This window comes from Rhopalosiphum padi, chromosome 4 (assembly GCF_020882245.1).
Source record: "Rhopalosiphum padi isolate XX-2018 chromosome 4, ASM2088224v1, whole genome shotgun sequence".
Classification (NCBI taxonomy): Eukaryota; Metazoa; Arthropoda; class Insecta; order Hemiptera; family Aphididae; genus Rhopalosiphum; species Rhopalosiphum padi.
Genome location: NC_083600.1, coordinates 51,776,856 through 51,848,944, shown reverse-complemented (window position 1 = coordinate 51,848,944; position 72,089 = coordinate 51,776,856). Strand labels below are relative to the sequence as shown.

Below are 72,089 nucleotides of genomic sequence, written 5' to 3'. Positions count from 1 at the left end.
AATTATTAAATGTACTCCAATTTTAAATAATTTTGAACAGAGGTTCAGTATATAAGTAATTCAATATTGAGCATAATTAATGAATAAATTTTATATTTTAATACGTGTTTAAAAGCGTTCATATTATTTATATTAGTATTTTAATTAAAGACCGTCGTCGTATTGTTCGTAATTGACTCTGTCACAGTGTCACTCTGAAGGGCGTTTTATTGTTGGACGGCTAACTATAGTAATGTATGACTATTTAGCATAATAATATATTACCTATTAAAATGACAATAATTACTATATTTTAATATATTTAATATATTTGAATATACATTTTACATAATAATTAGTGGTATTTCAATTTTCTATGCACTGTTTTATACTTAAGTAAATTCACGTATAATAATAATACAAAATATATGAAATAAATAATAAAATTCATAATAATAATTACAAAGCTTTGAAAAATAATTAATAAATATGCATATTCTAATATTTTATTGTTAATAGTTTAAAATTTACACATTTTAAAATATTTAACTATCGATACTTTAATTAAAACTTTATTAACTATTAGGTATAAATGGTATACAAATAATTTATTTTTTAAATTCCTTTATAAATTTAAAATAATATTATTTAGTTTTAATAGTTATACACCTATAAAGTTGTTCGATGTGTATGACTGACTGCGATGGATGTATCTATATAAATATATAGTTATTACCGATAAATTTGAGTTATTTATAAAAAATGTTCAAGGTTCGAGGTTAATACTGTAGTATTTTTGTTTAGGGTTGTTATATGTTTTCTAATGCTAATCATATTCACCCGTTTATTTATAAATCATACAACGTCATGTCGTCATATTGTTATTACGTTCACTTATCATATTATACTCATAATACACATTTAAAAATAATTTTGCGTTTCCATTTAAAAATCGGTAGGTATTGATCTCGCAGTCGTGGTGGCGTGAGTGGGAGGTATATATTTCACCGCTAATTTATTGTTGTTTTCATACCGACGCGGTATGGCGCAACAACGAATTCATTATACAAAATCGTCTACTGAAAACAATGCGGAATGCGTAGTGCACGGAATGTTCGTATGTGAGAGACCAGGGTCTGATGCGAACAACGTTGGCAGCAGTAGTTGCATGGCCTGTACAACTACTGCCGCAGCAACGAGCGCGCGTTGCCGCCGCCGCCGCCGACGACGACGATGACAGCGCCTGCTGTATTCCTGATCGCTGGCGGATCCTCCGAGGCGGTCCTGGGTCCGCGCGCCGACCACGCCACGCCCGGTCCATCCGCCCTGGTCCTCCGACACGCCTGTGTAGGCGTTACGGGAGGACGAGTCCCTCGGCACCGTCGGAAGGTCGTGGCCGCACCAGGGCCAGGATGTGAGGCAACTTGAGCGGAACGACGGCGGACAGACGGACAGATCGGCCTGATCGAGCCGTCACCGAACGAGGAAATCCAAACGGCCCGCCGAAGGTCACCGAGAACATTTGCAGTGCGCGGCAGCGGATACGCGAAACCGTCCCGTCGGCGCGCACTAACCTCTTTCGTTAGGTCGCTATCGATTTCGCGCCTGCCGCGCGCACACACGAAGGCAACCAGACAGACAGGCAGCTAGGCAGGCATGACAGGTAGGTTAGTGTACGAGTAGGATCCCGCTGCGTCGAGGCCTTTGAATATTACTGTGTATCTGTGCCATTGCAGTAATGTATAATATTTACGACGTAGATCGTACACGAATACTATTATTATTATTATTATTATTATTATACGACATTACGAAAATACGGACGTATCGAAGACAATACCGAAAAAAATATTCAAAACCAACGACACACAAACACACACACACCCATTTATATGAAATATACATTTAACGTAATACATGTATATTACATAATTTATTTGTCATTTATGTGTGTATATTGTGTGCGTGTATGTTATTACGAAATGTTTCGAGTAAAGTAAATCGGTGTCGTTAAAAGTGACATTTTGATTAAAAGCCAAAATATAATATACAACATATATATTCACGCTTTTCGCATTATTTTCGGCCAGTTTGATTTATTCCTAGTTGTTTTATATTTAAAATGTTAATCTCTGAGACGTTGGCGTCAATAGTTGATGTACCCGGGATCGGCCCGGGTACCCGAGGGTCCAGGCAGGAATTATTTTCTGGGGCCCAATAATTTTATACTGTATTTTTGAGTAACACAGTATAAGGGCCTAGGAACTATAATACGGCAAGGGCCCAAGCAGAAATCCCGGCCCTTCTGGCTCCGACCCTGGATGTACCTGCTCTTATGTGGCTCAATGTTTTGCTATGCATCAAATTATTTGCAGTTGCTGACTGTTGTTGTATTAATTGCTGGGTTTAATGATTATTATATAATAGATACTAGATAAGGTCCACAAAAATAAAGTAAAAAGCTTCGATAACTCCGGTTAAGTCGATTTGTTGTATATCTATAGAATGAGTCGAGTGTACCATGGAAGATGGATATGTTTAATTTCGAAATTTTAATTTAATGTTAAAAAAATAATAATTTAAGTATAATTAAACAGTATAGAAATATGGAATATTTCTAATTTCTACGTTTCAAATTTTTGAATTACGTATATAACAAATTGAAAAAAGTCCTTATTTTACGTGTGAATATCTAATTCCGTCAAAATTTAGAACAGTACTAAACTAAAACGGATAATATTTTACTATACGTATTTGTTCATTATTCAATTTAAAAAATGATTGAGAAAAAAAAAAAATTTCTAAAAAAATCAGCCACCAATACATCATCTGAGTCAGAATTTTAATTATTGGACAATTGAGTGGTAAATTATTTTATTTGCATTTACTGAATACTTAAAGGTTTCAGATTATGTATAATATATATTTCAAACATATTATTTTAAATTTTTAAAATGATAATCATTAACTAAACTTCTATAGTTATCTACTCATTCCATCGGTGTATCATATATTATTTAAGTGAATAATACTAGATTATATAAATTTATTAAAAGAATGTGGCATAAAATAAATAACTGATGGACTAATATAGTAAATATTTCAGTACTTTATGCGTCATGACTCTTGAGACAACGTTATAATTACCAGCGGGATTTAATTATAATATGTATGTAATTTTGTTTGCATAGAAAGTGATGTTTAATTTTATTTATTCGTTTTTTGCTATCCATGTTCCTACACTACTATACCTATAATATTCATTTAATATGTATCTGTAAAATGTGCTTGTATATTGAAGTAAAATATAGCGCTTGGCATCAATTAATTCATAATTGCAATCATCGGGGTTTATCGTTATACATATATAGTTAAATGTATAAATATATATATATATAGTGTGTATACTATGACTATCGAACCTAACATAACTTTAACCGTTTGAAATCAATATTATATTATATTTAAGTCAATAATTTTACTTATATTTGTCTACTAAAATGTAAAACAACGAACAATAATAATACAATATATTACATTATGGTAATCGACAATCGTTTATATAGGTATATATTGTATACAAATTAAATACGTTTTATAATATGCATGTACTATGTAATCAATACGGACAATACGTATTTAATTCTACTTAAAAGTTATAAAGTATAAGAGTATAACACACTGCGATAACGATCTAAATATAATATAAGAGGAATCACATAATACTTAATCATGATTTTCATTACATAATAATTTTAATAAACATTAATTTATATATCCAATTATTGACGTAATATTTTATAATTTTTCTTTTATTATGATCTATTTGTTTGGACTATCTCGATGAAAGATTTTAAATACGTACATTGTAAATAATATAAATACTTGAAAACTTCTCTTGCGGCATTTTGTACGTGTGCCTGTTTCTCATTGGATGCGTAACTAACGTCTCCGTACCTCATGTATGAATCTATTCATGGCGCGTTTCAATTTACATTGTTTAAGTTATTTAATAATACGGATGAATTTCATTCATGTTATAGACGCGTGCCCATGAAATTTTAACAATGTAAATTGAAAAGCGACGTATAAAATACGCCTCTATGTGAACTGGTTCTTAAGTCATACTATTAATTATTATACAGGACAATTTAAAGTATTTTAAACGCTTAAGGACCTTCAAGTACTAAACTTGATCGGATTTCAGTGATTGGACTAAAATCGGGTTTCACGGAATGTGCTTAGAATAATTTATGTAGAAATAAAATGACGCTTTGATGCCTCGGCGTTTATAATAATTGAGGAAAAAATAGAATTTTAAGATTAAGATAAATTCCATTTTTGATATATATTATAGGGCTATAATAAAAGTAATATTGGAGTTGTCTGATTTTTATTTTTTGTGTAAAAAACAGAATAGCTTAACAGATAGCTACTTCCACTAATAATAATATATTTGATGAAAAATGTATGAAAATGAAAGTGTTTAGAAACCAAACCCCTTAGAAAAAATAAAATAGGTTTTATTTACACACTTATTAACTAACATGTATAACAGACAAATCTGTTGTTCACAAAGATTTAAAGTTCATTATCTTAGATTTATTTTGAACTTTGGACAAATATTTGTTTGAGATTAAATTATTATTATTAACACTAATAATTATTGAATATATAAATTATAATTTTTTATTATTATTATGATACGTTACAGTTACACAAATCTGTTTGTAAAAACTTGCTTTCATATTTTCTGAAATAATATATTCTCTTCGTTCTCGATGGTGGAAAAAACATATTTTTCACCAAAATAATCTATAGTAGTATCTACCACTGTAAAAGTTAGCAAAGCTTTTTTTAAACATTTAAATTTTTTTTTCATTTTAAGTCGAAATATACAATTTATATCAGTAGACATAATAAGTATATAATATGTCAGGAGAAAAAAATAACATGAATAATACAACTTGAATAAAGAAGCCACCCAATGATGACACTTTATAACTGGGTTTACAAAAAGTTATAGAAAGGATATACATATATATTTTTTTTTAAATTATTTTTTATTATTGTAAAAGATCTCTGCGTTTTAAACGTCTAAGAGGGCTACCTGGGATTGTGAAAAAGGAAAGGTTTTTGATTAAAGGGTTTGAGTGGGAGGAAAGACGGCTGCGTACGAGTTGATTCCCGGGTACCTGTTTACCTGTACCGACACCGTTGAGTTGATTCCCGGGTCATTAGAGGGTACGTACGAGTTGATTCCCTATTGTTGTATTAATTATCAATAGATTGCACGAGTAAAGAGTTTACGACCGTAAATAATTCAACCGTCACACACAACTCGCTCTTATGTCCACCGAGACCACGCGCGAATTTACAAAAAAAAAAAAAAATCATTACACGTCGCACGCGAATGCTTGTTGGTCGAACGCTTTATCAAATATTATCGTCATTATTATAACCTACGTATATATATAACGTATATGTTATTTATCATAATAATTGATTTTAACTCGTAACTCGTACGTACCTCTTGAGGACCCGGGAATCAACTCGTACGTACCTCTTAAGGACCCGGGAATCAACTAATACATGAAAAAGGTCTCGGGAATCAACTCACCTACACCGAGAAAGACGGTCGTGGAATCTTTTATAGAAGCGTTTGGCTTCTTCGTGGATTGTTTGTAATTTCATGTCTCAATGGTGAGTATATGATTTGAAATGTATGAAGGTGCATTAATTAGTTATCTTAGGGCAATGTTTTGGAAGGACTGGATTTTATTTAAGTTAGATTTTTTAGCCGATCCCCCCCAAAACTGAAACATTTTTAATTAATTAAAATTTATAAAAAAATAAAAAATTGATAGATTATTTTTTTTCAAGTCATATTGGTGAATATGTAAACAGGCAATAGGTATACTCGTTGAACCTGTACCTAATTAGTATATTAGTTAAATTTATAAATTATAACTTTTAGCACCAGCACCACTAAAGACTTAAGCGTTTAAATTTTTCTAATAAATTACATATTTTTTAATCTAAAAGGTTCAACCCCTTGGGGTTCCCCACATACTAGGGATTTCTGAAAATAAATAACAATTATTAAATTAATAGAAAATGTACTGTCAACATATATTTTTTTTTAATTATATTTTGAAAAAAAAAATATGATATAACTTTATTGTTATCGTGTTTTAAGTTTTTACTTTTTTAAATGATATCATGTATTTTTAATTTCATATTTTGAGAATGATGTATGAAAATAGATTTTGAATAGAGTATAAATAATTAGTTATTAGAATATATATTAATATTAATATACTTATTATATTAGTTTTACTTTTATTCCCAGAAATAAACTTTAAATTTAATTAACTGACAACTTGTCTCATTGTGATCTCCATGACCCATCGATGCGGCTTTCTTTGATGTTTCTTTCACGGGGCTTCGTGGGATCATTGACACAATTATCCAACGATTAAACGTTATTATCACTAATATTTTTTGGCTGTTCAGTTGATTCTTGCGGGGAAGCCCCTCAATAGTAAATACCTTTACAATATTACAATATAAAAGCTAAATCTAAAAAAAAAAAAAAAACTAACGATTACAAGCTTATATAACTTTTCCCTCCTTTTTTGTACAAAGTATTTCCTTGAATAAAATTACTTATCATATTATAATCATTTCACTTTCTGTATTTTACTTATTTATATGGAAATTTCTTAAGTTTATATTTAATTTATCTTAATGAACTTTAGGGGAGCTAAGTAAGAAATGTATTTTTAACGTGTCACGAAATATCGGTTGATAACCACTACTTTAATTCCTTCTTCTGAATGCGTATTCTTACATTTTCATCCTTTGGAATTGTATATTATATTACTAAGAACTGTTTACGCAAAAGTTTAAAGGTCCTAGTTAACATTCTTACTAGTGTCCATCAGGCACGCCCGGCACGCCTTATTGCGTGTACACACCAATGCAAATATAACATAGTATTATAAAGATAGTAAATAAAAGCATGTACCGTGATATGTGACACGTATATTGAATGCACATCGCGTGGTCTTTCACAGGTGCATGTGGCACGTTGTAACGTCTATGTGTAGGTTGTGCCGTAGAAACTAGGAATCACGAAATGTTTAATAAAATATGTTTATATTATTTTATAAAAGAAACAATAAATTACCCGTAGTTATTGCTTAAGCTATATACTTAGATAGATTATGTATGTAAAATTTGAAATGAAGAGGCTGAATCTATTAGCGTCAATTAAGTGGGCTTGTTATCATTTAAACTAGCATTGTAAAAAAATTCTGGCGACTAAACCCTACATTAGCATATATATCTAGAAAAGGTGTATTTTTTGTACCTGGTCACCCGGATAAAAATAAATATATTGTTTGATGTTAAATTGATTAAACAAAAGTTATATATAGAATTACATTAATTAGTGATATAGCAATAATATTACTTGTCTTATTTTTAAATTTTTAATTACATGTGTTATGATGGTGCTTATATAGATATATTATATTCTGTGTTCTGTCATTTCGCACCTTGGTGCAGGTGGTACAAATGTACAATTATAGATATAAATTAAATAATTAAATGATTTAAATGTATTCTATGCTTCAAACTTTCGTGGAGGTGCCTCGACACAGTTTTAGCAATTTTAGTTACATCACACACCAGCATAATAATAATTTGTTATGAATAATTACTTATTAGTTATTATAATAATAAACTAATATTTCTGAATGGTATCATTATTGTAAAACCAATACATTTATCGCTTCTTAAAAAATCTAAAATAAATAAAGAGCTGTATAAAAAGGGTGATTTAAATACTCGGTCGGTTCATTAAAGTAAATTCAATTATTCGTTTCAACTGTCGTATTATAAAATACAATTTTTTACCAATATATAATTAAAAAAAATTCTCGAGAATCCACCACATTAATTATGTTAGTACAAATGCATTAAAATTCATTTATACAAATTTAATTTATCATCGAACTATAATTTTAATATAAAATGATAAACCTATATATATATTATGTCATTTTTGCCTCCTACTCTTGTAACTACAAAGAAAGAAATGAAGGGTTTTTAATTTAAAAAAATAACAAAGACTTCCAACCGATACTCAATATAATATAGGTTTATACTATACACGGTATATATGTATATAAGTGTTGAATATAGTATATTTTATAGACGTAGCTTCACGGTCATCCGCTCATTAGTGAGAGTGATACGGTATCGTAATTCATAGCCATGGGGTACTTTGTACTGTTTTATAAATAGGTATAGTTGATAAATCATGATAAATAATAAATCACACTTCTTAATAAGTTGTATTGCTAGGAGAAAATATTACTGTAATATATTCTTGGTTTATTGATTTCATTTTCCTTTCCTACATTACTACAGACTAGGTCTAATATATATCATGTTTATGGTTGCATAAAATGTTATCAAAATGAATGATTAATAAATAATAATTTAGCACGAATTTTATTTGTGACGCTTAGCACGAGTACTTACGATAGTAATATTCTATTTATTGTTTAATATTTACCTACTAAAAATGTTTTGAATATCTAAAAATTGAGAGTAATTTTAATTTGGTAAAAATGAATAAGTTTCTGAGAAGTATCGATAAAGAAAAATATTAAAATAATAAATAAATTTAGATAGGTTAATAATTCATTATTTCTAAAATACTACTTCAAATTTTCAGCGAATTGGAGTGTTATCAATTATATTATGTGTATAACAAAATAATTTTACATCGTTTTTCTTAAAAATGAAATTTCGTCTAAATTTGAAATTAAAACGTCTATAAAAAAAAATTGTGTAGATATTTTTTAGATTTTTTAGTTTCAGTATAAAACTATTTATAAAAACCTTGTATTAAATTTTCAAGCATTATTTATAAAAACATTTTATACATTTTTAACTAAAAAATAATTTGTACAATTTTTAATTTTTACGAATTTTGTTAAATGAATCTCAAATGCTAATAAAAATAAATTATGCCTATGTATTTCAAATATATATTGATATAGTTATAAAAACAACATAAATGGGATCTTCTATTAAATGTTTGAGCCTTATGACTCAGCAAAAAATTTTTTATCGACAATTATTGAAATAAAACGAAAAAACAATTAAAAATATGTACCAATAACTCAAAAAGAGTCATTATAATATATTAAAATATGTATGATTTATTTTATTCATATTTATTTATTCATTTTCAAGTATCTACGGTTATTTGTATTTGAGTTACACTGAAAAAACCAAAGCAACTTTGTCAAAAATTGAATTTGTGTTCATTTCCTGTTTTTCCTTATTTATGTTTTTTGTTTTTATTTTGAAAAATACAGGCAATTTTTGATTCTGATCTCTACAGTACAAACTAGATCCAATTTTTTAGTTTTCAACAAAACCATCCGCAAAGTTGAACTAAAAGCATTTTTTCGACTAGATACTTATCGTGTATACATATACACACATACACAAAAAATACACATCGTTGTAAAATCAATACTCATTCATTGCTTCGCTCAGAATTTAAATTATTGGTAAGCCTAATATATTTGTACTTACATTTCAACCTTTACCTATAGATAGTTATACAATATAAATGTTAATCAGTTTATGATGACATTTAATATTATTTAAGGTACATATATATAATGTTGGGAGTTAAGACTTTAAGGACTTAGGAATTAGGATACTTTAACTCTTAAATGGATGTCTGGGTATAATATCAATAAGTTATACTATCTCTATCTCTCGTATGTATATTGACAAGAACATGGCTAAAATAAATGCATGACAATTAGTTATTAACTTACAAGTTATAATATAATGATTTTAGAGCTGATATATTTAAAGTATCATCATTTTTATTTCTTAATATATTAATAAAAAAGTTGATTATACCCATGTATAATCTGAGAACTTACTAATTAAAAAAAAAATGTATCTCAAAGTAATTAATATTGTGCAATAAATTTAATATATTAATAATAAATAGATACTCCCATAATATTCTTCTATAAATAGTTGTTTAGCAAATGTTTGCTATTATAATGAAATAAATAACCAAAATAAAATCAATTAATAATTGTATAATAACTTATAAGATGCTATATATACGAGTATATATAATATATACTTTTAGAAAGGTTGCGTGTAACCTGTGTATACTTTTTATACTACATACACTATGCAGTATCATATAATCATTATGTTAATTTTTACAATTTTACCCCAACACATTGTTTTAGCAAAATCATCTTATGTTCATTGTGTAAAAAAGAACGAAATAAAACATTTTTAAAAATTGGTTTCAAAACAAATACGCTTTATAGCCATTAATAATTTAAAATTAATAATAAACTAAATATAATATTTAACAGAGATGTTATTAGGTACCTACATGTAAAATATATATATATAATTTGTTGTACATGATAATTATTTAAGTTCATGACATTATTTCTGTACAAATACTGAAATACATATGTTTTACCTATTAGTCAAAAGTAATTAAATGTAAAGTGGTATTTTAAAATAGGTCAACTCTTATTAATAATTGTATTTACATTATAATATATTATATAATAATTACTGCAATGTTTCCATCAATAATTTATTTTTTATTTTTGGCAATTTCAATTAAAAGAAGCTTAATATACTAAAAATTGATTATAATAGCTATAAATTCTTAAAATATTTAAACGTAAAATTAATTGAAGTTCTACAAAGATAGATCAATGATAATAAATTAGCACAATACAGGTAATAAACCTTAAACTTTTAACATTATAATATTAATTATCATAACTTTACTTTATTTGTATCATAAAAAGAAAAAAATACTGAATATATTTTTGTTTTCATTATTATTAGGAGAGTGACACACTTGTATTGTATTGTTAGTAATGTAATTTATTTTAAGCTATATACAAGCCTTAAATAATAGTATTATTTTTTGGATTCTCTTAGAAGTCAGAGTGCAATTCACTCTACACGAGTTTTGCATTAATTCGTTTACATTGCAGTGCAACAACTCTTGAACTGTAAAAGAAAATTTTTTACTCTTGAGAATAATGTTTTGTTGACAAATTATGACAACACCTATTTATATGTATATAATTAATAATTAGTAATTACCAATTTTTATCAAAAGCAAACTATATATTTATATTATCGTAGAGATATATTGTATGATATTTATTATAGATAATCGGATATAAAACCCAAATATTTTTATATTTGTCATTTAAAATGTTACAGTTTTTGATATAGGTATAGCTAGAAAATAATGGATTTGAGAATAGAAGATTATACTGATGATATGTTGCAAGATAGGATTATAGCATCATAATATAATATACAGATCGAACCTGTTCAGTTTTATTAAAATGGCTAATATTAAATAAAATCATGTACGAGTAGTGTTTTAAAGTTGTGTTCAATAAATTATGAAAATAAATATCAAAAACTTATTACTTTTTTATATCAAATGGTGTTACATTCAGTTTTAAAGAAGAATACTGAATACCTGCACGATATTTGATTAATGATTAATATAATATTCTTCCTAATACCATATATTTATAATAATATACATATTTTATGTTTTCAGTGTTACAGCGGAAAAATCGAATTCGATTATTATTGAATATAAATGCTGTATAGTGTATATTATTATTTGCATTGGTGTATAATTTTCGAACGAATAGATTTTGTTATTAATACGTTTATATTTTAAAGCATTAAAGCTTATATGGACCGAAATTAATTTGGTTTATTCAATAAATAAAAAATGATTAAAAATTTAACATTAAAAATATTGGTTAGAATAATGGTTATTTTTTAATAAACTATTACATTCTGAGCTTATTTTGTTTTCTACAAAAAAAAAAAAATAAAAATATATATATTCATAATTTGTTATAATGGACACGGCTGTAGTTGTATTGTATTTTGTTTTGCGCATTTTTAACGAGAACTTATAGACGATATTATCATCTATGTTTTATTTTACAGTTATATAGATGTTAGATATGTAATATTCTGTAAAAATAAAAATGAAATGCACACTATAAAACCATTTTAATATGATAAATCTAAACAGTAATTTTGTTATCTAAAAACCGCAATTACAGTAACGGAATTCAAATTGATGATAGCTCTCAAGAACAACATTTTTTTATGGTAATTTATATAATTTATGTACCTGTATGTGTACTGTGTATCATCTTTGTGTTTTCAGTTATGTACCTACTTATAAGTTATAAGTTATAGCGTAATAGTTAGCAATTTAAAATGTAGAAGAATTTTAAATCGCAAATGTGCTTTGTACAATAAATAGTAAATACTAGAACTAGAGTAAAGCATATACTAAAAACTAAACCAAACTTTAATTATTTAATTTATATCATAAGATATGTTTTTATACCTACAAATTACAATATGTTAATATGTAGGTATTATTTTTTACAATTTAATTAATATAATTATATATTATAATATATAATATAATTTAGTTAAGTATAAATAAGTTATGCTTAAATTGAATATACTTAACTATTTGACAGTAATAATAGATCAAACCATACATAATAGTCAATAATATAATATGATGTATTTATTCAAATAATACATATGGTATATATGTGGTAAGATTGAAAATTGAAAATATATATTTCGTCAATTCTAGAGAAAAATTGCATCATTGATTTTCATACACAAATTAAGCATATTTAATATTTTTTTTTAAATTATTTTTGTTTACCCTTAAATAATATCGAATATAATACTTAATATTATTTTATGTAGTTATTTATTGTTATCGTTGCAGTTGAATATTAATTTGACGTCAACGGTGCAATGCGCATTTAATCTATTATCGTGCTATTATACCGAAAAGTTTTTTTATCGTCGATAAGTTATCGACTTAACTTGTCGTAAATCTATTTATTGTTTATTTGTTGGCAAATATTTTAAATACGATTGACTTTGTTTCTGATGTTTTTTCTTAATTTAAAAAAATGATTTTTTTGGAATTTTAAATATTTTTTTTTTGTATATTTAAAAATTTTTTATGCATATTTTACAATTTTTTGTGTATATTTTGCCTGTCCGATAGTTAACATCCGAGACCTAATTTTAGATAAGTTTATAATTACCTATATTATAATAAATCATACACTTTTAGTATAAAAAGGTATATCGTAAGTATATATTATAATATTTTAAATTAATCGTTGAAGTATTTATAAAGATTAAAGAATAATTATTAATATTATTGTGACAAATAATAATACGTATTGTTTTACAAAATATTTGAATTACACGCTTACAGTGTTTTATAGTTGAAATAGTTCCAATTTATTTATACTGCGGTAAATTATAAAGGAAATTACTATTGTAAAATTTTGAAATGTTTTTATATAACATGTAATAAAAATAATTCTTTGTGAATAATAATTTTGGGAAACTGTTAATCAATTTTTTTTATATATTTGGATTTTTAAGGCTATATTATTTATGATAATCTACTGTAAATATTTCGTTTAACCACGGTTTATATTTGAGTTAAATAAAGTTTCTATTTTCTAATAAATACCTAATAACGATCATTACGTCTTAATATTTGATTAGGTTAGGTTAGGTTAGGTATATATAAATATATATTATAATATATTATATTATAATATTTATAAATATATATATATATATAAATCATGAATAAATCTAATAAAAATAGTTTTAATCATAAAAATAAAAATATAATATTCGTTGGGTCCCAACGAAATTTCTCGAACACAATTTGTGTCCCAATCATAAAAGTGGGGTACACGAATGTCACGAATTGTCTCCCAACTGTTTTATGAAGTTTTACACAAGTTGCGAGCTGATAAATTCAAAACGATATTTTACACAAGAATAAAATACGCATAAAATGTTTAAAGATGGTATAATTTAAATTTTTGCTTAATATGTAACATTATTAAAATTATTTGTGTAGTTATTTTTAATTTTAATTTATATTAGTTAGACAAACTTATGTGTAACCCGAAAAAAACTGAGGGACACAATTCGTGCAACTTGAAAAAGACCTAGGGACAAAATTTAGTATTTGGGACACAACTCGTTTGCAGCCCTAAATAGTGTATTATGAAAAAATTGTATGTTTAAATTGAATATCTAACTATAATGTGTGTATCTACTACATGGCATTAAGTCCACCTTCAATAATATAAATTTTGAATATATAAACTATAAATAAACAAATATAATAATTATACATAATAAATAAATGTGGAGTGACTATAGAATAGCGTATTCAAGGGTGGTCACTGGTCAAACGGATGTGATATAACCCTACACCCCGTGGCCCATGACATTTTTTCAATATTTATAATATTATTTAATATAGTGATTCACTAAGCATGCTCACTTCTATTTTTAATCAATATTGAATTTATTTAAATTCAGATTTTTGGAATTTTTAAGTGTAAATACCTATAAACCCATATTTTCAAATAGGTACTTAGATTTGTTAACGATTTAAAGAGTATCATGTGGTGATGATTTTTTTTTTAAATTTTGATATACTCAATCAGTATTCGAACTACTGGTTCGTAGTATTTGAGTTATTTAACGTTGACCACTAAAGATAAAAGGTCTATTGTCCATGATAATGGGTTTGAGAAAATGAGGGCTATGATTGTTTAAATATTTTAATAATTTATATTATTCTATCAACATTTCATAATTTTTAAAAATTGTTCCACTATAATATAAATTGATACTTTATTTAATATTATATTTTACATATATTTTAAATTGAAATAAACCCATTTTTTTAATACTTATAATTTTTAGTATACATTATAAACTTTTTTTTTATTATAAAAAGAATATTTACAATCTGTGTTGGAGTAGCACAATAAGTAAATATCATAATTGATTTACTTATATTGTGCCTGTTAATTAAATTTTCGATATTATATTAATATATAGAATACCTACGACTTCAATTTAACTAATTTTTCGTGTTTAATGTATAATAACATTTCTCAAGACTGCAATCTGCTTGTATTATTGATTCATCGTGTTATTGTAATTAATATAAAATATAGATTATATGATTGATTTAATAAATAAATATTTAACAATGTGGTTTGAAGTTAGATCAACAACTTTATTTTTATACGTGATACAGTTAAAACTATTTGTACTTATTTTTTACCTAAATAATACTTATTGTAGCCTGTAGATACTAAAAATATTAGGTATTTATTTTGTGTCTTAAGACTTGAGAGTTAATAAGTTGGACACTTTACAATTATTTCAATACTCGTGACTTATTGATTTAAATTACCAAATAATGTAAATGTCTTATTTATACATTTCGCCCTTGGTTCAAAGAATATACTATAGTATTTCATTGATTAAAGATACAAGCTAGAAGTAACAACTCGATTAACTATAAAATACCATAATGTTACTATATAACTATAAATAATGGAAAGTTCTTGTTCCTTTAAATATTCAAATGAATAAAATTTATTTCATTATAGGTATTATGTTTTGTTATTAATTTTAAACTTCTATCGACGATAGTAGTAGGTATACACGACAGGTACTATAGTTGTATCTTGTATAGGTACCAGTAATGTATGCGAAACGTAAATATTATGTAATAAAAAATATTTTGTAACTAGATTGAATGATTTCTTCGTTCAATGTTATTATTTATTTTTTCATCTAATTGATTTATTATTATACAACTATTGTATGTACTATGTATATTGTATATTGTATAGATTCAAGATTTAACTAATCAAGTAATATTAAAAAAAGTTAATAAATAAAAAATTTATTTTTATATTGTAAATATATTATTTTACGTATGCGTTTTCTGAAATTGTCAATATACTCGTATTACATCAATAGTTACATCAATAGGCCGAATTCATTTAACTACGTTTCAATCATTGTTTTTGAAATTGTATTTAAAAAAAAAACTCATTTGTAGGAAAATATGAATTAAAAATTACTACAATCATGATAAATTATTAACAAATAACACTCAGTGTTCATAATAAAATATATTAGCTTTTTTTTTTATTATTAAGATTTTATTGAATGCATAATATGCCGTATATTAAATATAATATATACAGTTTTCTTGTTAAAATTACAAATTATTTTAGTCATGTTGTTCAGTATTTTATTTTTATTTTTATGTTTTTATTGATATTATTATAGACAAAATTTAAAAACATCAATTATATACGATTTAATATTAAACAGTTACATACATTTATAATTGAATATAATAGTTAAATATTAATTATTTTTAATAATTTATTACAATTTTCATGGTTTATTAGTTGAATAATTAATGTAAATTTTTACCGACTATGTAATCACAAAACTTAATACATTATAAATACTTAATATTTAATTATTTTTAGTATAAGTATATTTTAAATAGACCATTAAATATTTAATTATGCACATTAAGTAAAATGTATGAATATTATGTTCACATTACACGCGTATTGCATATTTAGTATCTAACCTATATATTATTATGATTAGAAATTAAAAAAAGACGATTTTAATTTCAAAATATTTTTAAGACTTAATTAATATGTAATTGTAATTGTTTCTTTAAACGTGTTTACTGTTTAAGTTTATTATATATTTGTTTAAGTAACTCGTAAATTAATTTTCCATTTTATAAATTCTAAAAATATTTAATTATTCTTATTTGCAAATAATAATTTTGTCTGGTTATGGAAAAAGGACACAGATGATATGAGATAATAAATTTAAAACCAATAATCAATTATTTTAAAATTGATATAAGCACTTTCAAAAAATAAATTTGTGCGCAGAATCATAACCATACTATGGAGGTAAAGTTAGGTTTCGGCATTTTAGTTTGGCACCACTTTTATGTTATATTAAATGGAGTGTCTTCACATACGTATATATATATATATATATATATATATATATATAAATATATTAATATATATATATAAGAATTGTAAAGTTCTTAAAAACTTATTGGGAGGATATATAATTCCAAAACCATCTCCTTTGATAACCTTCTGTTTGAGCAGGTTATTAGTTTACTATTATAGTAAGTAAATTAAGTTATATAAAATAATATATATTAAGTAATTTTCAAATATTATGTGCTTTTAAAAATATTTGTTATATTAATATTTTAGATTTTTTAAATATTTATAGTTAATATATATATATATATATTCAACCGTAATTAATAACATAATTTTAATCTTTTATTACCATTTTTTTAACCAACCATCCCTATCGATAGAATATTAAAAATGATAAATGGCTATAGGTGTATGAATCTTTTGGAGTGGAATTCAACATATACATTTGTTTAAAGAACACTTTCATTTTTATTAAATTTAAAAAATAATAAAGCTACATTTTATTTGATATTTTTCCTAATATGAATGTAGTATATTATTATTTTACTTATATAATGACTCGTTAAATATTTAAATCACATAATTCAAATTATATAAAATTAATTTGTTACATTTCAAATACTTTTAGAACATTTTTTTAAGTTTGATTTTTTTATTTTACTACTTTTAATAATGGTATTTGACATATTGTTTAAAATAAAAAATAATGTATTTCACTTTTATTATTATAGTATGTCATTAGATTCCATCCTGTTAGGATTTGAACTAGATATGTTGGCGCCCTTTTGTTTGCCAAGTTGTTGATGTTTTTGTTTTATATCCGACCACGCTAGAATAAAATAATATATATTTTACGTTTCATTGTTAGTTACTGTTTATCACATTCACATTCGTAAATTTTTCAACCCTAAGTTTGTTATATTTTTTTAAGTTATATCGACCAATCCCTTCTATCATCCTACTTAGTGTTTGCTAATTATTTCATAATATTTGGCTTATAGGTTCTATAATAAATTAAGTTTTTAGTATTGTTATACTGATGTTTTTGATTTTTTTTTTAAGTATCCCAAATGAAGCTGAATACTTCAAATATTTTTGAGTATCTATATTTCATTCATATCATTTAAAAGATGTACATATTCATATAATATTATAATGTATAGAATTTAATTAAAATATATAAAGGTAAACTCAGTATGAATGTGTAATTGACTTTGATTATAATTAAATGGTATATAAGTATCTGCAATAATAACTATTTAGTATTTTTACATTTTTCATTAGTTATAGGTGAATTATTAATAAGAATAGTTTTGTTTTCTTTATTAATAATATTTATATGATTAGTATTGAACTAGATATAAGCCCTTCTCGCTCGTAAAATATCGATATATGCGTGTATAGGTACATAGAACAATTATAAAAGTAAATTTGGATACAAATTGGAGATGGGCTCTTTCAAAATTCTCAATTCAATTAGGTATTGTATTTTTATAAATTAAACATTTATTATATGAGTACATATTATGTTATTGACATGTTATTATTAGTGATTGATCGTTGATTACCCTATCAATTCGTTCTATCTACAACTAATTGGATATTTCAGCTAGGTTTTGTATTTAATAATTTTCACTGCAGTTTCCAGGTTTCCTTGATCTTGAACATAAGGAAAAACTACCATTATTAGTGGAAAAGTTATAAAGCATATTATAATATGGCAATGTATTTTAATGGTTTTTTAAATATTCTAAAAAATGATAATTCTAACTATTTTGCCGATTAGCCGATTGATAATATATTTTTTTAAATGTTTTTTTTTTATTATAAATTTTGACTCACGAGGTTATGTTGTTAATTTTTAAGGTTTTAATTTGGTTTAACAGTATATATTTGATTTCTTTTTAATATTTAATTTAGAATAAATAACTTTAATAATAATTATTATTATACTTAAAACTGCATACTGTTTCGAATTTTAACGTAATTATTATAGGTTTTAATGATTACTCGATGATAATCATTTTGAAAATAGAAAGTGTCTGTTCCATGTTTCGAACTAAAATATTGAGCTTATAATATATTATTATCTTATAAATGTTTTAGTATGTAAATATTAATTATTTTATTGAACGACATTTATTATTTCGAAATCTATTAGTTTTTTTATAATATTTTCGTACATAGTTTCCAATCAAAATAAAACAATGTTTTTTTTTTTTAATTTTTCAATTTTTTTTTAATGACAACATACATTTTTAATTTCATTTTCCAAAGAAAAATATTTTTGGAGTATTTCAATAAATAAAAATCGAAATTCGGATAATTGGCTTATAAGATGAGTATTTAAGGTTTTCAGTTTTGGTTAACGGAATGGTGAGCTACGAAGTTACCCCACAAAAGATTGGTCTACTACTTCGCACTAATACTTTAAAGTTTAAATACTTATCTCATAAACCATTCTTCCAAACTTCGATTTTTATGTATTAAAATACTACAAAAAAAATTCTGTTTCTGAATATGAAATTAAATAGGTATGTTGTCGTTCAAAAAAGTAAAATACTCAAAAATATCTTTAAATACTTATATCAAAGAGAGCCATAAAAGAGTTTTTGTACAAATATAGGAAATCTTTAGACAAAATTAAAAATAAAAACCTTTTTCTTTAACACGATGTCATATTTTATATGACATATTGCTATACCTTTATAGACTCTTAGTACCTATACCTATACTTATACCTATATGTATTATACAATATTATTATGTGAAGCCCGTAGCGCCGACGGCGTTTCTATATACGTACATTTAAAGCTTTCTCAGGGGGGAAGGAGGGGGGCACCAGTTCGATTGGCCTAGAAAAATGCACCCTCCCCCCAACCAACAAACAACCGCACCCATTCCGACACTCAAACGCCGATGCGCCCGTGGTGCAGCGGTCCCTGCGCGTTTCTGCGATCGAAGCGAGGCCCTTGTCCCGGCAAGCCATTTAATACACCGCCTACGACATTGGTTTGTTGCCGACTGGGGAAATACAGCGCCGCAATCGTTGGTCTCACTGCGTGACCGTCCGGCGGATCCTGCGTGATCCGGCTTTCCTTTGCGCCGAGACCGCAACACTACTGCAGTCCCTGAGACACGGTGGACACGCGACGAGTCTAGTAGACATTTCCGGCACGGCGACCGAGGTATTCCTCTACTTATATCTATACTTGCGGAAAGGTACGTTAATCTGATTCGTGTTATTGCTATTATTATTATAATTTATAATCTTAAATCGTGAGTCGTGATTATATTATATTATATAGAAATTCTATCGATTAAATGATTATTTTGGATTTCACTTCACTTTGAGCTGTGTATTCTTTTGAGTTCTCGCTTATCGATCTCATCGCGAATGTTCTTTATTTTTATGTTACTCACATTTCTGATGAGTGACTGATTATTACTGATTAGTTATTATGTATACGCTCTGTTGTCATTTCAATCTTCGGACTCTGTTTCGTTTAACTCTTACCCCGAATATATTATTTTTAGATAGCAACTTTCTCAAACTTTAAAAGTATAATTTAGGTTTAGTTGCCACGTTATCGCTAATATAACACAATCTACACAATCTTTCAAATGTTATTAATTGATTTTAGAAGTTAATAATTTCAATTTTTGATAATATATTATAAAATATTCAATGGAGTAGGCAACAAATAGGCATATTAGCTAATTATATATTTACTTAGGCGACAACAAAACGCCCCAAGATTAAATTAATAACAAATAATACCTATTCAAAAGTACATTTTTAATTTTTTGACTTTACCTATAGTAATTAATTTGCTTTTTCAATTATAACAAACTGCCAATATAAAAGGTATTTATATTTTAGTCGTATTTAAATATCTAATGTTGACATACTTAGAAATATTTAGTATAGTTGTTTAAAGAAACAAATTATACACTAAGCACCTTTTTAATAAACTATTAAAATATTGAAATTAAAAAAATATTAAGTGTGAAAAAAACTTTCTAACCATTATACAAAATGTGAAGTATACCTAGCTATTATATAAGTTTATTCATAATCATAATAAGTTAGAACAATATATATTATTTAAGTAAACTATAAATAACTTTTTTTTAATTTTTAAATAATAATATAATTTTATCAATTTAATTTGAAATTTAAAAAAGTAAGATATGAGTTAATGATAGAGAAAATTAGCAACTTTTCATTTTAATTCCAATAATATTTAATAAATATAATGCTTTTATAATATTTACTTGATTTAAGTCTTAAAATATTTATTGTGCTTTTCTCACTGTTGATATTTTCCCAGTTGTTTTATACCTACATTATTACAACTATACATTTATCTTTTGTCATATTTCTTTGTTCTCTATTATATACATTCAGTGCGTAGAATTAAACATAAAAAGATACTGTTCTGTTGTTATAATGATATGTTCATATCAATGTCAAAAATGCAATAGTAAAATATGTGCCTTGTATATTCAATTGAAAGTTGAAAAGCATATTATGTTTTATGTACTGAGGTGAATTATGTTTAAATACGTAGCTTAAAATAAAATTTTATCAATAAATTCTGTTGAACGAAAATTTATAAGACATTTCTTATTATAATCCAAGTCCCAAAGTAAAGCTGGTTTACTTTTATCGAGAAATTCATTCATTTAAAAATAAACTTGTTATTTGTGTATTGTAAATAATTGTAATCTAAAATCTTCCTCAATAAGTAATACATTTTTAACAACGATAATGAAATATTATTAACATTGGAGATACTTGTGGTATTATTTTATTTTAATTTAATATATTTTATACATGTTTAGTTTTTATGATTAGCATAATTACTTAACTTGGTTAGTTAGGCTTAGGCAAATATACAGAATAATTTGAATCGTAATTAATGTTTGAGATAGGTTACACAACTTTAACCATGGATACATATTTAATGTTAAAATTAATTACCATTTTTATTGTATGATTAATTTATGATAAAATATAAGCTCTAAGTTAACCTCATAAAGTAATATATAACCGAGAACAAATGATATATACATAACTTTATAACTATATAGATGGTGTCCCGTGAGGATTTATTATAATATAAAGTGATGTAATAATGAAAATTATATTATTTTGCTATTTAAAATTAATAACCACTAATCTTCACTAGATATTTTGTACCTATAATTTACTGCAGACTTTACCGTACAAGATGTTTTTATGTATTACAGGAATAATTATTTATTTATTTTATATTCTATCACTAAAGCATAATATGTAATTAATAGTTAAGTTTACTGGGATCAATATTAAATAAATTATTATATCTAATCACCTAATAATTATTTATTATCAAGAAATTTAAAATAAATATAAACTTAATGAAATTTATAAATTTTCCATAGGTATTGATAACAATAGCTAGAGTAACATATTTTATTATCTACTTATATTTCACTCTGTAATTGAGATATCAAGGTGAGTAATATTATGTATACGTTTCGTATATTTACATCCTTAATTTTTTTGATACAAAAATTGTTGCATTAAATTTTATTCTTTTTTCTTATCAATATCTATATTTGCATAGAGATACGTATTGGGTCCATTTTATCTAGATATAATTAGGGCCCATTTATTAATAGTAATGGGTCACATGTATCATGCATATTATTTATTTCTATAGCACCAGTAAAGTTATCTACTTATTTCTTACTTTACGTCGTAATGACTACAACATAAATATAAAATTACTACTTTCTGAAAGTAAAACCACTGTTTACTTGTAAGTCATTTTCTATTAAAGAAGATAATATACACAATCTACATTTTTATTGAAATTAAAAAAAAATATTTAAATAAATATAAATAGTAAATTTTAATTTTAAAACAGCGATAATTATAACGGCAAACGCAAATTATTGTGTATTCTATATCTATTGGCTATTACTACCTATAATATCTATCAGTCAGCGAGTGAGTGTATCTGTATAGTGTATGTAGTTATATTATATGTACCTACTATATCTGTTTTTTGATGAACACTCTACACATGTTTATATAGGTTTATAAAGGTCTACTTATAGTTATTTACCAAAACTCAAAAGATTCACTTTAAAAATTATTACTAATAGAGATCGTAGTTTTTCCATTTACGTATTTTTTTTTATATTTTCTAAGGATACTATAGCTCAAGGGTTTCCAAACTTTTTTATTCAAGGGCCACAAAAAATATCAAATGCTCTTAGCGAGCCAAAAGTGTATTAACACATATAATTTTTAATTGTCTATATAATAATCTATATTTTATTTACCGTCCTATGGGTTCTGCGGGCCGGTTAAAACTTGTTCGCGGTCCGTAGTTTGGAGACCCCTGCTATAGCTGATAGTTATTATACTTATTAATTGGAATTGTTAAAAATAATATACACTATTGAATTTAAGTGAAAGAGGTATCTGATAGAGGGCCCAGGTCTTATAATTTTAAGAGAAATTACTGGACTTTTCCCAGTATTCCGGCGGATCAATATGCGCTTGTTTGAAGAAGTTATTGTATAGTATGATTAGTATGTAAAACATATTTTATTATTTTAACTAGCATTAAATTAATCGTACAGTGTATAAAAGTATAACACGGAATAAAAGAAAACTCAATACAAAAAAAAGGAAATTTTGATATTCTACTTTTTTATTACTTCCACAGATTATTTTCTATTTTATTAAAATCAATAACAATGAGCAGTAGGTCACTACCTAGTAAAATTACTAGTAACTTGATAAATTGGCTTATATACCTACATATACAGTAATTGTGATAAATATGTATTATATCATAAATAATTTAGTCACTGGTATAGATATTATTTAGCGGTTTATTCATTAAACTAGTATATCACATAAAATCTAATTTATATCTCCAATATTGTAATTTATAATTAACCTTGTTGTTTCTTACGTCAAGTATGGTAGCATATAACATGAATAATAATTAATCAGATATCCAATTTAATGAAAATTATTTATGCGTTCAAATAGAAATATATAGGATAGTAAGCTATATACATATAAATACATTATTAATATAACTGGTTTTTTTTGTATCAATAATGATAAAACTAAAACAGTTTAATTTAACATACTAGATTGAATTATTAAACAGACTTGATTAATTGTAAGTATAGATTAAAATTCCAGCCACGGATAGATACGGTTAAGAACATTATTTGTGTTCTTACTTTGGCTTTTTTAAACAAAGCTGAATATTAGTATTTTGAAATTATAAAATTTTACATACTCATATAACTTACATACAAATTTAAGTATCGTAAGAAAGAAATAACACATATAACTTTCTTAAATTTCAGAATGATAATAGGTTAATTCACTCTTAGTTATTTGCAAATATACATATATTCAACTTTCAACCACGGATAGGTAAGACTTCTTAAAACTTTTGGTATAGTTAAAAATTATAATAATACTATATTAATACTATATTAAAAAAATCAACATTTAAAAGTTAACATTCCATAAGCTATAGTAATTTCATACGAATTTGTTTTAATGACTATTTTACAATAAACATACAGAAATGATTTTAAATTAGAAATACAACAATTTTATTATATGTATGGCAAATGTTGTATTATAATTTATAGTTATAAATAAGTAATAAGGCCCGAATTTTTACCATTTTATCACTTATTTATCTTAATTAAACTAATATAATATAAAAACAAAATACCAAATTTAAACATAGATTAAAGATATAAAAAAATTATTTAAAGCAAATATTATGAAACGATATTTCTTGATATAATATTTTTATTTTCATAATTTACACTAAAAGCTCGTACAATATATACATGTAAGTATATGCACCAACAATTAATAAAATTATCTGCAAATATAAAAATATTCTTTAAAAATGTAAAAACATCGAAAAATTCGAAATAAAAGTTTAACCTTTAAAGTATTTACTACATGAAATAAATTATGTACTTGAAATGCATCGTCTTGGATCATCCAAAAAATAATGCATTTTGCATTGAAACGCTGAATCAGGTTATTCAATTACTTAATGTACCTATGTAAAGACTAAAGAGCTTGAATTAGTTGAACTGCTGAAAACAAAATATACTTAGTAGTACTAAGTATATTTGGTATAAATATGTGGTTGATATATGTTGGACCAACTATTATTGTATAAATTTGTATGTTAAAATTTAAAAAATATAGTGAAATTTAAAAAAACTTAATTACTGGTAGGTATAGTTTAAAATTCAATTATAATTTATAAGTTTAATAGTTATACTAAATACTTATATTATGGCATATTGTAATTTAAATATGTTAAATAATTGATATTTAATGTTAAGACCCTTTATTTTTAATGACAAACCGAACCTGAGCAGATTTATTTTTTTAGTTTACCAAGCTCAAAATGAAACGAACCATATTTAGCTATATTGGTTATTGTTATTAATATTTTTGTAATATCTAACTTACAATTTTAGAAAACCATAACTATAAATTTAATAGTTTGAAGAAGAAATCTATATTTTTGTTTTAAGTGTTTTTTATGTTTTTATTATTTTATCATAGTATACATGTCTATATAAATTAATTATGGTAGTAGTATCATATTATATTTTTGAATGTTTAGTTAGATATTTTATACGTCTAGCTATGTATAATAGACACTAATTAAAGAAATTAAATTTAAATTTCTTAAAACAAATAAAAATAAGAACTAGGTATTTAAATAATAATAATTATTGTTTTTAATAAACATTGATATAAAAATTAGTCGTGAGCTTTTTGGGTTAAAATATTTACGTTGGACCTATTCAATTGTTTAGCATTATAATTGTCAATTCATATTGGACACAAAAAATATGTCATTAATCATAATTTTATTGATGTAACTTTTTTATCTGTTGCAGGCATAATTTAGCATATCTAATGAAACATTGAACGCGTAGTAATTAAAAAATGGGTAACCCATCAGATCACGTCGAAACTCCACTTACCGGTGGATATCTGCTGATTGTATTAGCCGAACCCAGGAGTGCTGAACACAAATTAGCTATATTGAAAAAACTCACAAAAGGTAAAACAAAAAATAAATTATAAAAAAATATATACATAAATAAATATACTCTAGACAGGTTAATAATATGGGTTTATTTCGAGAGATAAAATCATGTTGGGGTGGTGTATGTCTGGGTATCATAATATCTATTTTAAAAAGTTCCGTCACCAATACTCTTGAATGACATGAGTTAAAATTAAAATGAACAGGATTACGTACGCTGAAGTTAGAAAATCGATGAAATAAAACTAACATTAAAAATGATGCCGAAAACGTATGTATATAAAATAATTAAATAAATAATCCTACCTATACAGTATACATTATTTACTATTCAAAACAAATAATAATAATAATATACCTACGATATATAATAATTAACTCGTGGAAATTATCGCTCAAATCTTTACAAATTCTTTTTGTTTATTCAAATATTTGTGTCATAAAATTGTTTAATTCAATATTATAGTTCGCAGTACTTTGACAGGGGATTTTTATTATTATTCAGTCTGAAGTAAAAATATGACTACTCAGGTCTTGTAGGTATTTTAATAGAACTGTAACATGTGTTTCAATGTTGCCGCAATCTGTTTAAATATAAACTGAATCCGCTCAAGACCCTTCATTTGGTAGTAATTTTAAACGAGAATATGTATAGTAGAGGACAAAATGTGCATGTCAAATGAAGACGTTGTGTGTTAAAATAAAATCTTATAATTATAATATGACGATACACTTTATAAGTTGTCATACAATTAATATGCTGTGCCTATATACGTTTATTGTAGGTACATATAAATAATAAATATGATGAAATATTAGATTTTAAAAATTATATTGATTTATGTTTTTTTTTTTTTTTAAATGAGATAAATTTTTATTTACATCCATGTACGAGTAGTAGGTAGGTTAATATTAATATCATGCGCTTTTTCAATAATTTTGTTAAAACATTAAAATAGTGTTTAGAAAAATAATATTAAAGGTAACGAAGTGGCCATTAACAAGTATTTTTTAGTTTGAAATATTATAATTTATGTGATAATTAAGGTATTTTAAAGACAATTTTTTAATATTTACTTATTTTATTATATTTAAAGTAAAAGTTTCATTATGTATCAGAACATTTATAGCACGGTAGATAATGAAATAAAAAATCGTATCTATACCATGTTATTAAAACTTTTAGAATTTTCAGTGTTTTTAATCTTTTTTATTATTATTCAAAGATATATTTACAATAAAATAAAAGTAAAAACAGTAAATAATGCAAAGCAACTTTTATAATGTTATATCACAATTCACTATTCATAAGTAATATTACATATTATGTATAACTGTTTAAGGCGAGCAAAGCTAGATGATTGAATAGCAATATTCTAAAATCCTGTCCAAAATTTGTTGTGTTTTATTTTATTTTTAAAATTGCATATTTATAATATAACTTATATTTTAACTAAATGCAAACACTAAATTATGAATTTATGCACATTATAATATAATTGTATATAGTGTATTTATAGCTAAAACAAACTTAGTAAAAGAGTTTCTATTTATATTATACTATACAGTGCATATTAAAGTGTTTATATAAATATATCAATAAACTACATATATATATATTATAACATAGAAGCAACAAAAAATAATAAAAATAATCAATACTTACTATTTGATATAGGTAAAAATTAGACGTTTAATACATAACAAAACGTATTTGTACTCAACTAACACCTTGGAAACGTTGACGTCATGAAGAAATGTTCAAATGACAAATTATTGTTTTATATTCTGTTAACTTTCAAGAAAGAATTACAATATATTATTTTTTTATATTTAATATTTTAGATTGTATTGATTTTTTTACATCTGCGTAGTTTATCAGACTTATCTAACATGCACCTTTATCTTTAAGCGTATGGTAAATCCTTTTATTTTTAAAACATATGAGTAATAAACCTACCTCTATTTACCTATTTTTTTTCTTGATAAAATTAATTACTGTTGACTGTCTGTTATTTGCAGTCGACAGTAAATTTATAATTCTGGAAAGGCTGTTTTTATGGGCACTATTAAAATTGCGTGCACAATTCGAGTAAAATATCCTCCAAATGTAATCCATTGTTATAGAAATAGTTAAAAAAAAAAAGTAATAATAAAATGATAAAAAAAAATCCATTTCATTTTTTCATTCTAAATATTATTATTGTTTATTAATAAATATGTTACTCAATAAAACAGATTAAAATTAATTTTTTGATAAAAGTTAAAAGTTATTTAATTAAAACTCGGGAAATTTAAAAATGGTGTTTAAACCTTTGAGGTGTTATGTGCCATATAATGCAAATAAGTATTGATATCGAAGGAAGGAGGATTTACGACAATTTGATGGTACCTAACTAACAATATTATTAAAGTTAAAATTAATCTATAATATGTGAAAAATTAACGTAATTAAAATAATAAAATAGTTAAATTAATTCGTAAATGTCTAACTGGAGCTAGAAATATAAACAATTGTTAAATATTTATTATTATAAAAAAATTAAACAATACTGATCTTTAGCAGTAATTTGTATTATTTTTTTTTTTTATAGTAATTTTATATTATTCATTAAAACGTTTGAACTTTAATTGTTGTGAAACAGTTTGAGGTTTGAAATGTGTGTACAAGCTGTTACTTGTAATATATTATTATATATATTACTATCGATACAAATTGTTAAAATATGAATTCATAAATTCTTTATATGACTACATACAATTTTCAAAACGTTTTATAAATTTTTTATAAAGCCGAACTCAAATTGCGTTTTTAAAATGCAATAATTTATTACTGCTTTCAAAATTCCTAGTGTAAAATATAAAATATAAATAAATAGTAGTACGCCCAATTTTTATACTTCGTTTTTATTACTTACTTATGTTTTGAATTAAATTTTCTATTTTAAGAATTTATTGTTTGAAAATTTTAAATTATCTTGGTTTATGAATTAAAATTTTTTCAATGTAGATATTCTCTTAAAAATCAGTGTGTTTTTTAAAGTATAATTATCTATATAATATTTAAAATATTTTATTAAGATTCAAATTCGTGTTATAAGATAATATGTTTGGTGTTAATATATTTAATTAATTTTCCCATCTTTAATTATTGTATATTTGTATATATTTTAGTTTTAATATTAAATTAGTTGCGGATGACTTGAAAATATTATACTACATATATATATATATGTATACAGAGTGTGCACCAGCTTGGCAAGAACACACTAATTAATTTCTTTATTTAAATTATGACCTTAGAAGTTTTTAAGTATATACTTTTTTAGGCTATATTTTCAAGTTCTTGACATTTTAGGCCATTTAAGGATTTTACTGAACGCAAACAACTTTTTTTTAAATAAAATAAAATTTTAACATTGTGAATATATCTAAAGGGATCTAGGACGATTTGTCGTGGCCATCTCAATGTGGCTGTTTCACCATAGACATGGACATTAAATATTTTCTGATAATATAATAGTAAAGGTTAAGAAATAATACATTTTTAGTATTTTCATCATATTCATAATTTTCAAATAATATGATTATAAAGATAATTAATAACCATGGTAATATAATATAAACTATGCCTTTTAAATAAGTAAAGACTACAACTGTCATATTATTGTTGTACTAAATTTTACGCTTTACAAAAAGTTCTATTACAGCAACATTAAAATCATATTGTATTATTAAAATTAACATTATCATAAAACAAACATAAAACCATTATACACAAATATTTCATGACCACGAGTCGATATTACTTGAGGTTTCGTTATGTTACCTCTTGACTAACTAATATACTGTGAGTTGTGTCGCAAGATAGAACTGATTAAAACGTTATTGCTACAATATTGTAACTGTGATCGTCGTCAATGGATCATAGACGATATAGGTATAGGTTTAAAACCTAAAATCCAATAATATCAATAATAATATAACATAACATTATACAGTGTGAAGTTTAAGTTGTTTGAATGTAGGTGTACACAATTTTTCGACCACGGAAAAACGTCGTCCCTATGGTGAAACGGCTCATGGTGAAATGCTCTCCTGGCGAAATGGTCACATCTGTTTGTCCCATTATTTGGTATCTTAATTATTAAGCTTTATGTATCTTTTATGGATAATATATTAGTAATATAGGTTTAAGGATGTGGTGATTTTAAAGTTAAACTAATCAATATTAATATATTAGCATTTTATTATAGTTTGTAAAATGTAAATATTTTCTAACAAATAAGAACGCGGCTAATATAAGATAAATACATTTTAGACCGATATAATATATATTAGGTACCTATAAAACTTTTTCTGTTAGATTCATCGAGTATTGTTTTTTTTATCTATTGATAGTCAATCCAAAGTAATTGAATACAAATTTGGTTTTTGTCAAGCATTCTAACGGATAAGAAAAAATACAATTTCTTTGATTCGCCAATCAATCACTAATGACATGAAACATTAAAATGCAATTATTTTACCGCTAGTTTGATAACAGTGGAGATCTAGCTCTTTTTTTTTAAATTGTTTTTACATAAGAATATTTTGTAAATAACTATACTATGCATCAATATTTAATAAATAATTTATTTACCATAGTGACATAATGTTCTTTATCCAATTAATTTTCGTTCATAACGTGCAGAATTTATTTATAACGAATTGTATTACCTAATTTAAAATCAATAAAATATATCCAGTTAAGATACTTATAAATTCCGAGGTGACAATATAGATGGTAGTTTATTATCTAACCTTAAATGTTTGATAGTCAATGGAGTGAAATTAATTCTATTTTGAATATTTAAACTTAAAGATTAATGTACTATAATATGTTTTGGCATAATTTCATAATTTTTAGAAAAAGTTTTAAACAAAAACTTGCCGAATTTTGTTTTATTTTAATTATACATTATTCATTACAGTACGAAGATAAATAAAAATTATATTACCAGTAAAAAACTTCATGACAATAGTAAAAGTTAAAAAAAAAAACCATCAAATAATTTTAATTGTTTCGAATTTCTTGTTTTTTTTTTTGAGTATGAAATATATGTATAAATTCTAGATATAACAACAAAAAATCGAGATATCGAAAAATTCAAGACATTGAGTTTTTATCTAATTTTATATAAAAATAAAATATTTAATAGATACATTTTTTTTTTTAAAAATTGACATTAAAGTTTTTTTTTATTATTTCTGCCTTTCAAAATTTCTTCTATATTGGATGATGCAGAAATATGCTATCTTTCATGCATGTAGTAGTTTCAACAAAATGCCTTAATGTCTTAAAGCGTGTTTAGCTTGTGAATTATTTTAACCACATTAACTTTCTCCTAATTGTGTGGTTTGTCATCACTCATGCTTGGATTTTCGATGGTTTTTTAAAAAAAATTGTTATCTCTCCATGTTCTTACTGTAATAAAAATAATATTGGTGTACTTTAAACAATGAAAATCAATTAATTTTATATCGAGTTATTCGGAAAAAAACGTTATTTAGTGTAATGGTAGCTTCAAGGAGATTTCAATGTAGTTTGAGATAAAGAAAATTTCTTAAAAGCTATGTTTGACATAACAAGAATATTTTATTCTAAAATAAATTTGTAAACTATAATATGTCATGAAATGACGAATTTTAAATAATTAACTGAACAAGTTTTAAATTTAGTTAAAATTTTCTATAAACTAAAGTCTATTGATATGTAAGCTCTCCTTGTTTCTTCTTTCGTACGCATGCGTAATGTACCAATTAATTTGCATTCAGCAGAACCAACCTTGTGTTATTAGCTTAAATATTATAGTAATTTGACCTATTATTGAATTTAAAATTAAGAACATTATTTGCGTTCTTACTTTGACTTTTTTACAGTCCAGTATTAGAATTTTTAAAATATAACACTTACAATTGTATATACTCTTAGCTTGCGTACAAATTTAAATACCGTAAATGCTTACACATAGAAAATGTTCTTAACTTTAAATTTTATATCAATTTCCTCATTAATATTAACTTAAATTAACAACACAAAGTTGATTCTATTGAACGTAAATTTGTCATGTTACGCAAAAACACAAATATTGTGGTGACATTTTCTTGACGAAATTGTATGTCAGTTATAAATGCGAAAGCATAAATATATATTAAACATACCTAAACAATTATTTTTTTAACCATTTTTAGAATATTGATGATTTTTATACGACTTCTGTGTACTATATATTGAAATATTAGATTGTTTTAATAAATACCAATTTAAATAAAATGTTTATTTTATATTTATATAACGTGTCTAACCCAATACAATAAGATAAAACCAGCATAAATTTCGACTTGAATACAAATATAACTAACCACATAGGTAGTCCTAAAAAGTATCAAAATAACATTTGTACAAACTCAATAATATAGGTAATAATATTTAGCATAATATATAATCATTTATTAATAAATTATCATCCATATTCTACCATTAAATATCTCTCAAAAATAGTTTCTATTAATTTAATTATAAGAAATACAAATTGAATGCAATTATATTTTAAATTTTAAATAAAAACACATTTATTGTACTAAATATATGTATTGATCTTTATAATAATTAAGTGTAGTCTAACTAGTAGGTAACCTATACAATAAACATAAATAAAATAGTTTTAATTTATACGACGTACTTAGATGATTTTATGTAATAATCAATCATTGGACCGTTTTGTTAGCTGATTTTTATTTCATAATTCGGTCAATTATTTGACTAGGGGGTATTTATACAATCATTTCAACGGTGTAATATTTTTTATTTATTTCAAGTCAATAATTTAAGCACCTACTTTAAGTTTTGTAAAATATTTATTTTTATTTTTAAATGTCAGCTGCGATTTCACGTTCGTTAAAAAAAAATAAAAATTTCTCATTCCTTTGTATTAAGCAGCAAATGTGTATAAGATTAACCGAGTCTAACAAATAATAAAAAGAAACTACTGCAATGACCATCTAATTTATGTTAAGGAATCATCTTGTCTTAACAATATTATCACATATTATTATGTATCACGCTTTGTAAAATAAACATAGGTTGTTTAAATTGGTACGTTTCTGTAATAGGCCGATATCCTAAATACCTATTATTACCATATTATGGTCATATTATTACATAATGACTGCTTATAGAACCTTGCGTGTAGTAGTACTTTATATAGGTACCCCGATTTGTATATAACAGTTTCGTGATAAAAGCCAATTATTTTATAAACACTATTTCCGTAAATGTTATATATTATAATAAGGACCATTAAATTGCAACAGGGTGAAAATCTTCTAATTCTAAGCATTAATAAATTCAACAATTTTGCGAGAAAAATTTTTCTGGTAGTTTTTTCTGAGTGGAGATAGAGTAGGTCAGGTATTGATTGGGTTGCAGGACTCAGCGATGACGTTGCCGAAGAGCCGGGCGTGGCTTATCTGACTACAACCCTCTCCACCCACCAAACACACACACACACACACACACACACACACACTATAGGTTTAACGGTATCAGCTGGTGTCCATTAGCATTACGCAATATCCGTACAAATGTCAGGTCAAGTGATCGACGAGTACTTAAAAAAAGATAGAGCAAAGATGGAAAATAAAAATCAAGCCCTTTTAGGTTTTTCATTTTACTACACAGTTATGTCCTTTGTGAATATTATGTACACATTATGGCATTCTGTGATACATTCCACAACTTGCACTTCGTAGACACTATAATGACAAACATAAGTACAGTCGGTCATAGAAGCTGAGCTCGTTAAACTTGTCGGCTATCCATTTACTTAAACCATACATATAGGTATTAGGTGCACAAAAAAATTTAATGATGAACATTTTTATTATATTTTTAAATATTATAAGTATGTAATATTTTAACGTGAATTTTACGAACTACGCTATAAGTATATTATAAACTAATTAGCCAGTACCCATTACCTACTAACTGTATAGCTATAGCCGTATAGATATTGGTGTTAGTCTTAAATTCCCTTAACACTGTTTTGTTTTTATAGTGAAATGTTTAATTATTTTTATATAGTTAATAGTTTACTATATGTCTATATGGGTACATAGTCATCATTATTTTCAGTAGAAAGTATTGGTAAAACAATATATTTTAACATAAATTATAGTAAATTATTATTTATATGTAAATATAACTAAATATTATAGTTGTTTTGTTATGTTAGTAATTTAAATTATGAAAACATTTATTATAAAAATAAATTAATAGCAATATCTCTTAATCAATATTAATTATTAAATAAGGTAATGTGCAAAAAATTATGTATTATTTATGATACATTTTTATTTTAACTACATATAATAAGTTATCCAACATTAAATTAAATCTGTAAATATTGAAATAATATAATGATGTAAGTAATATCTTCAAATACTAGAAATTTGAAATTACTTTTAAATACTTTTAATTTGAATCTTTGAATATATTAATATATTATAAAATACATAGTGCAATGGAAATATGCTATGAAAATTTGGTTTGGCTTAAAATATCTAATACATTAATTTCGTTGAAATATTGATTGTTTTCTCATTCGACTTAACTATAAGCTAATTAAAACAACAGTCAATCGATATAATCCGATGTATTGTGCTTATAAGTTGATACCGCTTATTCTTTTAATTATAAAACGCATCGATTTCTATGTAAAGAAGCAATAGAAACTATTTTTAGACAAAAGTGATTGATCGACAACTAACAATGGTTTCTTGTTTCAAATATAAATTTGGTCGATATTAAACAAACACGACAGACTTACGTGTAAATAAAACTTAAACAAATCTAAATATTATAAGGTAAATATTTTTAAAAAAGTTTTAAATTTTTTTTATGTTTATTGTTATTTAATTTTAATTTAATTAACCTTGTCATTGATAAATAATTTAAAAAATGTAGTCAAATATGACATACAATCATACAGCAATAAATGTAGATAAGCATTAATAGATGTACAAAAACATCACTCCAATCAGATTTTTAAATGCATGTGTATCAAGGTCTTTAATCAACAACTAAATTGTTTTTTAATATTTCATTACTTACTCCTTTTTTGTATATCTTTACAAAGGGTTAGAAATTATATGCTCTAAAATCAATGTGCCTTTATAAATATGTTTAATGCTTACATGCTACAAAAATGTCAAAGTATACTATGAAAGAAATGTGTGAAAAAAATACGCAGACATATAAAATACAATTGCGATAAAAGTAATGATAAAAATAAAATAAATTGACGTAAGAACTTTTAAAAATTAACTCAATCATATGACTTAAAAAAATATCAAAATGATAAAATCTGAAGTTATCTTATAAATCTCCAAAAAATAACAAAATATGCAAAATTAAAATAGAAATTTATGATGAAACTGATTTCTTCTCACTTATCTATATTTTGGACTTACTAGAAAAATATGATAAATACTACAAAATTCTAAGTATATAGTAATAATAGTTAGTTTTAAATAGTATATCTATGTAACCATTCTAACCATCAAATTAAGTACTTCAAATTAGTGGTTTTTAGTATTTTCAAGTATTATGATTTAACAGTTAAAAAAATAAAATTATATATATAATTAATTCTAATTTTTTTTTCATCCTTTTATTATTAAAAATAGATATTATATCCCCGTTGAAATGAAAATTATAATAATTATTGTAGGCAGTAATATCAAATAAAATACTCTACATATACACTAAAACAAGTTTCACTTATAATCTATTATTTATCAAAAATTACATGGTAAATATTGTTGTAATATTTAATAAAATAATCACGTATTGGTTAATATTTTAGGGCTTTCGAGTTGGAGTTATGAAGAGAGTGGCGTTGAAATAGTTACTGAACTCAATGCTATTGTTAATCAAAATATCGAAGGCGAAGAAGGCAAAAATGGTATATTTATGACTTTATTTTATTTTTATAAAACAATTTTAAATAATAGTTTTGTAAAATATATTTTAGGTGAGCAACTTTTTCAATACGTAAGTGATAATTTAGTGGCAGAAATTCTTATTAACCCTCAACACAGTACATTAGTACAATGCGTAAGAAACTTATTGGCAAGTTTTACAAAGTATAGATGCATCATTCATGCGGGATATTCGTTTACAGAAAATGGATCATGGATCCTTCAGGTTAGTTAATTTTATTTTATTAAGTATATATTATATTTTTTAAGCAATTATTATTATTATTATATTTTTTTTACTTATATTATTTTAATACCATTATGTGCAAAGGTACTATACATTATTGTGAACAAAGTGTATATATTTATTTGGTATTAAACTGATAAAATATTGAATAATATTTATGATTAAAAACTATAGTTTCAATCATTATGTTTTATTAAAATATGTTTTTGTAATTATAGGATGGTTCGTTTTCTGTCACTGACTTCTTAGATGCATATAAAACGGCTGAAGCTCAGCGCACAATTAGGCTTCATGAAAACAATATTCGCATTGATCTTCATTGTTCTGCAGACGCTGATTGGAATCAAGTTAGTCGAGTTAAGGGCACGCGTTTTTTATTAAATCCACCAGAAAAAATAGTTGACAATGAATCAATAGAATCAACCGTAAGATGGCTTTGTGATAAAATTGAAGTGGTTGAACTTGATACACTACTGGAAGGGTCACAAGTTGTTGGAAATATCAGATTTAGTAGACCTACGCTTTATGTGTTTCCTGCTGGTCAAGGTGATTCCGCTCTATTTGGCATCAATGGCTTCAACATGTTAATCGATGGAGGAGCGGGAAGAAATTCTTGTTTTTGGGGTTTCGCAAGACATTTAGATCGGTTAGATGCAGTACTATTAACAAGACTCAACAGTAGTAATTTAGAGGGAGTTGCATCATTCCTAAAACGAAAAACGATGTCCTCATTGTATCCACAAATAGGACATTTTTTCTGTAACTTCAAGGTAAGAAATCTAAAATGGTAAATCATTTTAAATTCGCATAAATACAATCAATTTTTGTGAAAAGTGAAATATAAAAAATAATGAATAATGTATTTAAATTAAATATTTAAGTTTAATAAATTAATAGAATGCGCAGAAGTAGGAATTGTAAATGTTCAGTTTCAATTAATTGCAATTAACACAACGCTTTATCTAAAAATGAGCCGAAAAATATTTTATACAATTGTTTGTATAAAATCTCAATGTTTTATGTAAATAAAAATTATAAATCCAATATTTATTAATTTAAATTTAGATGTAAAACTTTACTTAATAAAGATACTTTACTCTAATAAATTATTAGATTTTAGAAGTCTTAGAAAATTGTATTATTTGTTAGTAAATCGTAATTTTATTATTTAGAGCACCTATATTTTTAATAAAATAATTTTGAATAGAAAAAATAAAAAAATATATAAATTTTCTTTCCCATCATTAAGAAATAATATGATAATAAATATTCACTTTTGTATTTTATACTTACAATATATCTTTATTTTCAGACAAGAAAACAAATATCATCTCCAAACATAGATAATAAACAAGATGTTCTATCAATTAGTTTAATAGATACAGCACAAAGCATAATAACTGATCTTAAACAATTGCAACTTCGTCCGCATTTATGTTATCGAAATATAAATTTAGAGCCAATCAATTTATATCATAAAGTTGGTCATGGAAAATTAGATATGTATGTATTAAATCCTTCTAAAGATAGTAAAGAGGTAAAAGACTTTTTGACAAAATGGAATGAAGGTGATCAAAAATTATTCAATTCTACTAAAGATTTACAATTTCCATTGCCTAACATTATATCTGTTTGTACATTGTTAGTATGGCAACCAGCAAATCCAAACACTACAATCACTAGAATTTTGTTTCCAGGAAGTAGTCCTCAAAATAAAATATTTGAATCTTTAGAAAGAGTCAGACATCTCGAATTTTTAAAACATCCGTCGTGTTCTATTAAATCAATGAGCTCAGCTACATCAGTAACAGTCAAATCTCAAACAACTAAGAAGACGGTTCTTGAAAAAATGATACCCGGTGAAACTAAAACCGTTAAGACAATGGAAAATTTAGAAGTATCAACATCAGCCTCAAATGCTGTCATACAAACAGCTATAATACCAACAGTACCCAAAGAAGGAACTCCAAAACCAAAGCTTCCTGTTGAGGCAGAAAAACCAAAACCAAATATGAAGACAGTTATAAAAGAAACAACAAACATAAAATCAAAAGTTGAACATAAATATAGTTCAATTAGCGCAAAAGTAAATTCAAATAAAGTTGTTCAAAAAAGTACAACTACTAGAAAAACATTAAAATTATCATCTAAATCTCCTCCTACTGATAAATCATCCCCCACTACTCCAATTGAAAATCAAGATAAAGCTCCTAAGACAATTAAACAAGTTATTAAACCAAAATCAACAACTACTACAACAAAATCTCCTTTAAGCACTCCTACTAAAAGTAAAAAAGAGGAAGCAAATCGTAAAGTTCTCGTTTCATCAAAAACGAATTCTGGTCTAAAACGAACTCCAATAACTAAAAAAGAAACAAAACCAGCCAATCCAATAAGTACCGATATTGGAGGAGTTTCTTTGAAAAAAGATTCAAATATAGTTTATAAATCAAGTTTGATCAGTTGTAATAAAGATAAAAGCGGTGAAGAAGAAGATATTTTGATAGTGGAGAAAGTAGCAATTACACCAGAAAAACTTTTGACTCCAGATGGAAAAAAAATCATTGCAAATGAATTGGATGGGATTTTAACAACAGCTAAGGATATAGTAATTAAAGAAAAATGTATAGAAAAATTATCAGATTCTGGAGCCACTACAGCCCCAACCATGCCAGAAGATGAAAAAATAACTGAATCAAAAAAAGAAAATGAAATTAATGAATCAGACAAAAAAATCGAAGAGTTTAGAAAAGCTAAAGATGCATTAAAAACACCAGATGAAGTGGCCGATTTACCATTCCACGAAGAAGCAGATGAACAAAAAACAGAAGTTTCTGAAAAAGAAAATGAAACCGAAATTGAAACACAAGAAATTGTACAAGTAGAAAACGCCGAATATGTACTGGTATCATTAGATTCTTCTCCAGAAGCATTAAAACGACAAGTGTTAGATACTGTTAATTTGTTAGATGCAGAAATTGATGAAGATTCTGATAAAGAAGATGAAAATGTAGAAATAAAGCAGAGTAATAAACATACCGATGTTGATGAAAAAACTAAATTAATAGAACATTTATTAGAGTCATCCAAAGATTTATGTGAAATCACAGACAAAATTGATGAATTAAAAAAACAAAACGAACATGAGGCCACCAATCACCAAATTCATGATCATTTACAAAATTATTATCATGATAATAATGAAAAAACCACAACAACTCCAAAAGTTCCAAGTAGATCTGGATCTATCACAAATGAACAAGAAAGTATTCCAGAAATATCTAGTGATAAACAAGATTCGAAGGTATCTAGTAAAGCAGGTTCAGTTTGCGATGAGCCTGTTAAATCTCCAGTTCATGAAACCATTACGTCCATTTCTAAAGTTACAAGTAGATCTAGTTCAATTATAAATGAACAAGAAAGTATTCCAGACAAACTCAATGAGAAACAAGATTCTAAAGCATCTAGTAAAGCAGGCTCTGTTTGTGATGAACCAGTCAAATCTCCGGATCATGAAACTACTACGTCCTCTACGAAAGCTCCAAGTAGATCTGAATCCATAACAAATGAACAAGACAGTATTCCAGACAAACTCAATGAGAAACAAGATTCTAAAGCATCTACTAAAGCAGGATCAGTTTGTGATGAACCAGTGAAATCTCCGGTTCATGAAACCACTACGCCATCTACGAAAACTCCAAGTAGATCTGAATCTATTACAAATGAACAAGAAAGTATTCCAGACAAACTCATTGAGAAACAAGATTCTAAACCATCCAGTAACGCAGGTTCAGTTTGTGATGAACCAGTCAAATCTCTGGTTCATGAAACCACTACGTCATCTACAAAAGCTCCAAGTAGATCTGAATCTATAACATCTATAACAAATGAAAAAGAAAGTAGTCCAGACAAACTCTTTGAGACACAAGATTCTAAAGCATCTAGTAAAGCAGGCTCCGTTTGTGATGAGCCAGTCAAATCTTCGGTTCATGAAACTACTACGTCATCTACGAAAGCTCTAAGTAGATCTGAATCTATAACAAATGAACAAGAAAGTAGTCCAGACAAACTCTTTGAGAAACAAGAGTCTAAAGCATCTAGTAAAGCAGGCTCAGTTTGTGATGAGCCAATCAAATCTCCGGTTCATGAAACTACTACGTCCTCTACGAAAACTCCAAGTAGATCTGAATCTATAACAAATGAACAAGAAAGTATTCCAGAAAAACTCAATGATAAACAAGATTCGAAGGTATCTAGTAAAGCAGGTTCAGTTTGTGACGAGCCTGTTAAATCTCCAGTTAATGAAACCATTACGTCCACTTTTAAAGTTACAAGTAAATCTAGTTCAATAATAAATGAACAAGAAATTAGTCCAGACAAACTCAATGAGAAACAAGATTCTAAAGCATCTAGTAAAGCAGGATCAGTTTGTGATGAACCAGTGAAATCTCCGGTTCATGAAACAACTACGCCATCTACGAAAACTCCAAGTAGATCTGAATCTATTACAAATGAACAAGAAAGTATTCCAGACAAACTCATTGAGAAACAAGATTCTAAACCATCCAGTAAAGCAGGTTCAGTTTGTGATGAACCAGTCAAATCTCCGGATCATGAAACTACTACGTCCTCTACGAAAGCTCCAAGTAGATCTGAATCCATAACATCTATAACAAATGAAAAAGAAAGTAGTTCAGACAAACTCTTTGAGAAACAAGATTCTAAAGCATCTAGTAAAGCAGGCTCAGTTTGTGATGAACCAGTCAAATCTCCGGATCATGAAACTACTACGTCATCTACGAAAGCTCCAAGTAGATCTGAATCTATAACAAATGAACAAGAAAGTAGTTCAGACAAACTCTTTGAGAAACAAGATTCTAAAGCATCTAGTAAAGCAGGCTCTGTTTGTGATGAACCAGTCAAATCTCCGGATCATGAAACTACTACGTCCTCTACGAAAGCTCCAAGTAGATCTGAATCCATAACAAAAGAACAAGACAGTATTCCAGACAAACTCAATGAGAAACAAGATTCTAAAGCATCTACTAAAGCAGGATCAGTTTGTGATGAACCAGTGAAATCTCCGGTTCATGAAACCACTACGCCATCTACGAAAACTCCAAGTAGATCTGAATCTATTATAAATGAACAAGAAAGTATTCCAGACAAACTCATTGAGAAACAAGATTCTAAACCATCCAGTAAAGCAGGTTCAGTTTGTGATGAACCAGTCAAATCTCCGGATCATGAAACTACTACGTCCTCTACGAAAGCTCCAAGTAGATCTGAATCCATAACATCTATAACAAATGAAAAAGAAAGTAGTTCAGACAAACTCTTTGAGAAACAAGATTCTAAAGCATCTAGTAAAGCAGGCTCAGTTTGTGATGAACCAGTCAAATCTCCGGATCATGAAACTACTACGTCATCTACGAAAGCTCCAAGTAGATCTGAATCTATAACAAATGAACAAGAAAGTAGTTCAGACAAACTCTTTGAGAAACAAGATTCTAAAGCATCTAGTAAAGAAGGCTCTGTTTGTGGTGAACCAGTCAAATCTCCGGATCTTGAAACTACTACGTCCTCTACGAAAGCTCCAAGTAGATCTGAATCCATAACAAAAGAACAAGACAGTATTCCAGACAAACTCAATGAGAAACAAGATTCTAAAGCATCTACTAAAGCAGGATCAGTTTGTGATGAACCAGTGAAATCTCCGGTTCATGAAACCACTACGCCATCTACGAAAACTCCAAGTAGATCTGAATCTATAACATCTATAACAAATGAAAAAGAAAGTAGTCCAGACAAACTCTTTGAGAAACAAGAGTCTAAAGCATCTAGTAAAGCAGGCTCAGTTTGTGATGAGCCAATTAAATCTCCGGTTCATGAAACTACTACGTCCTCTACGAAAACTCCAAGTAGATCTGAATCTATAACAAATGAACAAGAAAGTATTCCAGAAAAACTCAATGATAAACAAGATTCGAAGGTATCTAGTAAAGCAGGTTCAGTTTGTGACGAGCCTGTTAAATCTCCAGTTCATGAAACCATTACGTCCACTTCTAAAGTTACAAGTAGATCTAGTTCAATAATAAATGAACAAGAAATTAGTCCAGACAAACTCAATGAGAAACAAGATTCTAAAGCATCTAGTAAAGCAGGATCAGTTTGTGATGAACCAGTGAAATCTCCGGTTCATGAAACCACTACGCCATCTACGAAAACTCCAAGTAGATCTGAATCTATTACAAATGAACAAGAAAGTATTCCAGACAAACTCATTGAGAAACAAGATTCTAAACCATCCAGTAAAGCAGGTTCAGTTTGTGATGAACCAGTCAAATCTCCGGATCATGAAACTACTACGTCATCTACGAAAGCTCCAAGTAGATCTGAATCTATAACAAATGTACAAGAAAGTAGTTCAGACAAACTCTTTGAGAAACAAGATTCTAAAGCATCTAGTAAAGCAGGCTCAGTTTGTGATGAGCCAGTCAAATCTTCGGTTCATGAAACTACTACGTCATCTACGAAAGCTCTAAGTAGATCTGAATCTATAACAAATGAACAAGAAAGTAGTCCAGACAATCTCAATGAAAAACATGATTCTAAAGCATCCAGTAAAGCAGGTTCAGTTTGTGATGAATCAATCAAATCTCCGGTTCATGAAACTACTACGTCCTCTACGAAAGCTCCAAGTAGATCTGAATCTATAACAAATGAACAAGAAAGTATTCCAGACAAACTTAATGACAAACAAGATTCTAAAGCATCTAGTAAAGCAGGCTCAGTTTGTGATGAACCAGTCAAATCTCCGGATCATGAAACTACTACGTCTTCTACGAAAGCTCCAAGTAGATCTGAATCTATAACAAATGAACAAGAAAGTAGTCCAGACAAACTCATTGAGAAACATGATTCTAAAGCATCCAGTAAAGCAGGTTCAGTTTGTGATGAACCAATCAAATCTCCTGTTCATGAATCTACTACGCTATCTACGAAAGCTCCAAGTAGATCTGAATCTATAACAAATGAACAAGAAAGTAGTCCAGACAATCTCAATGAAAAACATGATTCTAAAGCATCCAGTAAAGCAGGTTCAGTTTGTGATGAATCAATCAAATCTCCGGTTCATGAAACTACTACGCTATCTACGAAAGCTCCAAGTAGATCTGAATCTATAACAAATGAACAAGAAAGTAGTCCAGACAATCTCAATGAAAAACATGATTCTAAAGCATCTAGTAAAGCAGGCTCAGTTTGTGATGAACCAATCAAATCTCCTGTTCATGAAACTACTACGCTATCTACGAAAGCTCCAAGTAGATCTGAATCTATAACAAATGAACAAGAAAGTAGTCCAGACAATCTCAATGAAAAACATGATTCTAAAGCATCTAGTAAAGCAGGCTCAGTTTGTGATGAACCAATCAAATCTCCTGTTCATGAAACTACTACGCTATCTACGAAAGCTCCAAGTCGATCTGAATCTATTACAAATGAACAAGAAAGCAGTCCAGACAATCTCATTGAAAAACATGATTCTAAAGCATCCAGTAAAGCAGGTTCAGTTTGTGATGAATCAATCAAATCTCTGGTTCATGAAACTACTACGCTATCTACGAAAGCTCCAATTAGATCTGAATCTATAACAAATGAACAAGAAAGTAGTCCAGACAATCTCATTGAAAAACATGATTCTAAAGCATCCAGTAAAGCAGGTTCAGTTTGCGATGAACCTGTTAAAGCTCCAGTTCATGAAACCACTACGTCCTCTACGAAAGCTCCAAGTAGATCTGGTTCAATTACAAATGAACAAGAAATTATTCCAGACAAACTCAACGAGAAACAAGATTCTAAAGCATCTAGTAAAGCAAGCTCAGTTTGTGATGAACCAGTCAAATCTTCTGGTCATGAAACCATTACGCCCACTTCTAAAGTTACTAGTAGATCTGGTTCTATTACCGAAGAACGAGAGACTATTCCAGAAAAACCTATCGATAATCATGATTCAAAAAAATCTAGTACAGCAGCTTCAGTTTGCGATGACGTAGTAAACGCACAAGTTCACGAATCTATGAAAGTTACTAATGGATCTGGTTCGATTACTGATGAATACGAGTGTAAGGCTTCTAGTGAAGTAACTGGCTCTGTTAGCCGCGAACCAGTATCTTCAGTTCATAAAACAATATCATTTAATGTTACTACTACAAGTACATTCAATTTAACTACCCAAAAATCAGAAAGTACGTCTTCAAATAAGGTTGATTCTCCAAATAAAGAAATGACATATGTTTCTGTAAAAGACAATCATGAACCTAATACATTTGACAAATGTGATTCTATTTCTATTGAACCAATAGATATACATTGTCTAGAAAAAAATACTAATGAAGAAGTTATTGCTTGTAGTACCAATTCAAAAGATGAATTACTTAAATCTGTATCAAGTAATAATAAATGTTGTATTGTAGATAATATTATTTCGGACTTATCCTTCAAAGAACAAGATTCAGTTTCTACATTATTAATAAGTAAAAATATTCCAATTTGCCAAGATACGGAATGTACACCAATATCTGACACAGACAAGTATGATGTTGAAATCTGTAGTAGTAAAGATTCGTTTTTTCAAGATAAGAATGAATCTGCAACAGTGTCATCAAGTAGTACTAGTTCAATTTGCCAAGAAGTAAATACTCAATCTTCAAAACTTTCTAGTAGGAAAAGTTCTGTTATCGATGAATCAATTGATAAACCTTCGAAATTACAAATTGGGGAAAAGAGTTCCAGTCTTCAAGAAACAAATATTTATGAACCTAACATTGATGATAATAATTCTAAAATATTCAATAAATCTGGATCTTTGTGTGATGAATTGCTAAATATGTCGTTTAATAAAGCAACAGAAAATGTTATTTCAAATAAAACATATGAACGAGCAGTTTCTCCAACATCTATTGCTGAATATACTGAATCTAAAATGGAGGATAAAGTGGAATCTGTGTGTGAAGAACCAATCAAGTCTCATAATGATGAAATTTTTATAAAAGAAAATGTAATTCCAAGTACACCAAATCCAATTCTCTTAAAAACTGAAGAAGAAAAATGTCAGTCGTCAAGTACGAGTTCTCTATTCGATGAAACACAGAAATTACAAATTGAAAATAATGAAATCATTTTGTCACCTCCTGATATCAATAAAAATAATTCTAATGTCATTGAAAAAAAAGTGGAAGAATCAAAATCTTTAGGTAGAATAGGTTCTTTGTGTGAAGAAATCGCTAAATTTTTAACTGATGATGATAAAAAAATGTCCACTAATATTACATCTGAATCGCCGTGTAGTATTCCATTAAAAACGAATATTGAAGAATTAAAAAATAAAACTGAATCGTTTTTACAGCTTGATAAAAATACTAATACTTTAAACAAGGTTGATAAATCTTTACAACCTAACAATGAAGTTAAAGTTAATGAAAAACATGATAACATAAATGAAAAAAATGAGAAAAATACAGATCATAGTCTTCCTACTGAAAATATCACTATTTCTAATATTAAGTCCCCAGATATTTCAACATTATTGATTGAAGAAAATAATAAGACTGGTATAATGAATGTTGCTCAAATAGTAGGTAAAAATATCAATGATCATCCTACCAAACATACGGATATTACTGATAATGAATCCAAAATTTTAAAAACTGTCATTCCAATTTCTAGTATCACTTCTGAAGAATGTATTGGTAAATCATCAAATGTTTTAATTGAAGATGTAGTGAAAGTATCTGATGAGAACAACATCATAAATAATTCATCATTAACACACATTTGTGTAAACCAACCATTAGGTGTTACTCTGAATAGCGAAGACTTGGGTGTTACTAAAGAGATAGTGATGCAATTAAAAAGAGATGTACACGAAGCATTGCATCAATGTAGTAGTGATGACGAGCGACCATTTACTCCACATAGCGAGTCTAGCATGTCTAGATCGGCAATGAATATTGATGATGATGACGATGATAATGAATACAATAAAATTGAAACTGATGATGATATGGCTGGGTCTCCTATGTCAACTGGACCATCCCCTATACAAATGCAACTCGATAATAGACAAGTGGAAATTAATATGGATTTTAATAAAGCTATTCAGGAACATAGGATTACTAGAGGAGAAGATTTGACAACTACCGAAACAAATGGTAACCTTGTTACAGAAATTAAAACAACTGAACATGATAATATTAATCAAAACCAAGGCACTTCATCCGATACGGTCCAGAGTTGGGGTAAACCATTAGGTCTACCACCAGTGCAAAGCATTAATAATAACGGTTTCGATCCAATTCGTGAGTGGGGAAAGCCATTAGGTCTTCCATCTCCAACACAGCCGGTTCTTGAACTTGGAGAAACTCAAAATATGAGTAATAAGACTACACCCAAGAAGAGTGTGAAAAAGATTATAGACAACAAACCAATAATTAATGTCATGGGTAAGAATATAACAATATTTTTTTTTTTTTTTTTAAATATTATATAATATTTATGTAATTTACGGGATATGGAATAGGTTAAGTAAACAGTTATATTTTAATAGTATATTGTTTTTCAGATAAAGACGCACAGAATCGAATCCGACGATCGGAGTCACCGAGTAAACTCAGGAGTCGATCATCTAGTCGGATGTCGAGAATTAATCCCGTTTACTTGGATCTTATTTATGTGCCACATCATGGAAATTCAAAATATGTATCTGCTGACTTTTTTAAGCGCGTACGCGCTAGAAATTACGTTTTTAGCGGTACTGACCCTAGTAAAGAAGTCTTAAATGCCTTAATCGAAGGCAAACAAGCTTGGGAGGATCAAGATTTAGGTTAGTATAATAAAATTTTTAGACATTAGTTCGTAATTATAATGAAATATATTATAATAGAAGTCACCATAATACCGACTTATGATACTGATACACTGGGTCAATGGGTGGCGGAAAATGAGGAATTGCTGACCAAGTTGAAGATTGATTTAAGTCCTAGCGCCAGCCGATGCACTATCAAATTACAAGATCATAATACCAGCTGCTCCGCGTATAGATTAGAATTTTAATTAAATAATTATAGATATATACTAATGCGAGTAATGAAATAGTCTTCGTCCATCATATTATTAGAAATATATTGTTAAGTGTGATAACTGATAAAACTGTCTGTCCATTTTACTTCTTAATGAAATGTATGGCTGCTTTATATTATATTATTAGTGTAAACAAGTACAACAAGTATATTCGCTTCCGTTCTGAATTTTTTTTTTGGCAGAGCGTGCGAATAAACAATGCACACTAAATTACAAGACTGGACAATCCATCCTGGGTAGTTCTACTTTTTCATTCTGTTTCATATGAAAATTTTTTTAATAAATTTCAAGCTACTTTTTATTCATTCACATTTTTTTAGTACTAACATCAGGCGCTTCTATTTCACTTTAACCAACTTTATTATTGTTCAATAATTACTTTTTTTCTTAAAATATTTACAGTAAGATACGCAATGCATAATATATGCTTTATAAGTTTTTACTTGAATATGTGTATTGTGTAAAGTAAAAGATAATGAAAATAGCAGATATTTTATCATAATATAGTTTTTACAAATTCACTTTGGGAATTGGAACTTAAACATGTCGAAAACGTTATGTGATGAACATTTTTATTAATACATTTTTACGAACTGACTGTACGACAGGGTAATCGGAGAGACCGTTTAAAATCGGATAATAAATTGCTGAATAACCTTTATACCTAATATGTTTTAGTTATTTAATTTTTAATCCCACAAACAATTGTTTGAATGTTCGACACATTATTATTATAGGTACTATTTTTAAGAATCCTTTATTAAAGTTGATCCAAACATTGAGTCGTGTTAATACTTTACTTAAAGCCTGATGTAGGTATTAATTCATCATCAATATTTTATTCCGAATTATTGTTATTATAGGCTAAACCGGTTAATATGTTTGACTGTTATAATTTTCTATGAGTATCTTCCATTTTATTAGATAGGTTCGAAAAATAAATCAACTGAAAAGCTTTTTCATGTTTGTCAGAATTAATATTATCATTATCATTTATCATTTTTTTTTTTTTAATTGTAGAACATCGCGGAAAATGTGATATTTTTCCATGCGTATACATAAGAATAATATTAATGGGTAGATACTGCGTTTTGCATTCCGATTTCTTCGGGGGTAAAGATGGATAAAAATTTAATGGCGCACCTCAATGAAAAACCCGTTAACGACAATAACATTAAACTATAGTTGAGAAACCACTACTATAACCAGTGATAGACATTAGTTTGATTACTGTTCATCGAGCTTATGATTTATTTTTGGGTACTATCGTAAATTAGAATCGCTATATAGGCTAGGCTATATAATGTAATATGTACAACAATAACGGATTAATGCGAGTTTCTGTCCAAAACACTCCTACTTCGTTACGTCCAATTTCTCCATCCTCTCTTTCACGCAATACTTTAAACATAATTTTTACCCCTATTATATATAATTTATTACCGTGTTGTTATCATTATCAGTGGTTATGAGTTATGCCATATCATAACTTATAAGCATTACAATATGTTGTGTATGAATAACTATATGTATTTCAATCTACGCGTGTTATAAGTGAATTAAACACTAGAAAATTATATCTCTAATCTCATTAGATCCTATCTAACAAGCATTGTCTACATTTATTTGTGGCTTTGTGTGTCTTATAAAAAGACATAATTTAACTCGTACCTTTATAATATTTATTATCCACATTCATAGCTCGTCGACCTACTTCGAAGGCTTGGTATGATTATTATTTAGGATTCGTGAAAGCTTTTTACGAGTCATTTTTTAAATGGTGCTATGTTCCGTCAAGGATAAAGTTACTTTGATGACTTAAGAAAAAACGTGATTTATGTATTTTAGTTTTTAAAAATGTTAGTATCATTATACATTAATCTTTTATACGAATAGTAGTTAATTGTATTGAATAATCATAACAATGATATTAATTCATTGAAGTGCGTTTTACAGATGAACTCGTCGCATTATAGGATTATTACTGTGTAGATTAAGTTTATAGTTTATTTTTTAATTATATTTTATATTTTTATCTTTAGTGATTTAAAAAATTACATATTTATTATTATTATTATTTTAAAAATTATACGCAGTCTGCACGATCTTCTAACATAATACCTATACGAATCGATTTTTGCATTTGCATATTAAAAACAATATTTTGTTGTATTATTAATAAGTCTAATTTATCTGTTATATCATATATTATTATATACCTATCGTGTATTACTTAGCTATTTACAAGTTTATAAATGTTATCTAAGCGTTAAATAAAATAAATTTACACAATTTAAAGAAAATACTTGATTACATTTTGCAAGTACCTAGGTAAAATAGCTTGTGATGATACAGCATTTTTTTTTAATACATATTGTTTTATTTATTTAATTTTACATTTTCTTTTATATGTGAAATTTATCAATGCTATTTAAACAAAATGCTTATGTTGTTCTTACATCAGCCTTACAGATATTTTTCTTTTTTTTACTAATTTATTATTATATACAATTTGTATTATTATTATCATTATTAATATATTATTATTATTATTATTAATTTTATTCATGTTTAAATATAAATTACTTAACCTTCCAGCTCTTAAAATACGCAAATGATATTATTGTATAAGGGTAGTTAATTAGAATCTGTAATTTAATAATTAAATGTTTGATTTTAGAACCACTGATTTTTTTTTTCAAGTTTATTAAAAACAAATTATTCTTCCTAGTCAATATCATAATAAGTTAATAAAAATGTCCTTGTGTAATAGTTACCTAATATTTGACTTAAATTAGTATCATACTAATTACTAGAAACAGTTAGTGTGAATTATACTATTATATACATATAAGGTAGGTAAAGAATAAAGATCAAAGGAAAAAATTACTTTCAAATTCAGTTTATGGAAATTTTATTCCATTAAATAATTATTTAAAATATTCCTCAATAATTTTTTTTCTTTATTGGCATATTTATTGATGATTTGTACTTGAAAATTTTTTAGGAGAGTTGGACTACAAACTATTTAAATACCTATCTCTGTAGTAAATAATAATAATATAATATGATATAAGTACCTAATATTAACTATTATTTTATAAATATAAAAAACGATTTCTGAATATCATACATTTAAAAAAAGACGTTCCAATTGTTTTGAAAATATTAAAATATTGTTTATTTAACTATATTGACTAATTAATGATCCAATAAAAGGCGTTACCTGTGACAATTTTAATGTCAAAATGGATTTACTCCTTCTCGGACGTCAGCTTCGTAAATGTTTAACACAATTATTTGATTGTTTTGTCCATATTATATAAAATAAAGGTCTAAAATTAATAATTATAGTCAATGATAATAACTATTTTGTTTTTTGTAACCAATGGCAACAATATTTAAATTAAAAAAAATAGTTTTTTGTGGTCAACTATATTCAAAATTTATACTCGTGTTGGAAAGTAAAATATAAGTACCAAATAAATAGTAACCTAGCTATATTTTATCATAATCCCTGTTGAATCTATTGATGAAAATTGTATGAAGATTGGTCGAAAACTGTGGTCATAAGGGTCATCCGTTTTAGGCTTTTGGTTTAGGTCTAGTAGATATATTTATTAATTAGAACTAATGCTGTACAACGTTACCCATGACAAATTAAATAATACCAGTGGGATTTACTCTGTCTTAAACTCTGTTAAATGTGTAAGTTACACATTACAATTTTATAATATTATGATTATTTGGACGAATTTGACCAAATATAAAATGCAGGTTTAAAATTGTATACGATTAAAATAACTATTTTTTATATTATGTAACCAACGGCAACCATATATAGAGACAAAGAAATATTCGTTTTTCGTGAATCAAAAAATACTCGTGTGAACTTCTTTAAAATTAAAAATTTAAAAATTGATTTTGAGGTTCACATCCTCAATCCTCGGATATAGAATTATATATAGGTATTTTAGGTATTTTAGAACCACGAGTAAGATAGATTTGGCTGTGGATCACTTGACATACAAACATTATTATTCATATAGATAGATAATCGAAATAATATTTTTATAACTTATATATTATATTAATTTAGAGCATTTTATTCCATTATTATATTAGCCGGAAATATTTACAGGTATAGGACATAGGACATAGGTACAATGTTTACTTATATCATGATAGTATAGTACCGTATATACACTAATATTTATTTGTTTAGAGAAAATAAATTGTTATAATTATAATTATCACATCTATAGACGTTTTATAGTTCTTTTACCTTTATCAAATAGTACAACATGAAATTAAATCATTTGATCATGTGATGAACTCGGATAGTCAGATGTACCATTGATCAATTTTTTATAATTTTATCCATGCATAATATCATAAAATAATAAATAATCTCTATCTATATAGTACAAAAACCTCGACAGTCCGTCTTTTTATCAATAGTACATATACTTATTTTTATTAAGTTCTATCTAACCTCGTCATCCGAGAGATAATGAAAAAAATACAAACACGAAGAAATTAACAATTTTAATTTCAATTCAGATGATATTTATTATATAATTTAATACTAATTACCATTGTACCATAAACGATACATTCATTTTTTTTAATCCATTGTTTGCTTATTGAAAAATAATATATTATAATTATAGTAGATAATAGCTAGGTATATACCAAACAAAGTTTATGTCAATGTACAGTTTAAGTTAATTTTTTTTAAACGAAAGCAAAATGTGCAGGGTCAACTGGAGCATGATAATCGTTGGGGTTGCTCATTCGACTGGTGAACCGGTTGTCCTTTTTGAATAAATGCGTCAAAGGTTTGTGTATAGGTTGCTTAGCTTTATCGTACTCATATCGGTTAACCGGCACGGACATACCGTTTGTATTGTACAATGGATACTTGGCGCATAGCTGCAAATATGAACACCAATAATTATATTTTTTAATCAACTATATGTCAATATAAGTAGAATTCAAATTTTTAGTTAAGATAAAAATCTTAACAAACTTAATTTTTTTAGCATGATTAACTATTAATTGTTAGTATTGTTACTCATTCACAGAATACTGCTGCCTCTTGATTAAATGAACAAAATTAAAAATCAATGTAAAGATATAACAACTATTAAGTAATTTAAATATTATTGTATATATGTTTATTATTTACAATATTCTAATAAAATATTTATCTATAAATTTAGATTTTTTAGAAAATAACTTTGAGTGGTTTTAACAATTTCTAAAAAACATATTTTGTGTCTACATACTTCTTCGTCCAATTGTTGTCCTATTTCTTTTGGTTTGAACCCTTTTATTTGAAATGTACTGTTGTACGTTGTTTCAAATTGTCCATTATGATCATAAAATGTCTTTGCTTTAACTGCTAAGTCATTCATTACTTTTTCAGTCATTGTTTTCCACAAATGTTCTTCGAATTCTTTTCTTTTTCTCTCTTAAAATAGACAATTTATTAGATTGATTTTGTATGTACATTACATTATTAATTGATTATTCTGTTTAAAAGATTTTTTATTGTTAAAATAAAATATTTAAATAAACTTTTTAAACTTTTAAATATTTTCACACTTTTTATAATTTTTTTCTGTAATTTGAACAAATTATACTTAAATACCCAGCTATAATATGATTATATAAAAATTAGGACAAGATTTTACGATCAACGAATAATTTCTTTAGTTCATAAAATAATTGATATACCTATCGAGATAACTTATTTTAATTTCATGTATAACATATATTATTTCTTAAAACAACTTATATACTAGTAACTAGTTATTATGTACAGAACAAAAAAAGTTTATAGGTATAAGTATATAAATAAACAATTGTAAAACAATAGCCTAGATTCCCAGGCTTATATCTTTATTTTAGAAACATAAATAATTTTTTAATACATATTTTTTTTAATGTTAAAATTTAAAATATTAAATTCCCGTTACCTATCTACTTATCTCAGTGGCGTAGCCAAGGAGGAAACCATCAGCAAAATGCGGTTTATAGCCCTTCCCGAAATTTAGGAAAACATAAAAATGATTTCGATATTCTGTGAACGTATTACGTAAGGCGTAATCATATTTATTAAAACTTAAAATTGTATGGAGGTTGCTGTAAGTATTATATATACATGCGGCATAAGCACACCAAACTTATAAGGGATCTTAGCTAAGTCTTCCTATACATAACAAATTATTAGTTATCCTTCCAAAAGTAAAATCCTGGTACATCTTAATAAAAAAAATATCTATATACATTTTGTGTTAAAATATAATAGTAGGTACCGGATGTGTCTGAAAAAAAAATGGATACTTGTTTGTTATCGGTCCGACAGGCTCGAATATTGTGTCATCTCGTCACCGGCTGATCGTCTGTCGACTGTCATACCCATATTACCTTCCATATTTACCATTTACCTCTACCTTTGTTAAACTTAGTAAATAATAATAATAAGTATATATTGTTTACAATGTATTACTACAGTACCACACTTATAGTAATTAATATTTTATAGGTATACATGATTTTTTTTAGATTCTGAGCGGAACGATTAATGTATTGATTTTATTATGTTTTATTTTTGTATACTATACAATAAATTTCGATAAAATGCTTCGATTTTCAAAATTGGAGGTGGTTTTGGATATAAATTAAGTTTGTATTTTAGAGAAAAAATCTTAAAAATTATCAGTTCTTATTTTATAGTTGGAAAAAACAAATAAAAAATAAAGGAAAAAACCGGAATTTTTACACAAATCTAAATTTTGATAAAAAAAATTATTTTAATTTTTTGATGTAAATTGAAAACGAATAATCATAGAAACTTAAAATGTTTATATTATTGTTTTATATTTAAAATTAAATTTACAATATATTTTGACGATTTTTGAGCTATTTATAGACATAAGAAATCTTAAAAAAATATTATATATGTTAATTAAAAATTATTTGTTAGGTAGAAATGCTTGAAAATTTAATACAATGAAGCTTCTCATAAATTGTTTATTTTTCAATTAAAAATATTGAAAATCTATAATTAAAATATTTTTTTATAAACATTTAAAGTTAAAGTTTTTATACAATTCATAGAAATCTGAAATTGTTAAAATTAGTAAATTATTTTGTTATTAGAAATTTATAAACATTTTTATTTTTATACACAAGATTTAAAAATGGTAATACAAGGTATTCTTTATTAATTTTTCCACATTTATATGGAATTTATTGAAAAAAATTCTACTGAAAACCCAAATAAATTTTTGTGAGTATTTCATGTTCTAATGTTTACAACATTTGATATTCACCGTAAAATAATTATTTTCCCTCAAAAAAGGGTATTGATATTTCATCTTATTATGTGAAAAAAATAACAATGAATAGATATTTGTTATTTTCACCAAATGTTTATATTATCCATTACATAATATATTATTTATTATATTTTTTTATTAGGTATATATATATATAATCAAATTTTCAAATTCTTTAACTCTTTAAGTTATTTATGTACATAAAGAATTTAAACTTTTTTTATTTTATAAATGTCGATAAACAATTATTCGTTAGATCAAAATCCTTGAAAATTTATATAAGATACCACAAAAGTTAAATTATGTGGGTGCCTAAGTAAGACGCCGATCAAACGTTAACCCTAAATACTTAACTGAATGGGAGGATATTACCTAAGGAGATTTCAGGACAGGGAGGAAGGCGAATAGTGAAGGTATAGTGTGTAGAGATTTTGTTTGGTTTACTTTAACTCGCCATTTATCCGTACCTGCAGTTAGACATAAGGCAAAGGCGATTTTGAAGATTTAGGGAAGGAGTAACTGGGTCATCGTGTATTGATATAATTGCCTTATCGCCCGCAAATTCGGTTATATTTGTGTTTGGCATATATATTATATATATAATTGGACAGAGAATTCCACCCTGTGGGCTGTGAGACTCCTGCATTAATATTTGCAATGCTTGAAAATGAAGAACCAAACCTGACTTGAAAGTGATTATCAATGAGGTATGGTTTAATCAGTAAATAATATGTTGATGGAAGAACAATTTTAATTTATACAGTAACCCCTCATGCCAGACTCAGTCGAACTTTGTGACACGTCAAGAAACACGTAGGAAGGATATTTTTCTTTATTTAAAAAAAATATATGGTATCAACTAATCTATGCATCTGGTGTGTTGTAGAGCGAGAAACGCGAAAACCAAATTGAGTGTTAGATAGTAAATAATATTAATTTACGAATATAAAATTCATAAAATAACTTACCTAGAGGCTAGAACTTAAAGACAAAAATAAAATTTTAAAATATTTTTATGGTGAAATTAATAAACAAAAATGCAAACATAATAAATTAATATTTTTAATTTTGAAATAGGTAATCAATAATTATGATTGATATAAGGTATAAAATGTATTATGCGGTATATTCAACATTTCATGTAATTCAATATTCATTATTATAAGTTACGTAATGACGATTTAAAAGTTATTTAAAATATTACTATAAAAGCGTAGATTCAAGGATTATTAAGTGTAATACCTACTAGTCAAACAGTATTATATTCGTTCGGCACTGATTGTTAATTGTAGTTAGGAAAATTTGAATATTACAAACTTAAAAATAAATTATTATTTTTTAATTTATTTATTACAAGTAATATAGGTAGACTATAGTATTGTCGTATTGATAATATAGATATTATATCAATGCATTATTTATTAAATTTAAATTAAATTATTGTACCTGGAAATTAATTGATATTTAAATAGCTATTTTTATTAGCTTTCAGTGCATTACTATTACAGTTCAATAGTTAAATAAAATAAATACTCATTATTTATATTGTTACATTTTATCGTTATTTTTTAATGTTACCTACAATTATTTTAATAAATCGTTATTAATTTACAAAAAGAAAAAAAGTATAATTAAAATTATGTACTTATCCAAAACTGCTTAGAAAAAATTATAACTAAATTCCATGACAAATAAACTGTCGTTATTTTTTTTTATTATCGGGTTAATAAGGCTTCGACTTCTGAGGTCATTAGCCTGTAATAATTACAAAATTATGGTCTTAAAACTATGGGGGCACATTATATTTAACAGTAGAGGGAGTAAGTGAAGTGTAATATGTACATATCATTTTTTTTACAGAAATTTTGCTAAACCTATGTTAGTGAAGTAATTGTATATATTTTTAGTTTTCCTGGCCAAGTCCTTGTTGCATTGTCAATGGGTTTCCGACAATTTGTCTGGAGCTGATTGTCATTACTCACTACTCAATACTCATCTTTATAATTTAAATTATCAATACCTATATTATAATAGGTATATATTTTAAAAGTAAACCACGGAGCATTAGAGTATTAGACACACAAAATATAATAAAAAAATTGAAAAGTTAAAATATTTAAAACTAATATTTGTCAAATCGGTGCACAATACAATACCCGGTGCTATTAGTTCATGCTAGTTATGCAGGAATATTAAACATTTTTATTTTATTTTACAAACGACTGGTTTTCCAAAAATGTCAACTACCATCTGTCTTTGCAATACGTCTAAAAGTTCGCTGACTTTTGAAAAAAAAAAATATTTTGCTATTATAAGATAGGTCACTTTTGCAAAGGTTCGATACTCTATAACGCCTGACTTAATAGGTATACATTATAGAGCGATAATACAATTAATAAAATTGCAACACAGCTCTTGGGTGTAGACGTCTAGTCCAAGTCGGTTCGACGGCAGGGTGTAGTTTACACACATCATGAAATTGTGGTGGTTTTTTATTTTTTATCATAACATACATTATACACGTAATAATAACCTTTATCGTCGAGCGGTTTTTCATCGACGGTTTTAGGCGGCCGGTAAGTCTCGTGCGTGGTCGATTGCCGAGCACCCTCACTATTGCCGCCTGGCATCTCGAACGTCTGCCGCCAGCTACTGTTCTTGTGAGGTCTGAGGACCTTTCGCTCGCCAACGGACATTAGTTTGCGGGTAGATATTTACTTATAATAGGTATACCTAATATTGTCATAAGTTTAAACCGAAACCAAAACGATCAAAGACACCGGATCGAAACAGTACAGCAATGTATATAATATCGTTTATGTACTATTTTCGTGTTATGTCTTATAATACCATCTTTACGGTAAATGATTCACTCATCACTACCGCAATTGGCTTATTTAACAATCGAAATCCTCGCGTCGGTCGCCACGGGTACCATGCGCCAACGCCGTCACCGGTATCGATCACGCGCCTTCGCCGGTTTAAGAACCACTGACGTGCCGCAAATACCGTCGCGCACCGAAATGAGGTTAGGATTAATAAACGTCCGTAAAACATACGACCCACCACTACCAGTCGCCACTCGTCGCATCTCTGCACTCACTAGTCAGTAATCACTGCCATCGGCAACAACATAACATCACCGCGAAACGCCGCATCATAATAATATTATATACCTATATAATATACAGCTGCTGCTGCTGCTGCTACTACTATTAAATATTAATAATTAAATATTTTATCGATCATCGTCGGTGCAACTGTCGTGTAATCATCGCTGAACCGCCGTGACGTTATTCAGTATTTACATTTTAGGCACGAAAGTTTTTTGAAAAAACGTGTGTGCGCTCGCGTGCTGTTTGCGTGTGCAAAAGAGTGCGATGTCGATATTTTCCCGGATTTCCCGTTGATCACGTCTCGAAGGATAGTAACCGGCTTGCCAGGTACCCCTTTTTCTGTATTACAAGTCCCCGTCCATCCGGCCCATCCTTTGAACCGTGTCCGTAGGTCAATGGTCTTGGTGTGGGTAAGGGTAGTTAATTCAAAATTATTTTATTTTCCGTGTGCAAACAATCAGCATTAGACGACCCGAGCAAGTACTGAGTAGTGCACACAATCTAGAGGACATTCAGTTTACCACCGAGGGAGTGTACAAATTGTAAGGGTTTATCTTGGTGTGTCAAACCAATCGCTATATCGAATGTCCAACTCATCAGTCCGTATCCTAAAACAGTTAATTCCCAGACAAACGGCTTCTTTGTATTGTTATTATTTTTTTATTGGGTGTTCAAATCTAATCCAACTTTCTAAACATATGTTTTTTATCTCTAAATACAAATTGTTTCATTGATTAACAATATTGACTACAGTTTGATCTGTAGGAATAACATCCAGGGTTCAATTATTCAATTATTGTTCGCCTAAGAAGGAAACTAAATTTTGTTATTATACGTGGGTGTATTATTAGTTGTTACTGATAGTACCATCATATGATTCAATTGATACAGCAGAGGCTTGTGTTAAGAATGACTCAACACAAATTTATTTTATTGTCAAATTAACAAAAATTTCAAATGATCAAAATTTAGTAGGTATAAACAAAATAATTAGAACCTTTTGGGATATTTGTCAATGTTATTTAACTCTAAACTAACAACTTTTAATTTTTTGTTTAGTATTATTTTAATCATTGTAATAGGTAATATCTGTTAAAAAAACAATGATTTTTATTTTTAGAATAATTGTTCACTCTCTACATTACAAAAATGGAAATTGAACAGTTAGTTTACGAAACACTCTTGCAGGCAAGTAGTCAACATCCTGATATGTTGAAACCTGCAGAGCAAAAACTTAAAGAATGGGAAGTGGAACCAGGATTTTATTCAGTGTTATTTGTAAGATATGATTTTTCTATGACTAATATAAATTGTACTTAATTTTATTCCTAAGAATCTGCCTACCATAAACATAATTGTTGATTTTTCAGAGAATATTTTCTAATCAATCATTGGATTTAAATGTGCGTTGGATGTCAATTCTATGTTTTAAACAAGGTGTAGAAAAATATTGGAGAAAAAACATTCAACAGTATGTACCTATCATACAGCATTAAGTTTATCAATTAATTAAATCATGATCTTTTATAGTGGTATTTCCGAAGAAGAAAAAGTTACTCTAAGAAAAATGTTATTAACAAATTTATCAGAACCTGTTCCGCGACTTGCAACTCAAGTTAGTGTAATCATTGGCAGAGTTGCGAGGTAATTTTTTTTTTCTTGAATACTTAATAATAAAATTCAAAGAAGAAAATTCATTTTACTTTGTAAATCACTAATTATTTAAAGCTACATATATTTTAGCAATATATGGTGTTTTTTTTTTTTTATTGTTTTAAGAAAATATTTTTTATATGATAATACTGAATTTAACAAAAATTAATTATTCCCATTTCCTAATAGTTTTTTAAGTGGATCCACTTATGTGAAGAAAATATAAACAATCACCCATTTTAACAAATCTTTTATCCATTTTTGGATACATTAAGTTTGTGTTTTTGATGAAATTAGTTTTAATGATAATAATGTAAAATCTTCACTATTTTTCGTAGTTAAAAAGCTATTTATATATAGATAACAAAAGTTATTGTAAAAATAATTTTTTCAATACTTATGCAGTATGCTACTAATGCTATTATAGCTTCAAATATTTTATTATTATAGCTCTTTTTAATAATTGTTTATTAAAGTTTGTAAGATTAAACTATTAATTAACTTATCTACATCAATATTAAAATATATTTGGAATTTAATAAGCCATTCAATTATTATGAATTTTGACTATACTAAATAACTTCTTATAATAAAAATATTTTACGTTTTTGAAATTTATTTTTAATTTGTTTGATTTTCCAAACTTCATATGTTTTATTGATTGTATAATTTGTTTTTCAAATTTTTAGATTAGATTGGCCATATGATTGGGAAGACTTAATGCCAGAATTAATAGAACGTATTAAATATGATCCACAAAATCGTGCATTATTATCTATGCATCATGTGGTCAAATCATTAGCTGGCAAACGATTGTATGATAGTATAAGACTTTTCCAAGATGCTTCCAGTCAACTCTTCCCAAATTTTTATAGTCATTGGGAACAAAGAACAGATGCTTTCATTAAAGAGGTAAGTACTTAAAATTTAAAATTTAATCTAATATAATAACATGTTTCTTTTACATACAGATGGAACAAGGCAATATATCACCTTCAGTAGCTAAACTTTTAGAAGATGCATTTTATACTCAAAAGATTTTGTCTAATTTTGTGTTATATGGTTTTAAATCTCCTTATCCAAATGATGTCAAACAGTTCATTTTGGCTATTTTCAATAAAGTTCGACCTATTATTGCTTGTCGTAAGTTAATTCAATATTGATGTGCAATTCAATTGAAATTTTAAATAATTTTATTTTTAGGTGCTTACTATCCTGATTTAGTTGAAAAATTTGTATGTCGTATGTTTAAAATGCTAATGGCCATCTTAGAAGATCATCCAGCTGAATATCTGGATTTCATTCAACCAACGGTTGAACTGGCTTATTTCTACGGTTTTACTGCTGATGGAAACGCTGTTGTTTTTGAGAGATTCTTAATTCAACTTTTTAACTTAACAAAATTAATATTAATTTGTCCTCAGTATAAATTGCCACGTACTAATGGCCCTATTTGTCAAATGGATGGTAAGATATTTTATTTTCAAAATATTAAATATACTAGTATGATGTGTGAAGAGATTGCATTTATCAAACATTAAAAATGTCTGCTATTAATGTTTTAATTTTTTTTAACTTAATAACTTTTATTTAATATTGTGAAATTAATTTTGGAAAACAGCATATATATTATATAAATATTATTTTAGAAAATGCAAAAAGAATATCAGCTTCAGCAGTTCAACATAAAGCTTCTGTATTCAAATCTGATCGATTAATGATAATGTGTCAACAATTAATATATAAATATTTTTTACTTACACCAGCCGAATTAGAAATATGGGATAGTGATCCTGAAATGTTTGGTAATTGGTTAACTATAATTTATAGTTATTTATTAAAGTTAATTAATTGAGTATACCATTTTTAATTAAATTTTAATTATTTATTATTATAGCTACTGATGAAGTAGGAGAATATTGGAAGTATAATTTAAAAGTAAATTCTGTTTGAAAATGTCTATAATGGATCAAACAAATATAATTAATACAAATTAATTTTATTTTTTAGGCATGTACAGAATCACTATTTATGTCATTATTCCACGAATTCAGAGAACTGTTGACTCCTAGACTTGCAGCAACCATTGAGTCAAATAGGGAGTTTGTTGACCCTTATAATTTAGAAGCAATTTTAAAAAAAGATGCCATTTATAATGCATTTGGACTTACTGCATTTGAGATGTTTGATATTGTGAGTATAATATTATCAGAAAATATTTATCATTGTATGATCGATTTAGACAATTTTTTAACAAGTTCATAAGATTAGAATTTTATACAATACTATTATTATAATATATAGAATTATTTTACCAATATTTTCTGAACATAGGGAAAGAGAAGTATATTCTAATTTAATCCCAATTAAATAGTTACTTTTTATGTTAGTTAAATGTATACTTAATTAAATGATTATTTAATATTTTTAAATAACTACTTACCATTTTTTTACTTATTTTTTTTTTTTATTTAAAAACAAATATACAGTTTTACATCAATTGTACATTTGAATTATCTATCTTCTGTAAGCTATGCTTGTGGCGAAGATAAAGAGTTACAAATTGATACACATGCTTAAAAACTAAAATTAAAATAATATTATTGCGTAATTATACAATACAAAAAGAGAGAAAATGAAAAATAAAATGTAATAAAGTTAACCTAAGTTACATTTAAAGATACATGTAGCTATTCATTAATTAATTTTAAGTAAGAATTATAAGTATAATATGATGTGGCATTTAGTTTTTAACGCCTATTTCATTAAATTTTACCATAAAAATATATTTTTGTGTTAAATGTTAAAGTAAACAAAATTTAAAAAGTGGGCAAGTATCACTCTGTTGTATAATAGATATTGAGTTAATCATTGTAATGGATGTGTTAAATTTAAATTTGATGGGTCTGTCAACTTGTTTCACTATAGTACATTTCATGATTTGTTTTTTGGTTTAGCTATTAAAGTAATTTATTTTACTATTAGTTCTACAGTTGATTCAGTTTTTAACAAAAACATTGCATTTATCATTATATTATTAATATTTAATTGTTATAATAATAATAAATATAATTTATAACATATTATATTATTGATATTAACTCTTACAACACCAATTTACCTTTAGAATATGCAATGCTATTAAAATTTGAACTTCAAATATTCTAGAAAATTAATTTGACTCTGATAAAAAATGTTTTTGTAAAGGTTGAAAACTTATAAAGAACTTTATTTTCAAATCTTAAGTATGAAATTTTAACTACAAAAAATTTACAAATTTTTTGTAATTTTGACAAAATTCTAATATTAAACGCTTATATAAATGCTTTGTAAATGTACAAAAAGTACTGAGCATTTTTTAGTTGATACTCTTAAGTACCAACTAGGTCCAATTTTTTACCAGATACCATCCCCAAAGTAAAAAATTGAAGAACTCTTACTGTCCCAAAAGGTGTAGGTCCACCACTAGCCACATCAGGAAACTAAAATAGTGTATAAAATGGATGCTGCTGATACAAAAAAAAAAACATACCAATGTATTTAAATCTTTGCATTTTCATATTCCAAGTCCAGCTATTATTCGTATTTGAGTTATAGAATTATATAGTTAAAGTTAACATTTATTGAAAAATTAATATTTTTAATTTAATAATAACTAATATGTGGGTGTTTTTTCACAATATTATAGTAAGCGTCAACACTAAATTCCAAGAGTTGCATAGAATTGATATAAATCTACTCGCTATTCAATCTATCTGATTTATTTTCACTTATTATTGAATGTTTACTAGCATTTCTGATGCGAGCTAATGTATATTCTCCTGTGTACACATCTTAGGATTAATTGTTCTAAAATATATTTAAGTGATGTTAACGGAAAGAAATTAAACTTCTTGACTTTGTTTAATTGTATTTACTAGATAAATTTTGATGATTGGTTTAATACGACATTGCGCCAAGAGTTAATGGAAACTCATGGTCATACACGTGTATTGAAGAGACGTGTGGCTTGGTTGATTGGTCAATGGCTTACAGTCAGACTAAACCCTGAACATAGACCTGAACTATACAATATTCTTATTGGACTTTTAAATCCTGAACAAGACATGGCCGTTCGTTTAGCTGCCACATCTACTTTACGTTGTGCTATCGATGATTTTGATTTTAGCTCTGAGCATTTTATTGAATACTTGGAACCAATGGCATTCTCGTTATATAAGCTTTTAGTTAGTGTCCGAGAATGTGACACAAAGGTATTAACATATTTTTATTATAGTATTGAAGCTTGAAATACATTTTATTCATTTTGTGTTATGCTAATGTTTTAGTTAAATGTGCTACATGTCATGTCGTTTATGGTGGAACGATTAGGTCCCATGGTAGAACCTTATTTTGACTCTTTACTTCAATACTTGCCAAAATTATGGACAGATTCAGACGACCATCACATGCTACGTTGTGCAATTATTTCCACATTAACACAAATTGTACGAGTAAGTAATAATATATTGATTTACTATATATCTAAATTGGCTAAATTAAGAAATATTAAACCAAAAATTGGTTAAGTTAATTTTAGTTAAATTACAGAAGTTTTCCTTTTCATCAATGTAGTGATATGCGTCATTATTAATTGTTCATTTTTAAATATATATTATAAGTTGCTTTTATATATTTTTACAATTTTAGGCCATCCGAACAAAAAGTGCTGAATTAACTCCATTCCTAGTTCCTATTATTCGATATAGTGTAGACATTAAAGAAAAAGCATACATTTATTTACAAGAAGATGGTCTTGAATTGTTATTATCTTACATTGAATCATGTGCAACATACAATGATGATATGTTAAGTTTAATTAATTATCTTCTTCCATTACTAGGTAAGCATGAAGTGAAATATTTTTTTATTTCAATTTAATTTATTATTTTTGGCTTTTTAAATGACAGATTATTCGACTGAACATCTTAAAACTGGCCTAATGATACTTGAAGCTTATGTTCTAATTGCACCAGATAGGGTCATATCGGCAAGTATTAATTTTTGTAATCTAAGAATTTTTATAAATATATAAATAAAAAAATATTAAACAATAAATACCAAATATTTTAAATATAGTAATTTAGAAAAAAATAAGTTATTATTAATATTTATTTGATTATATTATTTTTTTCACTATTGTTTATTATCAATAATTATAAATTATGAAAGTTATACAAATAATGTTGATTTAGCTTACATTCAAAATTTTCTTCCAGGAATACGGTACTCAGTTATTTAGCTTAACTACATCTTTAATGAATGATTTAAAAGATGAAGGTATTGTTTGTATATTATCATTATATGAAACAATTATAAAAGTAAATTTACCACAAACTATTGAGTTAATGATGGCAGTTTTAGGACAAAACTTAAAGTAAGAATAATTAAATAATTTATAAAGATGTACTGAAAAAAAAATGTACATTAATACATTAATTAAAAAGAAAACCATTTTAATTTATAAATGTACTTAATTTTCAGGTGCTTATGTTCTGGTGAAATAGGTTTAGCTGTAAATAGTTGCCGGTTATCATTGATATCTAGAGTTATATTAAATGATTCAAGTATTTTTATTAAAGTAATTCATTTTTAATTTTGATTTTATTTAAAATGTATTCTAAATGGTCAATTGTTAATAGGTTGTAGAACATTTATGTATGACCGAAAATGGAAATTTAATGAATTTTGATAATGTACTTAATAGAATAATTGAAGTTTGGTTAGAACGAATGAATCAAATTGTACAAAATGATAGAAGAAAATTATTAGGTCTTGCTTTAGCATCACTTTTAACTTGTCAAAAAAAGTGAGTTATTGGTTTATTAGAATATATTGTCTATAATGTTGTTAATGTATTGCTTATTATATTTTAGACCAATTTTAGAATTATTTAAAGAAATCATAACCGTGTGTGTAGAAACTTTAAATGACATAATGAGGAAGACTGATGATGGACTTTATGCAGAGTGAGTTAATTAATAATTTTGTAATTTTCAATACACATAAATATGATGAATAAGACTTGTTCCTATAAAACAAAATTAATATTAGGTTACTTATCCATCTATTTTATTAGCTCTATTTGTTTGTTTAAATAGTTCCATGTTAATGACTGACGATTGCTCCAACGTAAGCTCTCGAGCAAATTCCGAGTGCGAATATCAATATGAAACTGAACACAATGAACGTCAAAGATGCCTATCGCTCAAAGACCCTGTTCACTGCATACCATTCCATAAATACCTACAATCTCAAGTAAGTAAACATTATCTGAGGGGCAATTATCTGTTTGAATGTACTGTGGTATTTAAAAGACGACCCACAATGACCCTTAACACTCATTTACGCTTTCCGAATAATTATTGAAATAGATTATTGTTCCGTTTATTAATTATGTTTTTGATTGCTTTACAGTTGTTGGCTTTACAAAATCAAATTGGAGAACAGCAATTCCAAGGTGTTCTCATATCCAAGGTCGACAGTGATATACTTGAACAACTTTACTTGTACATGTAATGTGCGGTAGTAGATAAATGATATGTTCTCCGTTCTTCCACTCTGCTTAAATTGACTTTTTTTTACATAATAACTATATTATATTATGTTATATAATATCTAACATAACTGTGTGACTTTAAATGGTTTTGAAATATTTGAAGGAAACGTTATTGTTTAATTGTTTATCTTCAAAAATAATATTTGTAAAAGATTTTTTTACTCGCAGCCAATGTTTCTGATCGGCAGTACATAGATATCATGTTACATAGTCACAATGGATATTTCAGTATCTGATTACTTGGTGAAGCAAGCATATCACATATACCAATTATTTTACACTTTTGGTAGGTTTGCCATTTATCCAATGAGAATAATATATACTAGTCATTAATGAAAAGTATGGAAGTTGATTAATCATAATTATTATGCTATTGGTGGCAACAACAAACTAAACTTTTAAAGTCTGCTTGTTACCGTTTGCACATATTCTTTTTGTTTATCAATATTTATTCACTGTAAATGGTTTCATCGATAACGTGTAGTTGAACCAGTATAAATATCACCTTAGTAAAGATTACGTTTGCTTAGTATCTAATATTACTATTACTGTTATTATATCAGTTACCAATACGTTATTCTGTTCAACAGCGTCCGTTGGACAGAACAAAATGCTAGACATTATCTGATTAATTTATATAAGTGATAACATTTTGTCTTGCGTTTAATTTTTTTAAATTTTAAGTGGCAATTTGTTGCTGTTAAAAATGTTATTTAAGTATTTATACTTTTTATTATTATAAAAATAATTAATAGCGCATGTATGTATGTATAAGTGTATTGTAATAATTAATAATTATACTGTTAATAGTTTTATTTTTACGTTTTCTCAGTTTTTGACAAGCGATAAAACAATTTGTATAGACTCGTGAAATTTACAATTTTTATTAACTATACAACACATTTTAAATAACTTATGAGACATACCATCAATTTAAAAACATATTATATAATATTTAATAAAATTATAAATGTATATCATTAGTATGTTTTATATTATAGTGAATACATTATTATGACTTGTATATGTTGTGTACTTGGCAAGTGTTATTTCCTACTCATACACCTACAAAACCATCTCATTGTGTACGATAATAATTTATCAGTTCAAAGTACAAGGTCACTACAACTCAAGACAATGAAATGTATTGTTTTGAACAGATGAAAAATATTCAATAATTGAACAATGTAAATTGTGTTAAAAAAATCTAGTGAATATTACCTACAGTATATTAAAATGAAACAATTATACGCAAATAAATAGATAAATTTAGGTACAGAAAACGAGATAAATTTACACTGAGTACACCTAACTTATTAGTTCATTATGGATTTTTTTTCTTCGTGATAATAATAGTGTTTCAATCCTGCCAAATTTCACAGCCTCGACTCGTGAGCTGGAGTCCAGAGATAATAACATTTGTGCTGCCACTGAAAAAAACTTATTTATGATTGGTTCTTATAATCCAACTGAACTTGAAATAATAGTACCGAGTTTAATTAACATTGAAAGTAAAAAAATCACAACAGTTAACATGAAAAAAAAAAACTATTTTAGAATGGAAATATATCCTTTAGTTCTTTAAAATCATTTAAAAATGAAATTGATACTTATACAATTTGCCAAGTTTCAAGGATAAAAATCATTCAATATTTTTTTTTTTTATTATTGCTTCATTAACCTAGGCGGCTATGCTCTATTGAAGTTGAAGAAAACTCAGTGGGCGAACAATTATGTAGTAAACATCAATATTTGTCACTCCTACAGAGTCAACCATATGTACGCCTGACATGTAGTCAAGTCATGCCCCTGCAGACAATTCGGTTAATAACCATATTTTGGGTTATTTCAATAGGAACTATTTTATAGGTTGCAAGAGGATCAAAGATCATTCTCGGGTACAATATTAATAAAAACAAATAATCTGAATATAACACCTTTACGATTTATTGAAATACTTATTTTGAAACATAAAGTTTATCATGAGGTTACAACGTTTAAGTTTTACAGTTAAAAAAAATAAATACATACATATATTTTATCTTATGATAATCTGAATGTTATAACATTAATTAGGAATGAATGTGGGTTCCATATAAGTAAATACAACAATCGTAATATTTTCCAAAAAAATTATTTTGATCCCATTTCTAATTTCACCAAACAATTGATCTTATGAAAAGTGATCATTTTTATAATTTTATAAAATGCCATTTATCAACTGCAACACAAATAGTAACACAAATGTAAAACTAAATTCAATGATATCAAACTGCAAAACTACAATTTAAAAGTAATGCCATTGGACTTAATGCAGAACCATACAATATCCACTGTAAAAACCATTGAGACATAAAACAATATTAATTAAACTATTCTAATAGACAAAGGACCAAGACTTATATGAACTAAGTCGTGAATATTTACTAATTGGTTTAATATATTTTATTTTAATAATCAAAGTTCAACTTTCATAATTGCAAAATAAATGTTATTAACAAGGAATTAACAGGGGGGGTTTAATCTATTATCATTAGAAATTAAGCCCGAGTGAAGTGAGCAAATACTTTTACAACAAGTGTCAATAATCCATTTAAAAAATTTAACAATGTTAGGCACAACACCATAAAATATGTTTTTATGTGTCATTTAGTTTAACCTTGGTATCACATTTAATTAATGACGAATATTTATATGTATGATTTAAATCCAATGTCACTACTTTTTTTTTTTTTAGATAAAAATCAAAGTGAATTGTCAAGAATAATATGAGCTTAACTTTTATTATTATAGAAATTGAATTAGTTACTTTACCTTCAGGTAATAATGGACTACCCTCGGAAAGTGGCAAACTCTCCGATAATATTGTTTGAGCCTTTTCACTGTCAATAGTAGAAGCATTATTCAATGTCGTGTTCACACTAAAATCAATCATTATAGTCAACAATAGTTATAATGGAAATAAAAAATTGTTTGTATAGACATTTCCTTACCAAGACAAGCCATCAGTGTTTTCTTTTTGTATTAATGTTTTCCAATATTCATGAGTATCGCTGACTATTTTCAAAGCAAATTCAGCATCTTTGGGTTCACCGTTAAATGCAAATTTGTTCTCGGGTTTGCCATCCGGAATTTTGTAGATCTTCAGCCATTCAACAGTGGCTTTTAATAGACCAGGAAAATGTTTTTCAACATCTTTTATGTCTAGATTTTAATATTACAAAAATACTAAAATTAGATCATAAAAACAATAAATAGAAAAAAGAAATAAGGTGGCTAGTGAGCTAAGGTATTTTAAAATTTTAATATCAGTATTGATTAAAAATAACTGGTATACAAATAATACCTAAATAAGGTTTTCTATTGATGATTTAAATATACATATTAGCTATTAAGTATAATTACCGTTCACCTCAGGGGCAATTGGATCTTCTACATTAATAACTAGTATCTTCCAATCTGTTTCACCTGAAAATTAATCATATTTATCATATTATATTTTTAAATTAGATCCAGTCATTATTAATAAAAAATTAAAGCAATTATTAAATAATATTTATTTTTATTTTTATGCTTGTAAATTGTAAAATATTTGGATTGATTATAAGTAATAAATCAAGTTGAATATCAATGATTTTAGTAATAAGTAATAACAAATTTAAAAATAAAATGTATATTATATATGGCATTGTACATTATCATTACTTTTAAGAATATACAATAAATTCTTGATTATTATTATTTTGTTGTTGTTAATATAGTTAAAAAATTAAGTATGTCAAAAGTTAATATTACGAGAAATCCTTTAGCAATGTCCTGTAAGAAATGCAGTCATTTTTAATAGATATATATATATATATAGAAAATTTAATATTATATATTATATACTATGTCTGACATTCCTAATGATTTATATATCATTAAATATGAATACAAAACATTTATGTTTAAATATGTTTTATAATACTTGCCCTCATCAATCAATGCAACAGTTCCCAATACCTTTACTTTCAGTACTTCTCCTCGTTTTGCTACCTTAATAATTAATAAACATTTTAAGCATTATAATTTAGAAATATTAAAAATTTAAGTATTGAAGCATACTTTATATCCAATTTCAAGTACATCTAAAGGATCATTATCTCCTTTGCATCCAGTATGTTCATCGAGCAATTCAGGATTTTCCCAAGTTTGAGGTAATGCACCATAATTCCATATATAACCTTTGTGTGGGAACACATTTGGTACAAAACGTAATTTTCCTTTTTTAGTGTCTTGAATTATTGGGTTAAGGCTAGATTTGGTGTTGATCTAAAAAACTTTTATTTAATAAAAATTTTTTTAGTCTAATTAATAGAAAATCTAACCTCCATTTTGGCATTTGTCCATCTAGGTATTTCCACCACCATATTGAAAACTTTGCCGGTGTTATCGGCTAGCAATGGAATATCATGGAATGGTGAAATTATACCACTTTCATTTTCTGTAATAAAAATTAAGCTTGTGAAGTTATGAACTTTCAATACAGTCCCAATATGATGGGAAATTTTGGTATATATATATATATAAATTAGGTACCTCCTAATATATTATATTATATGATATAGATAATTTAATGGTTTAACATTTATACATTTTGCCATTGATTTCGAACCCAACAACTTTTGATACATATTTGTTCTTAGTTATTATTTTAAAAATAAATTATTAATATATTTATATATATATATATAACTGTAGGACTTCAAGATTGGTTTGAAAATAGTTTAACAGTTTATCCTTTGCAACAGAGTTTAGGACTGTTTGTGTATTACAAAAGTTATAATAGGCATTGTGCAGTGGTTCCCGTTGCCTTTTGGTATTTTAAAAATTTAAAAATATTAATTTATAATATATAAATGTTATAGGAATTAAGGTAAACTGTGTTACAGTCTAGGTAGTAAGTACCTATTTAAAGAAAACTATAATTTATTTTCTAAATTTACAAAATGGTAAATAATTAATTTGAATAAATCTACTTTTAAATATACGTCTCAAATAAACAATTATATAATATTAATAATAATATATATATATATAATATATGAACACACGATTTCATATGTATTTTAATATGTTATTATGTATATAAAATTCAACTTCAGGTGGTTATATTTTATAAATAAGTAATAACATCGTCAAAGGTCACAATAAAAAAATGACCTTGAATTATTAACGATAAAAAAGAAAATGCACAAATGTGCTAAACATCTAACAAGGCATATAACAGGTAATAAAACACTCAAAAATCAAAATACCTATGTCCGATTACGAATGTGCACAAGTATTTTATCTTACGTAATTACGTAATTTCAAAGTTGACTTACTTATGTATAATTTGTAGTCAGCCGTATTAGGCGAACCTCTTTCTTCGATCTGGTACGTCATTTTGCTGTATTCCTTGCTTATCGAGCGACGAACCGAAGACGAAGTACAAAGTGGACTGATTTTTCGGAAACCGCAATGTTGGCGGAATACGGATTGCCGGATAATCTTTTGGACAGCTATTCCGAAAATCATCTTTCCCGAATATTATCAGCGATACTACGGCAATAACTGTTCGTAAAAAAAAACGTTGATTTCGACCGGCGTGTGTCTATTCTCCTTGGTCGCCTGTTTGCCGCCAAAACAATACGTTGAATATCAAAAATATACAGCGGAACCGGTTAGAAATCAGTTTTCAGTATATTATTATAAACTTACTAGTTAGGTCTTAGATGGTATGATAACTAATATTATTATTTATTATTTATTCGCAGTAGGACATAAAAAGTATTCGTGCTGACTTGTAGTAAGTTTTTCAAAA

The 72,089-nt window shown here is 26.5% G+C and overlaps 4 protein-coding genes across 6 annotated transcripts; 2 read left to right on the top strand and 2 right to left on the bottom strand.

The window, feature by feature from the left end:
* The first annotated feature begins 20,029 nt into the window (after window positions 1–20,029).
* On the top strand, window positions 20,030–50,210 carry LOC132929901 (microtubule-associated protein futsch). Its single transcript, XM_060995531.1, has 8 exons — window positions 20,030–20,216; window positions 25,965–26,131; window positions 36,025–36,123; window positions 36,193–36,365; window positions 36,605–37,156; window positions 37,699–46,891; window positions 47,011–47,271; window positions 47,332–50,210. The coding sequence occupies exons 2-8, from the start codon at window positions 26,014–26,016 to the stop codon at window positions 47,499–47,501; spliced, it is 10,566 nt and encodes a 3,521-aa protein (XP_060851514.1). The 5' UTR covers window positions 20,030–20,216; window positions 25,965–26,013; the 3' UTR covers window positions 47,502–50,210.
* A 1,870-nt stretch (window positions 50,211–52,080) lies between these two features.
* Window positions 52,081–57,854, bottom strand: LOC132929237 (uncharacterized). Its single transcript, XM_060994432.1, has 3 exons — window positions 57,411–57,854; window positions 52,820–53,004; window positions 52,081–52,463 (listed from the first exon to the last, which is right to left on the bottom strand). The coding sequence occupies exons 1-3, from the start codon at window positions 57,571–57,573 to the stop codon at window positions 52,266–52,268; spliced, it is 546 nt and encodes a 181-aa protein (XP_060850415.1). The 5' UTR covers window positions 57,574–57,854; the 3' UTR covers window positions 52,081–52,265.
* A 95-nt stretch (window positions 57,855–57,949) lies between these two features.
* Window positions 57,950–67,268, top strand: LOC132929235 (importin-11). 3 transcript variants are annotated; one of them, XM_060994429.1, is made up of 20 exons: window positions 57,950–58,320; window positions 59,114–59,271; window positions 59,364–59,464; window positions 59,524–59,637; window positions 60,336–60,558; window positions 60,618–60,789; window positions 60,850–61,113; window positions 61,296–61,451; window positions 61,544–61,584; window positions 61,657–61,839; window positions 63,567–63,899; window positions 63,975–64,139; window positions 64,336–64,528; window positions 64,596–64,675; window positions 64,905–65,062; window positions 65,170–65,266; window positions 65,328–65,494; window positions 65,562–65,654; window positions 65,787–65,943; window positions 66,103–67,268. In XM_060994429.1, exons 2-20 carry the CDS (start codon window positions 59,143–59,145, stop codon window positions 66,202–66,204), a joined length of 2,928 nt encoding a protein of 975 aa, XP_060850412.1. In that variant the 5' UTR covers window positions 57,950–58,320; window positions 59,114–59,142; the 3' UTR covers window positions 66,205–67,268. The 3 variants fall into 3 exon arrangements, with proteins under 3 accessions (XP_060850412.1, XP_060850414.1, XP_060850413.1); XM_060994431.1 differs by lacking the exon at window positions 57,950–58,320 and adding an exon at window positions 58,801–58,964; XM_060994430.1 differs by lacking the exon at window positions 57,950–58,320 and adding an exon at window positions 58,952–58,968.
* A 901-nt stretch (window positions 67,269–68,169) lies between these two features.
* Window positions 68,170–71,859, bottom strand: LOC132930209 (uncharacterized). The gene is made up of 8 exons (XM_060995946.1): window positions 71,611–71,859; window positions 70,612–70,727; window positions 70,349–70,555; window positions 70,216–70,279; window positions 69,650–69,712; window positions 69,238–69,448; window positions 69,059–69,165; window positions 68,170–68,465 (listed from the first exon to the last, which is right to left on the bottom strand). Exons 1-8 carry the CDS (start codon window positions 71,801–71,803, stop codon window positions 68,437–68,439), a joined length of 990 nt encoding a protein of 329 aa, XP_060851929.1. The 5' UTR covers window positions 71,804–71,859; the 3' UTR covers window positions 68,170–68,436.
* Between the last annotated feature and the right edge of the window lie 230 nt (window positions 71,860–72,089).

What these genes read in the sequence shown, in the direction of transcription:
- LOC132929901 (XM_060995531.1), top strand. Translation starts at nt 26,014, where the DNA reads ATGGGTAACCCATCAGATCACGTCGAAACTCCACTTACCGGTGGATAT. An exon ending in AGGCGAAGAAGGCAAAAATG is followed by an intron (nt 36,124 to 36,192) that starts GTATATTTATGA and finishes AATATATTTTAG; the next exon opens with GTGAGCAACTTTTTCAATAC. An exon ending in ACCAATAATTAATGTCATGG is followed by an intron (nt 46,892 to 47,010) that starts GTAAGAATATAA and finishes ATTGTTTTTCAG; the next exon opens with ATAAAGACGCACAGAATCGA.
- LOC132930209 (XM_060995946.1), bottom strand. Translation starts at nt 71,803, where the DNA reads ATGATTTTCGGAATAGCTGTCCAAAAGATTATCCGGCAATCCGTATTC. An exon ending in TGACTACAAATTATACATAA is followed by an intron (nt 70,728 to 71,610) that starts GTAAGTCAACTT and finishes TTTTTATTACAG; the next exon opens with AAAATGAAAGTGGTATAATT. An exon ending in TACTTGAAATTGGATATAAA is followed by an intron (nt 70,280 to 70,348) that starts GTATGCTTCAAT and finishes TTAATTATTAAG; the next exon opens with GTAGCAAAACGAGGAGAAGT.
- LOC132929235 (XM_060994429.1), top strand. Translation starts at nt 59,143, where the DNA reads ATGGAAATTGAACAGTTAGTTTACGAAACACTCTTGCAGGCAAGTAGT. An exon ending in ATCATTGGCAGAGTTGCGAG is followed by an intron (nt 59,638 to 60,335) that starts GTAATTTTTTTT and finishes TCAAATTTTTAG; the next exon opens with ATTAGATTGGCCATATGATT. An exon ending in TTATCTTCTTCCATTACTAG is followed by an intron (nt 64,529 to 64,595) that starts GTAAGCATGAAG and finishes TTTAAATGACAG; the next exon opens with ATTATTCGACTGAACATCTT.
- LOC132929237 (XM_060994432.1), bottom strand. Translation starts at nt 57,573, where the DNA reads ATGTCCGTTGGCGAGCGAAAGGTCCTCAGACCTCACAAGAACAGTAGC. An exon ending in AAAACCGCTCGACGATAAAG is followed by an intron (nt 53,005 to 57,410) that starts GTTATTATTACG and finishes GTCTATTTTAAG; the next exon opens with AGAGAAAAAGAAAAGAATTC. An exon ending in GACAACAATTGGACGAAGAA is followed by an intron (nt 52,464 to 52,819) that starts GTATGTAGACAC and finishes TCATATTTGCAG; the next exon opens with CTATGCGCCAAGTATCCATT.